Source organism: Corvus kubaryi, unplaced genomic scaffold, assembly GCF_017639235.1.
Source record: "Corvus kubaryi isolate FWS band 111438036 unplaced genomic scaffold, C.kubaryi_AGA036_p1.0 37398, whole genome shotgun sequence".
Classification (NCBI taxonomy): domain Eukaryota; kingdom Metazoa; phylum Chordata; class Aves; order Passeriformes; family Corvidae; genus Corvus; species Corvus kubaryi.
In genome coordinates, this window is record NW_024581137.1 from 7,008,055 (window position 1) to 7,079,140 (window position 71,086).

The 71,086-nt window shown below is 42.3% G+C and overlaps 2 protein-coding genes and 1 long non-coding RNA gene across 12 annotated transcripts in view; 1 reads left to right on the plus strand and 2 right to left on the minus strand.

Annotated features, from left to right (window-relative positions):
- The window catches only part of LOC121671564 (cytochrome c oxidase assembly factor 1 homolog), a 54,844-nt gene extending 49,605 nt beyond the window's left edge, over window positions 1-5,239 (minus strand). For 2 of the 3 annotated variants that reach the window (XM_042043495.1, XM_042043497.1), the window contains exons 1-2: window positions 5,173-5,232; window positions 4,531-4,647 (exon numbers count right to left, since the gene is read on the minus strand). The gene's annotated coding sequence lies outside the window, so the exon portion shown is untranslated. Of the gene's footprint in view, window positions 1-4,530; window positions 4,648-5,172 lie in introns of all 3 variants that reach the window. The other variant, XM_042043496.1, reaches the window with a different exon arrangement.
- Window positions 5,240-11,683: 6,444 nt separating this feature from the next.
- Window positions 11,684-43,367, plus strand: BLVRA (biliverdin reductase A). 5 transcript variants are annotated; one of them, XM_042043029.1, is made up of 7 exons: window positions 11,684-11,837; window positions 30,273-30,400; window positions 32,018-32,137; window positions 32,764-32,861; window positions 34,272-34,379; window positions 34,803-34,974; window positions 39,776-43,367. In XM_042043029.1, the coding sequence occupies exons 2-7, from the start codon at window positions 30,282-30,284 to the stop codon at window positions 40,047-40,049; spliced, it is 891 nt and encodes a 296-aa protein (XP_041898963.1). In that variant the 5' UTR covers window positions 11,684-11,837; window positions 30,273-30,281; the 3' UTR covers window positions 40,050-43,367. The 5 variants fall into 5 exon arrangements, with proteins under 5 accessions (XP_041898963.1, XP_041898965.1, XP_041898962.1 ...); XM_042043031.1 differs by lacking the exon at window positions 11,684-11,837 and adding an exon at window positions 27,784-27,883; XM_042043028.1 differs by lacking the exon at window positions 11,684-11,837 and adding an exon at window positions 27,787-28,159.
- A 13,392-nt stretch (window positions 43,368-56,759) lies between these two features.
- LOC121671414 overlaps window positions 56,760-71,086 on the minus strand; it is a 37,298-nt gene continuing 22,971 nt past the window's right edge. For 2 of the 4 annotated variants that reach the window (XR_006018513.1, XR_006018512.1), the window contains exons 3-4: window positions 67,641-67,716; window positions 56,760-62,131 (exon numbers count right to left, since the gene is read on the minus strand). This is a non-coding gene — a long non-coding RNA (uncharacterized LOC121671414). Of the gene's footprint in view, window positions 62,132-62,946; window positions 63,098-67,640; window positions 67,717-71,086 lie in introns of all 4 variants that reach the window. The other 2 variants (XR_006018515.1, XR_006018514.1) reach the window with 2 other exon arrangements.

Here is a 71,086-nt window from a genome sequence, read left to right on the forward strand (position 1 = left end):
GCAAAAATTCAAGCCTAAAGATTTTATTGACTAGAAGTTAAATGTGTGATACTTAAGTCATGCAAAAACAGTGTTGTGTCACTCGTGTAAACAGGTAGGCTGTGTCTCTTTCCTCAGAATGTTCATTAATAAGATACTTACTGGACAACCAGTACCACCAAATATGGCAAATGCTTCTCCAAAGTCTGTCTTTATTATGGCTGGAGACAATGGTGAGCAGGCAGTACAGAGGAAAAATCATTCTGTCAGCTTCTTGGCATGGGTACTTACAGGGAAGGCCACTGAAGAGATGCTAACTACGTATTCTGAAGAGGTTTCAATTTCGTGGAGGGGCCAGAAGAAAATTATACCAGAGATCAGAGTAAGCAAGGCTATACGTAAGACTAAGCATTGTCTGCATTTTGCTGACAAGACATGAAGGATTTTCAAGATAATACTGTTCTTCATTTTTAGACATCAGGAAAAAACCCTATCCTGCTAAATAAGGTATTTCATGACTTGTTTGCCTCTCTGTGTGTCCATCTACATTATCCTTGACTTTTTACCTGGCTTTTTCCTACTGGTTTATGCTTTTTTCCCAAGCAGGCTGAACAGCAGCCCAGCAGCAATCTCTAAAAAACCTGCACCTGTATGGAAAGTACCTGAATTTCCTCTAAACCTATCAAATGAATCCTAATCACTCATCTCACATGCTTTCCAGAGCAGGTTCTTGCAGTTCTCTAACCTTTTAACTTATGTTTTTGTGCCTGGTTTTAATGTTAAAACTTCTTTTGTGGTTCTCTTATGCCATGAACAGGGCAAATATATTTATTTTTATCTCTGGCAAGACTTGCATTCCTTCTACTTACTTATAACCTGCCAAACTGAACTATCATTTGGCAGTTTAGTCACTCTGTATCCACAAATGCCTGTGTACTCGGAGTACCTTTTATTTTCTCCTACCTGCCAGGTACCCTACACACATTTCCAAGCCTCAGGTGATGGATCTCTCATGTTACATTAAAATGAATGTTGTTCAGATGACCGTGTCTTTTCGAATAGTCCAGATCTTGGTGTATCATTCTGTGTTTACACCTTCAATTTGTGGTGCTCACCAAAACCACACAAACAGTTGTAGGGACTGTTGTAGAGTGCTAAAAGACTGAAAAGGAGTGGTGTGAGGTCTTTGGGACTGCATTAGACTTCTGCTGGATCAAAGCTCCCTATAGACATTCATTCCCATTTCTTATGGGTCTTCCTTCTCGGGGAGTTCAATATGTCAATTTTAACTATTTTAATGCTAGACTGGATTCTTAGAATTACTGCTGGCTATGTCTATATCAGGAATAAGCATGAGTCTGCGAATGAAAATACCTGATGCTGAGGGTTGTGTTCCTACTATGGGTTCTGTGCATGTGGTTTGTTTAGGTTGGCTCTTGCCTGCCCTCACAGACTTTCCCACCTATGAGTTGTGGAGAGTGTTGAGCATTCACTGGTGGTGCAGCCTCTGGTGATCCAGCTGAAAACTTCATGTTCAAGTCAAAGTGCAGTACATGGAGATAATCTGCTTCAAGCCCACGCTCTTGCCGCTCACTTATTTAACATCATCAAAGTGAGAATCTGCACTAGTGCTGGTGCACAGATCACCACCTGTCAGACAGTCTGGGAGATTACTGTTGCCATTAATGAACTTAATCCACATCTGGAGAAGGCACACAGGGATGTGGAAGATTTCTATCTCTTTGTTAGTTAATGGGAGAAGCTTACAAAGTCAATCTTCAAAGCACAGATAGGAAAAAAGAAAACATTCCCTGTTCACTGCCTCCAGTTTGGATCTATAAGAGGTCTAATAACATGATGGCAGAATACATTTTGATGTAATGGATAATTGAGTTTACTATGTTTAGTGTAGTGATCAAATTAATAGCAGGATTGACTTTTTATTTGGTGTAGGGAGGGGTAAGAAAGGCAGGGCAAAGCCCCTATTATCTGCTGTGTACTGAAGATATGCAGAGTACTCTGAGACAGCTCAGGAAACAGGGACTATGTATTTTAGCTGGTGGAATGCTATGCAAACACTTAATGAAAACACTTAAACACCAAGAAAAGCAAATTACTCTGCCCTGGGAAAAGGGGGTGAGGGTGGTTAAATTCAACTGCTATTACTGCTGTGCAGTTGTTAAAAAACCACCACTGCACCACAGCAGATGAAAGTATTCCGTCACTTAAGACATTCTTATACCAGAAAGGATGCCTGAAACATGCTAAAAGACAAATGTCAGTATAAAGTACCTGGTGATGCTTTTTCAAGTGGCTCACAACAGGGAAAAGACTAAGAAGTAATGCTGAACTGATAACTTAAAATTTTACTAACATATTCCAGTACTCCTGTGTTTCAGGTAACTTTTCAGAAGTATATTCTCAAAAACTTTTTATTCCTTACAATATACTGAGAAGAAAAAAGTAAAACTGCATCTTCAAGAGGTTAGCTCCCACACTAGCCTGATGGTCACGTAACTGCTCCTTCCAGAAACTGACACATAATATAGCCTTTTTCTGCAACCTCCTCAGTTATGCAAAATCACAGCTCAAAACTGTAGACTGAGTCACTAACAGCAGTACAGAGAAATAGAAAAATCCAGCTAAGTGCCTTTCTTCCCCCTCTCCCCTCCCACTTGCTTGAATATGCAAGCATTTCAAAATAGGTATTCACACACATCACTTGTTGACTTCTGTTTCAGTGGCACTTGTACAGCTGGGACAAGCAGAGAGGTCTACACAAAAAAGCTGTCTAGAGCTGATGCAGCCAGCCTTCAGATCTGTGTCTAGAGCCTCCTCCTAATTCTCAGAACAACCGCAAGCTGGGCTGCCACCAAATCGTCCTCAGAGCTGCTCCAAAGACTGTGCTGCAGCCTGGGTAAGGCAGCACAGGCAAATGGGGGAAGCTGCTGTGTGACAGCAATGCCCACATGGAGGGACTTGTGCTGTTCAACAGATAAGCTGCATTCACCTGTGCTGGCTAAACTGGGGCAGGTATAAAAGAAAGGCCAAGTGCCCTAACAGCCACGTTGCTTAGGGAGGGTGTGCGTGGGCCCATCTCTTTGTGTGAGCTCCAGCTCCTAAGTGCCTTAAGTGTAGCGAAAACAACCCCCAGCATCAACTCTTCTTCCTGCTTGATTTTATGTTGTGGTCACAGCTGCAAAGGTAAGGATGTTATTTTGCTCCTCTGGCACTGAGTCAAAACCCCGAAGTTTGTATTAGAAAAGTGGCCTGGAAAGTACTGTATTAACAGACATGCAAAGCCTCTGACTTCTGGGGAATAACCAGCTTTGAAGTAAAATACACTCAGCAATAATCCAAGCACACTTCATTAATTTCTGAACTGCAAGGGCAAAGTACTACTCAGAAAAAGCTGTAAGACAGTAATGAAGGCTTTGGGGTTTATTTTTATTTTTAATCCCAAAAGCTCCTTATCTCCCTTCTTCATGTTTTTTCATTCAATTTACAGTAGTCTAAGTTAAAGCTCATCTAACAAAAAAATGACACATTAAGTTTAGCTAACCTCTTCACCACCCTCTTGATGAGAATCCTTTCTTCCTCGGTGGAATAAATGCAACAACTTTACAATTGGTATGTTGCTTGTTTAAGATAACTTTTCTTTGCACTTTGTGTTTAATGGAATTTGGCTGATGTAGGATATTTCAGCACTTAAATAATTGAGATAGTGAGGGCAGCAACTTTTGCCAAGTCTTAACTAGCACAAAAGGATCTCTAGGCAGGAAGGCAGTATTTTGTTATCTGTCAACATGCATGCATCTTTCTCTACCACACCCCCAGTCAAGTTTGAGAACCCTTGACACACCATGAAACATCGGTTTACTGTTCAAATTTGAGTCAAAGCTTAGACTCAAAACAAAGAGTAGTTGCAGTTTAACACTGGATTTAAGTGCAGGTCTGAGGAGTTGCTGCTGGAACGGGGGTGCTCATGCCACTTTTCCCATCCTACTGCTGGACTGTGCAGCTGCAGTGCCTGCCATGTCCAGAAAGCCTTGATGCACTGGAAAAACCAACTTTTAAAAAGCCAGCTGATCCCTAAGCCTGATGCAAGAGGTACAGCACGATGTTCAGCTGGGCGGTGGAACAGGGCCACCTTGCTGCCGCAGCTTGCTATTACTCCAGCCTTTGAGGCTGGATTAGGGGTTTTTAAAATTTGTTTCAACACTTCAATTCGTCAAAAACTGGCTCTAAAAGAAGCAACCCAGGCCACTCTTACACTTCATGTTACATGCTCTCTTCTTGCACTTAAAGAGTTCATGTGAATGAGCAGAAAGAAACCAACTAGGCTGGAAAGCAGGAGCACCTAGCCTCACTAATAAGAAGGGGTAGGGGAAATCTTGTTCCCTTCAGTGATCACAGCAGACTTAAACAGGAAAGTTCCAATTTTTATGAAGAAACATAGCAGTGTTTGAACATGAAACCTGCTCAAGATAACCTGGTCGCTTCACAAGCTGTACCTGAATAACAAAGTAAATCTGACTGTAGATTCCTTACCATGTGGATGAGTTACTGCAACCAACTTGCTTTATGTTCGCCCTACCTCTTCACATTTCCTCTGGCTGTGCTCCTGCCACCGAGTTCCCCACAGAACAGAGCACCATGGGCCTGTGCCTGTTTTAAGCAACAAGAGATGTTTTCTGCCACTTTTCTGATTATTCTCTGTGTATCAGGCTTTCTCTGTAGCTTGCTAGATAAATTTGCCTTGCACCCCTCTTCTGAAGGCGGCCGAGACGTATCTCAAGTGCAATTACAATTAACAGGGCCCGAAGGGAAATGTGTTCAGGCTCTCGGGGTCACTGAGCAAGCCCCTACTCGCCTCACGGCACTGCTGCCCTCGCCGAGATGCCACCGCCCAGTGCCCCTGGTTTGACCCCCGCCGCCTTTGCAGGCGCCCGCCGCTCCCCGAATCACTGCGGCGCTGCCGTGGCCGGAGCCCCGACGGAACTCCCGCGTACGAACCCCCTCCCGCGCCCTTTGCCGCCCCCGCCAGGCCCCGACCGCCCCCTGCCGCCGTTTGCGCCAGGCCGAGCCCGCCGGGAGGGGCAGCGGGGCTCGCTGGGGTGCGGCGGTGCCGGCGGGAGCGGCGGCGGGGCCCGCCCTGGCCGTGCCCCGGGCTCGCTGCCCGACCCCACTCACGGCAGCGGCGTCGGAGTCACGCGGGCGCCGTGGGGGCCGCCATTGCTGCGGTGCCAGCGGGGCGCGGCAGGGGGCGCTGGCGGGAGGCGCTGGGAGCGGCGCGGGGAGCCGGGGGTGTGACACCCTCTCCTGAGTCGGAGGGGACCCGCAGGGACCATCGGGTGCAACTCGTGGCCCTGCACAGGACAGCCCCAAGAGCCCACGTGCCTGAGAGCGTTGTCCAGGTGCTTCTTGAACGGTGTCAGGCTTGGTGCTGTGACCTCTTCCCTGGGGAGCCTGTTCCAGTGCCCAGCCACCCTCTGGGGGAAGAACCTTTTTCTAATACCCAACCTAAACCTCCCCGGATACAATTCCAGGCCATTCCCTCGGGTCATATCACCAGAGAAAAGAGATTAGTGTCTGTCACTCCTCATCACGTGGAAATTGTAGACTCTGATGAGGTCTCCCCTCAGTCTCCTCCAGGTTGTACAGACCAAGTGACCCCAGCTGCTCCTCACATGGCTTCCCCCCCGTGCCCTTTGCCATCTTGGTTGCCCTTCTTTGGACACTCTTCACTAGCTTAATATTTTCTTATATTGTGGTATCATGTCACGGCAGTGCTGCGGCTGGCTGTGCCTCAAGCAGCATTTTCCAAGGGTCCCTCTTCTCAATGGCAGGGTTGAGGGTTTTCTCGGTCTATGCCCCACTGGAGGTGGCAGGTGTCCCGTAACCATGGCCTCGGCTGCATGGTGAGTTGCAGGAAGCCTGTGAAGAGACAGGTGCAGTCCCCAGCCAGTGCTGCTGAACAGGCTTCCCCACAATCCACATCCTCTCAGCTCCACGCTGGTCATCCAGACCACACCTGAGTTTGCTGCCAGGGATCTGCTTTCTTTTGTGGTGTTTTGCTATTATTTTTTCCAGGACAAGCCCTGATCCAAGGGACACCATAAAATCATTCTTGTGCAGTCAAATAAAATTGAAAAAACCAACAGTGTCTGTCCAGCAGTCCCCAAAGAAAATTCTGGATCTAATCTGGCCATCTGATTCCACACAGAGATATTAATATTTAATTTAATCACTGCTGTCTTTAGCTCATCTTCTTCATTCCAGATTTATCCATCTCCATTGTTCCGTGTAAGCTGGTGTCCCTGTTGGAGTTTATTTAAGCAAGCTGTCCAGTACTGTCCCTGAGCTCAGCACTTAGGCTGTGGCATTTGTAAAGTGTGTGTGTGAGCACTGCTGGATTACATGATCCCACGCCTTGGCTCATGGTTTTGATTCATCTGAAATTAAATGATGAGTGTACCTATAACGTCAGAGTGTGTTCTGCTGCTGTTCCTTGGTGCATCCTACCTGCTTTGATATTTATTGTATGTGCTTCCTGGCTGAGGAGTTGAGTCAGGCATTATTCTCAGGGCTGTTGCCAAGCCAGTTTGTTCTGTTATCCAAGTAGCTTCCAGCTGCTTATTTACACCTTTTGCCTTACTGTTGTGATTTAGTGGAATACTATCTACTATTTCATTCTTCCAAATAAAACTGTTTCTTCCCATGGCAAGCTTCCAGTAGTTTCCAGTCAACTTCTACCAGCAGGAGCTGATTACATTATTGCTTTGCTTAGTTGCTCCTGACAAAATATTGACAAGTGAGAGGTTGCTACATTGTAGCTGATGTTAATTGAAACATCTGCTTTCTAGGACTTGTAACAGCGCTGGCATTGTGGAAGGTGAGAGTAGGGAGAAACATGGTATGGAAGACAATCAGCAGAACAACAGGACGTGCAGATATGACCAAAAAAGAGACAACGAGAAATACAGAACAAAAAAGGGAGTGAACGGCCCACTTATTCTTACACTCCTAAGAAGCCCTGTTAAGAGACTGTTTTGTATGCAAAGCTGCAGGTTTTTAAAATTCTTTCTCTCATCCTGCCCTGCCTTTCTACTACTGTCCCTTCTTTGTGAAAATTGGTTGCCTTTACCTTCAGGGTGGTCTGACTCCTATATATCTAACTACTCTCTGAAAAATCTATTTCATACATTTCAGACCTGAAGAAAGATTTTGTGCCAAAAGTCTTGTCTTCAGTTCCCAGCTATGCCTGTGTTACCCTAACTACTCCCGCTGGCCCTTTATCCTGGTAATTTTGCAATGATGAAAGCTGTGTAATACCCTTCCAATTTTGGTGAAGCTTTATTGGTACTGAAAGGTACTTATTAGTTATAGATACCCTCTCTGCTATTTCCATATGGAAAGAGAGACAGCTGGTGTAAGAGACTGGTATTACTATGTCCATGCTGGGGGCTATTTGCTGTTGCTTCTTCCCAGACTGGCATTTTCCCCTGCACACTGTCACCACCCTGGGGACCCAGCTCATGCTGGCCACTCATCTCACAGCCACAAATGACTCCTTCAGAGCCCATATCTTGTTCCACCACTGGAGGAACCGCTCCCAGCCCCCATCTTGTCCAGGTCTGGAGCTCATTTAAATGTTGGGGTTTTTATCTAGCTGCCTGAATAAATAAACAATCCTTTGGCAGACGGAGCTCAAGTATCCCTGTATACAGGGGTCAAACAGCAGGTAGGTACAGGACTGGTTTAAGCTAACCTAACTACAGGTGTGGTGGAAAGAGGCAGCTGTGCCCTCCTGCTTGGCTGTGTGTTGTGCCACTTCCATCTGGTTTTGGGATCTGATCCCTTTGGAAAGTAGGTGGGTGTAGCGGGTTGAGTTTGAAACCAGGCAGAAACACCAATTAAATGTAGTGGTTTTGGTTCAAAATATTCATTACTTACTTATTGTCTTTCTGTGAGATAAGAATTAGGAGAAAAACAAAGCAGGCACAAACCTTAAACAGTTGCAGTACAATGGAAGAGTTTTATTACTAATAGAATTAAAAGTAAAGAGAAAATAACAAAAAAAAAAAAATTAAAGCAAATCCCCCCCCCCCAGCACTTCTCTCCTTTTACCCAGCTCACAAAAGGGATAACAGAACATGGGATGTTAGTCAGTGTTCCAGTTCTTGAAATAGTCTCTCTCTTATGCTTAAGGAAAAAAGGGTTTTCCTTCAGTTGCACGTGGTTCCCAAACTGCCACTAACAGCAGACCCGCCCGGAAACAAACAATCTGCTGTGTGTAGGACATCTCTCCCATGAAAAATCTCACAGTTCCTTCACACTGCAAAACATGGGCCATCACATGGGGTTATTCATCTTTTTAAGGATAAGTTATTTTGGCCTGCACACAAAGGCTTTTCTTCGCCACAAGTCTCTAACAGCCTCTCACTACTTCTATATAGCCTGGCATAGGCACTCTTCACAATCTTCACAGGCCACACGAGGATCCTCCATCCCCCCATGTTCTTCAAATGGATTAAAGAGACAAACAGTTTGTGGTATTACAGTTTCTTACCACAGCATGCAAGGAGGTTTTTAAGCTGCGCGCCAGAGTCGCGGCACCGCCCTCTTTTCTCCCGTCGCCATGCTCAGCTCCGTCCCACGGGACTCACTTCTCTTTCTCCCTGACTCTGAAGCCGCCATGTTGAAGGGTGTTCTTGTTCAGGCTTTACGGTGGGGAAAGCCTCGCTCCCTCTGTGCTGCTGGCTGCATGGTGTCTTCTTCAGTTCAGCATGAAGTGTGCTGGCTGCAGACAGGAGGCTCTGCCAGCTCCCATTGACTCCGCCGGCTCCGCATGGAGCAGAGAGGGACCCGCCTGTCCCCAGAAGCGGCGCTGGATGGGTTTAGCTGTGGCAGTCCATGGCTGGTTTTAGCTGCCTGTGGCTCTGGGACAGTCCCCCCCAGCGACCCAGGGTCCGTGCCGCAGCGTTGGGAAAGGGGGAAAGGGGCAGTGGCCCCGGCCCGGCGGGGCCGGGAGGCTCCGAGCCCCCCCCACCTTCCAACAGGTGAGCTCCGACAAAAGGGGCAGTCCCGCCTTTCTGTGCGGTTTAAATATGTAAATTGTGAGAAGCGTAATTGGTCTTAAAGACTGTCCATCAACTCAGGGTCAACCCAATACAGTGGGTTTTTCTTTTTTTTTCTTTTTTTTTCTTTTTTTTTCTTTTGACAAGATTAGTGATGAAATTGAACAGGTCCCACATCCTGTAGGTCATGTGGCTGTAGAAATAGGAGCATGGTTACTGAATCCAAGGGCTCTGAGTTACATCTGCCTCTAATCACTCCCATATGCATTCTTTCATATGTTCTGCTATGCATTACAGTTTCCTATCACGGCTAATTGATTCATTAATTTATGCTAAGCATACAGTCACATGCTAGTCATTAACTGTGCTGTATGTTGAACTCACGATGTATATGTTTAAATATTATATCTCCTGGTCTGCCAATCCTCCTTTGTGTAATACCACACATTTGCTGAAGACCTTTGGACCTTAAACTTCCTTTTTATTACTTTTGTATATGATTTTTCAGTTACTTTCTGGAGCTCCTCCTTATTTCAGTTGTGTAACAATTGTAATTAAAGCTGCTGAGGTATAATTTGTGCTTTAGCCTATGGTAATACAATGTGTTTGAGAGGGGATGGAATGAGTTTTGAAACACCTTATAACTTATTTGAAACAACCAGCATAGTAATGTCATCGCAAACCTTATGTGCAGTTGAAGCTATGTTAGCCCACGGAAGTTTTGCAATAGTTAAAACTTCTTAACTGGCTCAGTAAATGTGACCCTGACAAACAAAATGTGGCTGGGAGGAGGCCAAGTGAGTTCCTGTAATCTTTCTGATGAGGAAGTTAACAGGTCAGGAGTGAGAAAATATGGAAAGAAGGGCATGTTAGTCTCAAAATCCCAACCTGCAGAATTTTAGAATAAAGAATTTAAGGAATCCAGAGATGCATTGAATTTTTAATTTCTTTGGGAAGATGGGCTTTTTCTGGTATGACTACTTTACACAGCACACTACAAGATTTACCAGAAACAGGTTGACTTGAGCACACTTGTGTGCAAAACAAAAAAAGGTTCTCCAGAGGTATTTTACTTTATGTTTGAGATGACAGGGTACAGAATTTTATCCTTTGTACCTGTAGTCCCAATGTAACACAGCTTTAGGTTCTACTGTATGAATGCCCACCATCAGCATGGTGTAGAAAGATCTATGGAATTCAGACCATCCTCACTGTTTATTGCAGGAACTACTGGCCTTCAGGGAAGTAGCTATACCCGCACAGGCTTTTATCTTCCAATCCCCTGAAAGTCCTGTTGCATGTAGATAAGAAATGGCAAGTAAAGAGGCTGAGAGTAAGATCTGGGTAATAGGTGTATTTCCTAGGAAAAGCTAGTGCTTAAGCATAGTATGTTGCCTGCCAGGAAGCAATCCCAGTTGAAAGGGAGGCAAATAGTCTTGAGTAAGAGCTTGTCTAACACCTGGCCTGGGCTGTCCTAATAGCTGCTCTCTGCATGCCTCCTGCTTGGGCAAAGCCAGGCACAGAGTGATTCCTTTACCACTTGGTGCTCTTGAAACTCCCAATTTCCTGAGCACAGATTCATCCAGCAACATAAACCCTATGGCTGCAGCTGGGTAGACAAAAGCACTGCTGATGTAGCAGTGTCTGCAAACCATTGTGTGAGTGAGCTCTGGGAGTGCCTGGCTGGGGTTGTTGTCCCTCACGTGAGCTCCTTCCCTGGTGTGCAGTGTCAATTCACACACCGAGGAGAGGAATCTCTATTTCTTTATTCTAGTTTGTGCAAAGTAAGGAGCTAGGTGGTAACCCACAAAAGGCTAGCTCCCTATCTTCAAAACTTTACATTATTTATATGTTTTAGCAAACAAAAGTATCAGTATTCATTGGCTACAAGTTGCATAGTTCTCTCATTAATTAGTATTATATCTTCTTTAGCTCAGCTTGGTCAGAGCATGGTGCTGATAAGACCAAGGTTGTAGGCTCAATCCCCATATGGGCCATTCATTTCAGAGTTGGACATCTCGATCCTTGTGGGTCCCTTCCAACTCAGAATATTCTGTGATTCTACTGGTTAAGTGATTCTCTTACTTATGTTAATACTCTGCATGCTCACTTTCTTCCTCCTCTTGAGTCAGTGGATTTCTAGACTCCGTGGGCTGTGAGTCAGTGTTTTCATTCTCCCCCTGCCAAAACCACCTTTCACCCAGTTGGGACTTTAGACTGATGAGTTGTCCCTGTTTATTCCTCCTTTTGGCCCTATCTTGGGCATTCTGCCAAACATCCTTGTGGTCTGTTAATTCAGCATTCCATTGTGACTGATTTCAACAGATATATAACCCCAAATTCCTTTTTTCTATTCTTTCTCAACAGCTACAGCTACTGAAGCCTATTAAGCAAATAAACGGGGTTTACTGATATGTAGCTTATCAATTCGGAAACCCTACATCAGAGTGACCCCTGCGCGAGCTCAACTGGGGGGGAGGTGGGGGTGTCTTTCCCAGGTTCCCGGGGAGCCGCCAGCCCCTTGCTGGCCACGTGCAGCTTTCTGGGTGTTACCGGAGCGAAAGCTCCCAGCCTCAGCGCCTGCTCCAGCTGCCTCTGGCTTCAGCCCGCCCCTGCAGTGCCTTATTGGATTCCTAGCCGAGGGGGTGTTGCCGCCGCGACAGCGATAGGGCGTGCGGGCGCTGATATGCCGGAGCTGCGGAGCGTTGTGTAAGAAGAAGCTGCGGGGAGCAGAGGAGAATTAAACAGGACCACGTTTCTCCTCTGTGAGGTGAAGAGGTTAGTGGTTATTACTTAATCCCTGCTAACTGTAATTAGGATTTGAAAGCAGGGCTTTCGTTTTCCGTTCCTCGCCTCTCCAGGATTGCTGGCCACCGGCGTTTCCCCCTCGGTTGTGGAGGATTGGGGGAGTCCTGCAAGTCACGTTGTCCTAGCTGCTCCAAAGAAACCCTCCACACCAGAGGGGACGGGCCACCACTTGGGGAGGGGGGAACAGAGAGGAAGGAAAGAAAGGGGAAAGCCCTTTGTGTGAAATAATATCCAGGTTGCAGTGAAGCAGAGTACTAGTCTGTAAATGATGTGGAAGTAGCCAAGTAGCATCTTCGAGTGGCCTGGGCACTGTATGGTGAGAGGTCATGTAAAATGTTCCTAAAACTGGACTTCTTTTGAGAAGTGCTGTGAAAATCCTGTGAAAATCCATGTTTGCTGTAGTTACTTGATGCTCCCTTCTGAAACACCAGACCATTAAGTTACCTCAGTTTACCCATGTGTAAAGTGAGTGAGAATATTTTCCTTTTATAAAGGGATGTGGTGGGGCCATATTTCAGACAGCTTTTGGTGGGAGAAAGGTGATTCTTATGTTCTCAGATGTGGTACAGAATCCGTGTATAAAACACATTAACTTTATTAATAATTGCTTTACGTTCTAGTCACAGCTGTCACTTACCTCTAGCTAAAAAAAAGAAAAAAGATGCATCAAGGCTTAATCTACACACAGTGAAAAGGCAAGCTCAGCCTTTATCTAACTCCTGGCATCCTTCTGAGCTTTTGTGTTAGAGCTTGTTAAACCCCAAACAACGAGTGTTAATTAGGACAACAGTTTATTGAACTAATTTTGTGTGAAATAATGTTTATCCAATTCCTTGCATTGACTTATCAAATTAATTTTTGTGGAATAAAGGTAGTCTTTCAGCTCTTGTATCTCTGGTTACAGATGTGAACGCAGAATTACATTGTGCCAAAAATCAATAACATAGTGTTTGAACATCTTTCTGTCATTTGTGTCAATAAATGAGAAAATTAAGACAAATCTGTTTCAATAACATAAATCCAACTTGAAGTTTAATCTTAGTAATATAAAGAGCAATGGGTTAATATTTTAATAATTTTCAGCATATATAAAAAAGCCTTAGTTAAAGTCCTACTAAAAACTGTCACAAACAGTGCATGCCACTTAGATAATAATTATTACTAATTAAATTAATAATTAAATATTATTAATATAACAATAATTAATAGTAAAATATTTTAAATTTTCTTACTATTGGATCAGGAAACTACCCTTATTCTGGAGTGCTGATGATTCTGGACTCCTCCTCCTGGGTTTGCATCCACATGGTCAAGAAACTTATTTTTTGGTACAAATCTCTGTTTCTTCAGAGAGTGAACTGAGTTACTGTTTGTGAGCAGCTCAAGTTTAAGTCAATGAAGTGTCATTTGTGTTACCCTTAAAAGAATGGCAGTGCTTATTTTGTAGAGCTAAAAGGGAGACTCAACCTTTGTAGTTTTCAACTTCTTATTCTTAGTGTCCTCATTATTTTCCCAGTTGTGCTAACTGGATGTTTCAACACCCACTCCTCACCCCCCAAACCCAATGAGCCAAAAAGACCACCACACTTAGCTCTAAGGGACTTAATTTTAAATGTCAAAGGGCAGACTTGTGTTTTCTTTGTCATGAAGAGTATCTGCTGTATCCACAGATTTGAAAACTAAGCTCAGCAGATGAGAACAGGATCACTTTGCTCTGTGCAGTAAAAATTAACTGGTCTTGTCAAAACAAGTGAAGATAAATGAATAAATTAACTGATCAGTTTTCAAATTAAAACAGGAGTCACTTTCCATCTTACACTGTGGTGTCAGGACTTCAGTAAGATGCAGGACTGGAATGCACGTTGGCATTTTTGCTTTTTAGTCATGCCTCTAAAGTCACCTCAGTTTCATCCATCTTATAGAGAGAATATTGCACTCTGTGTTGTGCAGATTTGTAGGAAGCTTCAGAGGGTGTTTCCCATTACCACTGCTGTGGTCCACTGAAGCTCCGTCTGCACTGCCATCCTTGGCAAGGTAAGCAGAGTCAGGCAACAGGAGATAAAACGAAACAAAGCTGGGAAGAAATTGAGAAACTAACAGAGCTTGGATGGATGTAGTAATGGGAGAATAATGCCCTGAGGAAGGAGTTCCTGTGTTTTACACAGCAGTACAGCAACACCAACATATGCAGGACTGTGGATAACTTTCACTTCTAATTTCCAGGCAACTGTAGATCTTTTTGAAACTTGCAGGTAGTGCTCAGTGTGGTAAAAGAACTTACATTATGCTCATAGTGCACCTTATTACGTGAGGCAATAAAAAGGTTTCTTCACTGAGTGGGGAAGCAATGGGGCTTAGGAAAGAAAAACAGTCTGAAAGCCAAGGCACTCTTGTAGTTTAATCCTGTAGTAAAAAGGAAAAAAAAAACCAAACCAAAATCAACAAAAACCCACTCTGGATGTATCCACACTGTTGTAACTTAGCAGAACAAAGGTTGCTGAGGAGCTGTCTCATGCCTCTCGAGCTGGCCTTGAACCATGGCAAATGTTCTCATGCCTGTAAAGCTAAAGTGTGGGACTTATATCTTAAAACTTTATTAAATAAGTGCAACTATAATAAAAATATAAATATAAATTTGGCTTGTTTCCTCTCTAAGCAAAAAAAGCTTTGGCTTCTTGTCTAACTGAAGTGTTCCTTAGACTAATGTTTTCAACTCAGAGATCTACTGTGCTAATTAGAAAACATTGCAGAAAACACGCCTGACTGGGAAAGATAATGAAATGCATTTGCTAATCCTGTTCCTCCAGATGAGTCCAATCCACCACTTTAACAACATGAGTTGAACAATTAGCATAAAATAAGTTTCTTTTTTTTTTTTTTTTTCCATCTTCTCAGCATAGCATTATTAACCAATTAAGAGGAGCCTGTTTGGGGCAGCTAGTGTACCTGTCACAGTAACTAACCTAAATGCTAAATTAAAGGCTGCACAACACTGGCTATTAAAATTAGAAGTTCTCATGGCTCAAGTCATGTTACTGCATTTATTAGCTTTCCTTCTTCGTGACATGTGTAGGTACAAAGGCATCTTTATCATCTAGTCATTACCTCTGTTCTGTGAATGAGAGGAGAGAAAAGCTCCCAGAAAGAACATGGATTATTGAATAATCCCCAAATAACAGAGAGGAGGAAGGAGTACAGGATGTGACGGGTAAGTTGAGACCACAGTCACTTTAGTTAAAACGTCATGGATGTTTCTTTGCTATGCTAGAAGCGGTAAAGCTTTGTGACCCTTTTTGTTGCTAGGGAGAACAGCCCTTAGTCGGTATTTACTGTCTTGCAGGCTCTGACACAGATCAGCAACAGAGACTGGTTAGTCTGCTATTTGGTCATGAACACAGAGACCTTGGTGGCTTGCTCGTACTTGTCTTCAGAATAATTAGCTGATTTTTCTCAGACATAGCCCAGTTGTGTGCAGCTGGAAGTGGGATCAACATGTTGGAAGAGATCTCTCTATGCTTAGTGTTTAGTCTTGGTGACAGAAGATACAAATGCATCAAGGATTGGGGGGGCTTGTGGTTAGGTTGGGGTTTTTTTTTATTGTTGCCATTAAACGAGATTCATAAAATTTAGATGGAGATGGCAAATTAATTCTTGGTTTGTGTCTTTCTCTAAAGCTTTGATTCTTTAGTGGCAAAAATCTGTGAAGAACTCAGATACTCAGATAATTGGAATGTGGATAAAGAGGAATTCTGTACTGTTGATAATTCACTTTTAAGTGATGAGGCTATAAACCAGAGCGGTACACTTCTGGCATTGGAGGTGATCATGGGCTTTGTCTCCTTTCATTCTTGTTCAGTGTAAGACAGAGGTAGGCCTTTTTTTGGTAAGTATGATGTACTTGGACTTGCAGTCCTGGAGTGCAGTTTCTGTTAGAAGCAGTCTGGAGTTGTCTGAGATATCTTAGGTTCATCATCCAGAAGTCAGGATAACCAATCCCAGCAGTTGTTGAAAATCTTTGCCCTAGGAAATGTGTTTTTCATTTGGACTTTTGGTTTTTTGAAGTCTATTTTGCGTTTACTTACTTGCATAGTGAAGTGAAATAGCTATCCATACATTTAGCCCAATACTTACAAATTAAGATGTACTGCCTGTTCTTTTATGCCTGGCATCTTTAATGAGACCTTAAGACTGAGGGCTCTTGAATAAATATTTTCAAAATAAATAGGTCATTTGCCTGATTCTATTTACTGTTTAAAAAGAATAGTATTCTGCCATGTGTTTCCAACCCAGTTCTTCTTGGTCCTGATGACAGCCTGACCTAGTAATATTCACAGTATAGATACAATGAAGACACAGCAAAAGAACCATAAAAATAGCTGTATTATATGATAATATAAACAGGGCTTAAAGTGGCTGGTCCTTTGTTTTAGGGTGGATAAGAGCTTTCTTTCTTCTCTTGCCCTCCAAGCAGGGGATGTGGCCATGTAATCCTCTGGCTGCTCTGAGCCCAGTTTTTCTGATAAGACTTCATCAGAAAGGATACTGCTTTCAAGGACACAGCCTTAATTCCCTGCTATCTTTGAAGAAGGCCCAATTTTGCACCCAGGAGATGTATGAGGCACCTTTTTTCCCTTTTTTTTTTTTTTTTTTTTTTTTTGTGTTCATGTGCTCAGGCAGAGAGAGCACCTTTCAGAAACAACTGCTGGTCTGCTGCATGTTACCATCCCTCTCACTTGGCCGGACCTTCCCACCATCAAATGGCATGTAATATCAGGAACAAAATGTTCCTCTCTTTAAAGTACAGGAGGGAAAGTCCTCATATCCTAGATGCTCTTAAGTTGTCAACTCCCAAGGAAGCATGAAGGTGCAGATAACCCCAGAGTTCAAGTTTCTTTTGGTTAAATGACTGCTAAATGAGACGTTGACTCTTCATCTTTTGCCCATGTGATGTCAGACTGACAGGTGGCCTTTTTCATCAAGAGAATCATTATGAGCAGGAAGAACTGATGCAGTTGCCAAGTCACTCTCCATCATATTTGAAAAGTCATGGCAATCAGGTGAAGGCCCCAGTGGCTGGAAAAAGGGAAACATCACACCCGTAGCAGGGGGTTTGGACTAGATGATCTTAGAAGTTCCTTTCAACCCCAAGCATTCTGTTGTTCTAACAAAAAGAAGTGCAAAGTACATTCCTTTACTGCATGCTCATGATTATTATTTTTAATATCCAGCTCCTACATTATCTTGGTTTTGCTTATATGCCTCTCTGGAATGAACTTTCCTATTCCAGACTGCAGAACTAAAATTCATCAGGAGGAAAAGCCATCCAGGCTTACAACAAGTGTAGTCAAATGGCTTGTGATCTCTAAGTCTGACTCAAGCTGTTGTTTGGCCACAGTTACAGTCTTTGTTTGATCTTAAACAAAACTGGTGGATCTGAGTGGACTCCAAGGATGGATTATTGCAGACAGTTGTCATTTACATTTTCTGAGCTGCTGAGGCTTCACTTCTGCCTTTATGTACACAAGTCTGACCATGTGAGGGAAGAACAGAGCTTTAGCGTCTAATGTCAAAGGTGGGCATCTATAAAACAGTGACAATTTACAGATGCCTACCTGTAGTGTTTGTGATTATCGTAGTGTAAGGTGCCTTGTGTTTTCCATTTCTAATGATAAATAAATTTTGTATTTAGAACTGATTTTGTGGAGGGACCACCATCATGCCTGAGATGTGGATGGCTTAAACAATAAATATTAAACTTACACAGTCAACTTCTTTCCCAGAACCTCAAAATGCTTTCTTGAGTTTAGTTAGCAGAAGGTAAGGAGAGAAGAAGGGATTTAGACAGACATTTTTAAAAGGAGCAAGGCTGAATAAAGTAATGAACAGGGTTGCTGTTACATTTTAAAATTGCATTTATGTTACTATTGGTGGCACAGGATGGTGGTAGTTCAGTAAAGCCACTCTCTTCTTTTTAGAACTCAGTGACCTCTTTGGCTGTTTAAAGGAATGGTGCAGTTAAGGACATGAACTTGAGGTGGGGACAAAGCTCTTCTCTTACAAGAGTAACTGTTAAATCAGTTCACTAAAATACTGCAGAAAAAATGATGTGGGTAAAACCTAGTAAAATCAGGGAAAGAGAAAGAAATGTTTGCATTATGTTTCAAACAGAAGCATTCGTTCCTGGAAATCATCTACTTCCATGATCCAGTTATTTTTCTGCCTCTTTTACAAGGTATATTGCCCTCTTCCAGTGCCCCGAGTATTGTCTGCTCCTGAAACTTTGCAATAGCTGTTTTAGTTATTTCAAAATTAGGCGCTTGCACCGATCCTGCCTGTGATGGGTTATTATCCATTTGTTCAGCCACAGTTGTTATAAATAAAGGAATAGTCCACACTGATTTGGCAGAGGAAAGAAGAAGAGTGATACTGGGTTCTTTTATCCCAGTTACATGGCCATGCTGGTTCTGAGTAAGGTGTGCATTTAAAATACTCCTCTGAACAGGCAGTCAGCTTCACTAAAACCTTCCAGCTCTGCATCTTTGAAGGCAGACTGTAAGGAATAAAGAAGGCAGGGTGGTGTTTAAGTCTATTACCCAATTACAGTTATTTTTACATAGGTTTTTGGGGGGGGTCTTTGAAGTTGCCAGCAGCTTCACGGGTCCCAAGCTGACAAGATTTAACAAAGTATGTAGAAGCTATGATGCCATTAATGTCCTGGCAAAACCCATCCTGTACGCTTCTCCAGCTAGTGGCACGGTGTGGTCTCAATCATCAAGTCAGTTTATAATTTTTGATGAGTTTTGTATTCATTGCACATTCATGTGCAGGAGCTGAAATGTATGTTCATCTTTCTTTAGACAAGTTTTAAATATAAGTAGCTTTGGAGTGGCTTTAGCCAAGTAGAATCTTCTACTTTGCTTGAAGTTGCATCTACCTAATTTGATGGCAGTTTTTTGCGGTCCTTTTGGAGACTTTATGTAACAATAAATCTGGTGATGGTGAATCTGTAGAGGCAGACAGTTGTAAAGAGGAACTATTTTGTAGGTCGTTCTTTCACTTGTTTATTAACCCCTGAGCGTGAGCCTGAGTATGTCAGGTTCTACCTTGGCATGCTTGAAGGTTCAGGTCTTGGCATGCTCAGAGCTGACTGTACAGTCAAATGAAAACTAGTGGCATTTTAGCCACCTTCTTGGCGTATAAAACTACATCTCTTCTTCATCTCAGGTTGTGATGTGGATAAACCTAGGCAATGGGAGGCATGGGGTTTGCTTTTGCATTGTGTTCAGTTATACACAAATAAAGCATTGTTCCTCCTAAAACGCTTCACATGGAACCTAATGTGCAGTTACAGTACAGTGGGAAATACGCTTTTATATGTTTTCTGTAATCTTTTTTTTTTCTTTTAACTTTTTAATCGAGTTTTTGGTAAGATACCAAACACCCCCTCTAGTGGCTGATACTTTGGGAAAGGTGTTTGCTTTCTTGGGACAATTTTAACAGATGAGTAGCACTTCAGGACTACTTGACTGCTAAAGCACATTTAATTGCAGACTAACTCTTCATGAGAGAGAGGCCGGCCTACATGATTCTTGAGTGTTGGGTTGCCCATTAACATGAAAAATACTGAGTTAGGAGGGAGTAACCTCAATTATTAATCTTCATTCAAAACCTTCTGGTTTTCCCTGCTCTCAAGCAATTTATGACTTTGATAGATTTGTAAAAGGTAATGGGAATGGAGAGCAACCACTGCATTTTTCAGGCCCTACTGAGTCGTAGACTTGATAAAATGACAGAGGTGATAGGGCATAATTTTTAAGAATACAGTGTTATGCAAAACTTTATCTATTTCCTAAATTATCTCAATCTAGTTATTAAGGAAAGAACAATTTTTTATCACTGTCAATTTATTTTAGAAGGGTGAAGACTTCTTTTTTCTGGGTTAGGGGATGAGGAAGTCAGCTAAAAAAGTACACTTGTCTGACTAGCTAAATTCTGTATGTATATTGTTTTCTTTGAGAATATGAGGCAGGCCTCCAGTGTTATGAGTTGCCATCATGCTAGCAATGCAGGCAGAGGGTTTCATCAGCCAGGGTAAGCAGTATCTTTATAGTGACTGCAGTGTGTAGTAGGAGTGCTTTTTTTGTTTGGGGAATTCTCAGAATAGGCCAGCCTGTTAGAGATCTGGGAGGCAGTGACCTTAAGTGGACCGGAAGATAGGTATCATCTATTGGGTTGAGTCCATAAGGATATTAAAAGAACATACTTGTAGCTGGATATGTGTTTTGTTACTGTGCATACTAATATTCCAGTCAACAGCAAGAGCTCTTCTTTCTTAATGGGCTTGTAGGAATATTCTCATTGAGATCAATGGGATTACTTGTGATTAAAGCTCAGCAAGCATATAATTCCTTTTAGGATTTGGGTTTCAGATTAATTTAACAACAAGAGAAGGAAAAGAAGCAACTTTTTTTTTTTTTGTTATTCATTGTAGGGCATTGTTTTATATAGATATTTCAGTATAAACTTTAGTTAGTCATATTTTCTAGATGTCTGATCTGTGTGGGATTTCCTGTACTGAAGAAGAGAGGTTGTAATTATACCTACTTCTTACACTGCACTTAGTGGCAGTAGGTCTGAGAGTGCTTTACAGAAGAAAGAGGTCCCCACTGTTCTGGAACTCAGACTGATTGGGAAAGGGGGTGTGATTTGCTTGCCTTGGGTCAACCAGTGTACTTTCTGTGAGAAAGTACAACTGCAGCCTGGAAATACAGCTTTCCTGCTTCTGCCCAGCCCAGCTCTGCGTTCTTTAGGCCCTCTGAAGAAGGAAGAGTTGGTAGAAAGGACTCAGTAATTGGCAGGAAAATGCAGGTGCAGATGTAGTAATTGAGAAAATATTTCAGAATATTTTTCTGTAATTGTTCATCATCACTTTCAGTTGTGTTATAGCTAAAGGTTGGAAACCTCTTCTGGCATTAGTTTACCTGCAAAGCACTTGCCAATCTGTCAAGTGAGGTGGAGAAGCCTCTTCTCTCAGTAGGTGACACAGCAAAAACAGAATGAACAGCATAAGCTAGGGAAGGGAATGGGCTGAGATTCTTGGGCATGTCTCATGGGCTGCCCTGTCATCTACACCTCTTGTGATTAGCTCTGAGTAGTTTTCCCAGAAATGGAGGTATGGATAAGTAGTTCTCCAACTATTTTTTCCTTAACAAAACATGAAAAGCACTCATTTTTAAACAGAGTAAGAGCACAAAACAGCAATTCCTTTGTATGAAATAAGTGTTTAAGCAGAGTCTCAGATAGAGTGCTCAGACTCTTAGCTGTGCAGAGACTACTCTGGGGACTTTATTGCTCTGCAGGGAAGCTAGGGGACAGGGTTCATGGTCCACAGGGACCTCACAGAGTTCAACTTTGTGATAGCTTTAGTGTTTATGCAGATGTTAAGTCAAAAATACAGTGGAGGATGTTTCATGATTTTTTTTTTTTCCTTTTTTGAGTTAGTACCATTTTTAGCTTTGTTCAGGGTTATTTTCTCAGGCACAGATCGGTAGTGTAGCAATACTGTTGTTTGGTCACCTGGAAAATTAGGATCTGTGAATTGCTGATGGCTCCAAAACATAGCTTGTTCTCCTGAATGGACTTTACTCCAAAGTAATTGACTTGTTGGTTTTTAAAATGATCTGCTCTTTTCTTCTCTTCTTCTATCACTGTGTCAAATTCACTTTCAAAAACTGTTATATAACATTAAAGCCTGACAGAAATTTTGGGGACGTTTTGTGGCTCTCTTTGCTTTAGGCATATGCTAATTAGCCACATTCAAGCAGCCTTTTGCTTAAAAAGTAGCTGTGATGAGGCTGCAGTTACATGCAATTGTTTATTTACCCACCAGAAATTTCACAAGACTTTCTGTAATTCAGTCCAGAGCAGTTCCTGGAAACTTATTATAAATAAGGGTTTAATTTTTTTTAGGAGATATTTTTATAAAATAAAATGTGGAGCCCTTCATGTCTTTCTCTTAATTAATTAATTTTTCAGGTGCCCCTAAACAGGCTCAGTTCTTTCTTGGATATTTTCAACCTTAGCAATGTAGGTATATTGAAATGTAATGTGAGTTTCAAACAAAATGAGTCTGACTGAAGACAGGTCCCACAGATATGTAGAGAAGCTATTTTAAAAGTGTTCTAGCAACCAAATCTTAATCACAAAGAGTGACTATAGGCGAAAGAAAAGGACAAAATGGTCATTCTTACCCATGCATGTACATTGCAGAACTTCTGTTTCAATCTTCCACATGTGGAATATATCACATATTAAAACCAGATCTTCAGATTTTTTCAGTGCTTTTCATGGTTTTATATTACTTTTGTGAGATGATTTTGCTTCAAGTATGGAGCTGCAGGCTCTGGAAAGCAGCCTTGTGATGGATGTCAAGACCACTGCAGACTCTAGGGTTAGCACATTTAGCTTGCAGAACTGTGTTTAAATAAAAGTTTTCCTCTTGCTCAGGTAGTTATACTGGAGACAGCATAGCTGTTACAACTGCAGCTCTTTATTATTAACCATCTGCTGAATAGAGTAAAGGTGCTTGTTTGGCAGCTTAACACAGCATCTGACCATGTATCAATGTAACTATATCAACTTCAACTTTGGCAGTCAGCTGGAAGACCATAATGTAATTGATGAACCTGCATATAAGTTTAAAACAATGCAGGCATATCGTTTAAGTGGCATTTAAAAGCCAGGGAAAAAAGTCCCTTCTGGCTATTTCCAAAGTACAGTGGTACCAGTCAGGATGATTGTTTTCTGCTGGCAAACCTCTGTGAGAGTTGGTGCCTTGAAGTTGTAACTCACTCAACAGAGCCTGTGTGCCTGTTGGGGAGACTGTGGCCTGGGTTGTGATAGCCAGAGAGATGGGTGGGACAGATCAAGAGGTAGCGGCAAGGGTCGGTAAGTCCATAACAAACAGCTCTCCAGGAAAATGTGCACTGCTGCTTCTAGGTGGCTGCTGTTTTCCTTTGAAATGTGGAGACTGTAAATGGTCTTGGCAGGTTTTTGAGAAAATTTCTGGTTCTCATTTTGTGTTCAATTAATGTTTTCAAGAGAAGTAACAAAGAGTGTTGGCAGTTACCTTTCTGACTGTCTTGCAGAAGACTTTACTTTTCTCTCTAGGTTGCAGTAAAAATAGAGCAAAAATAATCCATCATGCTAACTGAATTTAAACAATAATTTTTTGGCATTTTTATTCAAGATCTTCAAGTTGGGAGCCTGTGCAGGGTCTCCTTCCAGGAGGTACTTCAGCATATATAGAGGTTAAAGTGCACAAGTGGTTTCCTGCAGAATAAAAGGTATTTATGCCTTTGAATAGACTGCTAAATTGGAGTATTTGTGAGTTTTTCCTTTTAAAATAACAACACTAACAAAATCCACTCTGTTCAGCTTCTCCTTTCTCTGCTCTGGGCAGATCTTTCATGCTAAGAGTAGACAATGACAGCAAGATGTGGTGGTACAGGTTGTGGCGTGTACCAGCACCCTGAGTATGGCATCCGCCAGGTCTCTGGGTATTTGAAATCAGAAAGTTAGGGCTGAGAGAAACCTCACATTTTCAATATGATGATTTTACAGTGACTGCTGCTGTCCATCTGGTATTTCCCTTTTAACTTCTGTTGAGGGAGGTTCTGCAACCCTCATCTCAGGGCTTCCCTGCAGTAACAGAGAAAACATTTTGTATGATGTCTAAACAACAAATCTATTTGAAGGGAGCTCTGGAAAACTTCCTCAGTCCGTTACCAAAAATTGGTAAAAGTAAAAGCTCCTTAACGCCAATGTACCATTAAGAAGCCGGCATTCTTTATCTGGCCGGATGCACGAGGGGTATCTCCTCCAAAAATTGTGCATGCTGAATACAGAAAAGGTCCTGTTTATATACTGTATTTTGCACACATATTTGTTTATTTTCCCAGGATAAACATACGTATGATAATAATTTCCCAGAAATAATTAACATATTTTCCCTCCTGTTTACATATGCGTTCTTTCGTCCTGGGGTCCCTTTGGTGGTCCCTGGTGGTCAGCAACCCCAAAGTGGTACCTGACTGCCCAGTGAACTGCTAAAATTTGGCACAACTGGGCAGATTGCTTTCCAGTTCTTCTTACAGGATGGATATTGTGCAGTCCTATAGGCCAGTGGTTTTTGAAGGATAAACATTGTGTTAACTCACTGTAGTGGTTTTGGTTCAAAATATTCATTACTTACTTATTTTCCTTCTGTGAGATAAGAATTAGGAGAAAAGCAAAGCAGGCACAAACCTTAAACAGTTGCAGTACAATGGAAGAGTTTTATTACTAATAGAATTAAAAGTAAAGAGAAAATAACAAAAAAAAAAAAAAATTAAAGCAAATCCCCCCCCTTCCCCCGCTTTCCAGCACTTCTCTCCTTTTACCCAGCTCACACAAGGATAACAGAACATGGGATATTAGTCAGTGTTCCAGTTCTTGAAAAGTCTCTCTCTTATGCTTAAGGAAAAAAGGGTTTTCCTTCAGTTGGACGTGGTTCCCAAACTGCCACTAACAGCAGACCCGCCCGGAAACAAACAATCTGCTGTGTGTAGAACATCTCTCCCATGAAAAATCTCACAGTTCCTTCACACTGCAAAACATGGGCCATCACATGGGGTTATTCATCTTTTTAAGGATAAGTTATTTTGGCCTGCACACAAAGGCTTTTCTTCGCCACAAGTCTCTAACAGCCTCTCACTACTTCTGTATAGCCTGGCATAGGCACTCTTCACAATCTTCACAGGCACACGAGGATACTCCATCCCCCCATGTTCTTCAAATGGATTAAAGAGACAAACAGTTTGTGGTATTACAGTTTCTTACCACGGCATGCAAGGAGGTTTTTAAGCTGCGCGCGAGAATCGCGGCACCGCCCTCTTTTCTCCCGTCGCCATTTCCAGCTCCGTCCCACGGGACTCACTTCTCTTTCTCCCTGACTCTGAAGCCGCCATGTTGAAGGGTGTTCTTGTTCAGGCTCTACGGTGGAGAAAGCCTCGCTCCCTTTGTGCTGCTGGCTGCGTGGTGTCTTCTTCAGTTCAGCACGAAGTGTGCTGGCTGCAGACAGGAGGCTCTGCCGGCTCCCATTGACTCCGCCGGCTCCGCATGGAGAGGAGAGGGACCCGCCTGTCCCCAGAAGCCGCGCTGGATGGGTTTAGCTGTGGCAGTCCATGGCTGGTTTTAGCTGTGAGCAGTCCATGGCTGGTTTGAGCTGCCTGTGGCTCTGGGACAGTCCCCCTGCAGTGACCCAGGGTCCGTGCCACAGTGTTGGGAAAGGGGGAAAGGGGCAGTGGCCCCGGCCCGGCGGGGCCTGGAGGCTCGGAGCCCCCCCCACCTTCCAGCAGGCGAGCTCCGACAAAAGGGGCAGTCCCGCCTTTCTGTGCGGTTTAAATATGTAAATTGTGAGAAGCGTAATTGGTCTTAAAGACTGTCCATCAACTCAGGGTCAACCCAATACACTCACCAGGTGCAGATGATTTTTCATCCAGCAACAAGTCCAGTCAGGTTTTTTCATTAGGGGGAAAGATCAGGCTGAATCCAACAGCCTGAAAGAGGCAAGACTTCTATAACCTCGATCAATATTTAGGCTTGAAACATGTTCCGAGCACATGCACACAGGGCACACATACACGCCATGTATATATGTATGTGCATATGTGCATGTCCAGACACACAGATCACAGACAGAGCACTCACAGAAACACAGACAGCACCAGCAGTCTCATCCTGCTTGCCTCTCTGGCTGAGCAGGGTGAAGGTCTGCTAGTGAGGGTGTATATGTATATTCACATGTACAACGTGGGTCCCTCCAGCAGCCAGGCTCAGACACTCGTGGTTCAACTGCTGAGTATGCAAAAGTGAATTAACTTTGACAACGGTATTTTCAGATTAAATATTTATCTGTGAGGCTTCTGCTACTCTTAGGATACATGTGGCACTTGAAGCAGTACACTTTAAACCACCAGGCTGGGAGTGCTTCAGGAAAGCCTCCTGCATCAGTGTTATGCTATTACCTGTGATATTAGTTAACAAAATATTTTGATTTCTGATGTGAGTCATTCATTCATATTTGTGGGAACAAGGGTTTGAAAACTGCAGGAAAAATGCATGAGGCTTACTGAAATTCTTCATATATCACGAGAGAAGGTACTTGTTCTCAATCTGTATTGTCTAGACATGCTATGAAAATTTTTCTTGAAGGGGAGGTAATTCCTAAGTTCTTTTATCTTGCTTCTGCACTCACTTGTCATGGCATTTGTGATGTTGCACAAAGCAGAGGTAAGCCTCGCTTTCCTTATGCTTACCTCAGTGAGTATTGGCAGTTTTGAGATGTAGGGTCCCACTTGTGATTGCACTGGGTGATGGATTTCTTTGGACTTACTCCATTGTTTGTTTTGCTGCTGAATATTCCTGCTTTGCTGCTAAATTTTTTGGGTATAGAGCGCTTTTTTTTTTTTTTTTAATTGCTACAGGGTGGCCTACCTCTAATGTAGGAAATACCCACTAGAAGCGCAGCAAGCTCAAGAGCAGAGGGTGGATGGTACAATGATATATTGGTGTAGAATAAATGATCCTCTTCAGCTATTTGCCTTTCTCAGCTCTTTCTCTGTGTCATGCAGGGCTCATCTCCCCCAGGAAAAGGAGCCACTTGTGCTGTCAGTGGGGAAGAGCTCCCACAGCAGTCAGTGGCAGCCACCATCCCCCTTGTCCCAGTTCAGAGGGGACCTCTGGTGAGGCTGGCAGGGGTGCCTGCAACCCGGCCAGGGTGGGTGCTGCTGGGATGTGGGAGGCATTCCTCAGTCACAGTGTGTGAGCATGAAAGATATCTCCTAATCTTCTCATCAGCCCCTTTGCTTTCATACAGCCAGTTAGGAAAGAGTGGAGAAAATGCTTTTGGGAACTGGCCGATATACTGTTATATCACTTACAGTATGACTTTTTTTTGGTATGACAGGAGCCAAAGTTCAGCTGCCTTGAAAATGCCTCTGAAAGTTTTTGTCAATGCTTTGACAGAGGTCACTGATTTTAAGAAAAAGGTGTGAAAGGCAGGCACAGCAGTTTAAAATTCGGGTTTCCTACTTCATCATTTTTGAATTTGGAAGATAATTGTAGCTGTTATGCTCTTGTAAAGGTTTGAAAGAAGAAGTAAATTTTTATATATTCATGTGGACTCTCAGATGAGAATTCTCTATTCTGCTCTTACTTGATTTGTAACAGTTCTGAAAAATACCTAATTTACTTTTCTCCCTGAGCAGCTGCAGATTTTGGTGTGTGAGCAAAATAAGGGTAATAAAAAGCCACAGCAGGAATGCAAACACAGCAATTTTTCTCTTAGCTACGTGCGTAAGCAAAGGCTCCATAGCATACATTTAGTAGCTGTCTCTTTCGGTGTATTAGCCAGTGAACACTTGACCTGGACCAAATGGCTGGTTGCTATGGCAATGGGTTGCATAGTAACAGGTTTTGTTCTTAGGTCGAAATCCTCTTGCTTCTCTTAAATGTTACTTTTGAGGAGGTCAGAAGAAATTAATCAGAAGAAACTAGGAAAGTCTTTTTCAAAGGAGAGGCAAAAACATTGATGTTCTGCTACCTGAGCATCTGCAGAGAGATGTTCTTTGTTCCCTGAAGTAGGTAGTCAGCTCCCACACTTTCTCCACTTTATTGAAGCAGAGGTCAGCAGCTCACCAGCAAAAAAAAAAAAAAAGTAATTCTTGGAAACAAGATGACTGTAGGAGGTTCAGAGGAATTTGTTTGCTCTATGACTCCAACTCCCAATCCTGCTGAAGGCAATAGGCAAATATTAACAGCTTAACACTCCACTAACCTTGAACATTTCTGAATTTAAAGTAAGCTCCTGATCAGCTCTTTTCAAGCTGGACTTGTGAGAGACTGGAAGGATTGATGTCTCGAGACGTTATGGGCTGCACGTGTGTGGAGGAAGGGGCAGGTCGGGCCTTGCTCTGGTGAGGCAGTACCCTGCCCTGTACTGTCCCACACCTAGAGCCTGTATCCCAGCCCAGCAGTAGCTGCCAACCCCTGGCACACTAGAGGCAATGCTCCACATCCACCTCTGGAGCCCTTAGCCCAGCTTCTGAGTGGGCAAATGACTGGAAGTCCTACCTGGGAGAAGGGCCCAGGAAGGCCAAGGGGTATTTAAGGCCGAACACAAGGCAATCAGATGTCTTGACCATACCTCCCCTTGGAATGTCTATCTGAACACTGCTGGAACCCAGGAGCTGGTAGCTATATGTGTCCTTTAATATATATCTTTTCTGTCTTTCTTTCTCTTTCTTCTTCTAATTCCCTCTTCTTGGATTTTTGAGTAACTTAAAATTGAACTGGCTTAGAGTTTGCAAAGTTGAATGGGCCAAGTTAATGCTTTGAGAAGTGTTTTATGTTGATTGAACATTGCACTAAACCTTTTGCCAAATTTCTCTGATTTTCTAAAGTTGCCAGTAAAGTATTTTTTGTTGTTTTGAGCTGTTGAGAATATCTTCTCGGTATTTCTCCTGTGCATCTAACTTAGAGTACATGAACAGCCTTAAGCCCTTTTAAAAGTCTCATTGATCAAGGTTGTTTGGACACTTAAAATACTAAAAATGTTCTTGCTGTGACAGTGGTCAAACGCCATAGCAGGGGCATGGGAGGTTGAAGGATTGCCAACCATGGGGGCAGTCAGAACTCAGCATGGCCCTGGTGCAACTGAGTGGTGTTTGGATTGGGTGACCTTCTGGGGCTCCTTCCAGCTGAGGTCATTCTGTAAGTCTGTCTGTTTTTCTCTTTGGCCATAAAGAAAAGCAAATATGATGGAGAGCCCAGACCAGGACTCTGCCTGTGGGTCATACTCAAAATGAGTTTTGTGGTTACGTTACCCTCCTTTTCCCCTCCTCTCCCTCAGCCCTACACACTTCTGTTCCCTGGTGAGGAGTGTCATCATGCCATACTTCAAATACTTGGTAATAAAATGTCACTGTAATTCCCCTAGAGAACTGTTTGATATATCACTCATTTCTTTTCTTACACTGAACATGTTGCTCTGTGTTTTACCTTTGTACCTTTTTGGCTTATATAAAGTGAGCGGTGTTCAGCACCGTACACAGGAGCTTATAGGAAAACAAAGTACAGACATGGCATGTGATTGGAGAGGGGATCTTTTTTCCTTTGTGCCAACAGCTGTCAACCTCTTGCGCTGCCAGAACAGTCACTTATGGCTTTGCTGCTGCGCTGTGATCGTGTCAGACAAGAGGCACAAGGAGGAGTTAAGTGGGGTTGTCCATTTACCCATCTCAATCTCAGAAAGATGTGAAGGGCTGCAGCCAAGTAGTGTAAGCAATCTAAAGAGTTTGCTCAGGTCAAGGGATTGGGAGTGGCAGGAAGAAGACTGAAACAGAAGTAGCAGAGATTGAAGGGATGCTTTCATGAGATGGAAGGAACAAAAAGTGAAGAAGATCTGATCTGACCTCATTTATTTTAGGCCATTTTCCTGTAAGTCTTCAATTAATTTACAAAGTGTTGCTAGTCCTCAGGATGCTGGAACAGTGCAGGTTTGAAAGGTTACACCAGTTGCCCAATGCTTCCGCAGATCAATAGCAAATCATAAAACCAACAGAAGAATTTATTGCCAGAGGCCCAGCAGCCCAGCCAGTGAGTGCAATACCTGTCTGACCCTCCGTGTTATGCAGTTGTGTCAGCAGTTGCATTTGGGAGATGTAAATCTTAAAGACATGCCTGCTTGTCATTTAAGAGATGCAGAACTCTGTGTATGGAAATGTCAAGCAAGCATCTTGACCAAATTATCAGATGGTTGGTTACAGCTTGACATTGTAGGACATGCTGGCAGTTACATGGGGAAAGAAAAGATGCTCTTTGCTTCCTGTCCCAAAGTATTCCAACTATGCTGCTGAGCACTGGGACTGTCTGTGTGGCACCATGCTGCAGACGCTCAGGAAGTCAGCAGGGTTTATATAAAGCTCTGCTGGGTTTGCAGAACCTTTTGGCTCCTTTCCAGCTTGGAAGCAGTGATATAAATAGAAGAATGTCTCACTTTTGAAGTCTGCTTTCTATTCACGGAAAGGAAGAACTTTGCTGGAGCTGTGATTTAATAGCTGTTAAATACAAATCTCAAGACCAGTCCTATGACAGGCTGAACTGCTTGATCCCATTTCAATGGGATATGAGTGAGCTCAGCAGCCTATAGCATCATATCTCTGTTAGCTGGTTGCTGACACCTGAATAAGGATTGGTGCTGTGAAAGCAGGGTTCAAGAGTAATCTATTCTCCCACCTTCTCTCCCAATTGCACTTGTCCCTGCTATGAGAAAAAAATGTTTTGTTTTGTTTTTCTTTTGGACAGATTAGCAAAATGTTTGGGACAGTGGTGGTTGGAGTTGGAATTGCTGGCTTAGCACGAATCCGAGACTTGATGAATCCAATGCCTTCCAGCCCTTCTGAGCACCTGAAACTCTTTGGATTTGTATCCAGGTTAGAAATTTCATCTTACCATGTTTAATATGTATATTGCAATGTTTTTTTTTCTTTTTCAAACTGAAAAGGAGAAGTTCATGTAAATATTCCTGTCATTCTGAGTGCCAGCTCAAAAGTGAGCACAGAAAGCTTTGCAAGAGGGAACAAATAGGTTACCTTAGTGAGATATCTTTCAGACATGACTTTCTAGTTTTTACTTTTAAAAATCGAGATATGTTCTTGCTGTAGGATCTGTGTGATAAAAACAAATTGTCTGACTGAAATTTGCTGTAGATTTAAGGTAGTGCAGACAATAAGTACACTAATGATCTAGTGTCTGCATGACTCTTCTAGAAATGTTAAAAAAAAAAAGTTTTACAGAGTTTTAAAAAGTTCTTTTTCAAAAACATGTTTTAATGCTCCCAATACTCCAACTTCATAATAAAATTCTAGTAGTTTTTTAAAACCAGGTATTGAACCTGTAGATATCTAAAGGAAATCCCATGATTTAGAACATGCAATAATGTTGCTTTTTATTCTTCTTATGCTTCTTAGAGAAACAAGAGTCTTTCTCACTAGTTTGGAACTGTGGAAATTTAGTGTATACCTTCCTCTGAGCATTCCTGCTGGACTGTCTGACCCATTACAGTGGAGCATAAAAGTTTGAAAGAGTTGGGTAGTACATTTATGGATCTCAGATTGTGAATTTATTTTTCCAGCTCTATTTAAATCATGCAGGGCTGTTTGAGACAGAAAGGACTGATTACGTCACCCACTTTATCTTCCTGCCAAATACCCTTTTGGTTCTCTGATGCCTCTGTCAGTGCTATAGGTAACCTTGAAGAGCACTGAAGATAGGGTTTCCACTACTTTTTTGGAGAAACAATGCTGTTGAAATGCATGATTCACCGTAATCTTCTTTGGATCCCAATCACACACAAACATCACCTGTCTTTGCTTTCAAGTCCTGCTTGTGGCCTGCCTTCCTGCCCTCTGTCACCTATCCTAACACTGTCAAGGTGCCTGCTCCAGTCAGTAGTAATGCAAAAGGCTTCTGGGGGGAGTGTGTGTTTTTCATTTTCAGCTGGAGATGTGCTCAGCTTGCTGAGCTTTCCCCTTAGCACTGACATGCTGTGTGTGTTGCAAGGTGAGCCATCATAGCCAAGCATCTGCTTTGTCTCCCTCCTGCTTGTCTGTACTTGCAGTTGTGTGTGGCCCTGCCAACTTGAGTGCCTTTGTCCACGTTGTCCAGGATGGTGGGGAGAAGTTCTCCCATAGGAGCACTGTTGTCTTTCAAGTCAGTCTTTTACAACATCTCTTTGGTAGTAATACTTATTAAAAACCAAAACACCAAAACCAAAAGGGTAAGTACTTGACAGTTCAATAGCAGGCCAGTTTCCGGACTGATACCACCGCCTACACACTGGTCCATTTTTTTGTTCTCTTCTTCATTCCACTTCTGTCTGTAAGTGCTCATGCTCTTCCTGGATAACAAACTGCCTTTGTTATACCCTGGTTGAACTCAGTGAGACAGTGGTCCATGGGAACTGTTTTTAAGTACTGCTACACGACATGTGGTTGGGAAGAATGGACTGTGACAGTTATGCTCTGGTTGTATTTATGCTAAATATGCAGGAGAAGTTTTGGCAATATTAATGAGGCTAAGCAGATTAGCCTGGAAGATGCTCTGAGAAACAAAGACATCCATGCAGCCTTCATCAGCACAGAGAACAGAAGCCATGAAGAAACCATCAGGTATTTTAAGGGGTTCCCCCCACCTTTTCCCTCTTTCCCCTGTATTTTAGAAGCACAGAGGAGCTGTGTAAAGGTGTTGCAGGAGAAGATATGAACACCGAGGAAAGACTGCCAGACTAGAGGCCTGAAGTGAGTGATAGTGAGTTCCCTAGAGCACCAATAAGCCCTGGAAGAGAGTAGGATTTAAGATGCATTAATTTCCCAAGTAATTCTATTTCCGTACCTCTAGGCCTATGTTTGATGGACAGGCAGCTTAAAACAGGATTTAAAGCCTTTCCTCACAGATTATATTGTGGAAGGGTAGTCCAGTGTCCCACTCCAGCTACTTACATGTCTGTAAGTCAGAAATTGCAGTGCTCAATGCTGTAGCATTTTAGTGATTTGATGTAGGGGAGTGAGGGCATTCTGTGGCAAAAGAAGAATTAAAACCCTCCTTCCCCGCTGTTTAAATGTGTGATGTAGCCACCACACCATCCTTACTAGGAAAGTTGCCATTTATTTCTGTTACTCCATGTTGTGCATCTCTCCATATGGAGCTGGCTGTGAGAATGAGAAGCAGCTTGCACTGTGGTGAGAGAGGATTAGGATAATATTCTTTCTAATGGCTGATCTTTTATCCCTTTCAGAATGTTTTTAGAAGCTGGGAAACATGTCCTTGTTGAGTACCCCATGGCTTTGTCTGCTAAGGCAGCCCATGAGCTCTGGGAGATGGCTGAGCAGAAAGGTAACACATTTGTTCTCAAGAGTGTAAACAGTATTACCTGTTGGGTAGCACCAAAGGCACCAAACTCAAAGGCAAGTCTCTAGCCTACTGTTAGTCATCACATGCAAGGGAGTATGACTGTCTCAGAGATGTGCCAAGGTAGGATTTAAGACTTAGGCCAATCGGGAAACAAACACACAAATGTCAATGCTAAAAGTAAGGTATATTTGCCCTCAGAAAAACTCTAGCCTCTATTTGTGACAGAATGCCGTTAAAGAGGAAAACTTCTGTCACAGTGATAGTAAAGCACTTGATGAGTGCAGCTGTTGGGCTTGTGCAATTCTATGTCCTCTCCTTCGAAATGAAACTGCAAACAGCTCTCCTAGCTTCTAGCATTTGTGATGTGCTGGCCACACACAGCTGCTCATGCTATTGTAGGCCAGCAAGGCATCCCTGCCTGAAAGACAGCTTGTCTCTAAGCAAAATCTCTTTATTTCGGGAAAGCGTGTGGTCCCATCCCAGTGGTGCAAAGGGTCAGAAGCAGGCAGTTCATTTGGGGCCAGTGGGGATGAATGGGGTTCCAAGAGGAAGAGCAGTGCTGGGCGGGAGCAGAATGCAAATCATTTGGACAAGCTGCACTTTTTATAGCACTGCTTCTTGAAAATCTCCTTTGTGACTTTTGTCCTGAAACACCGGAGGTGTAGGATTTCTCCTGTGCTGTTTCCCTGTACCAACACCAGTTACTGCCGTGTTGCTCACTAAATGGTTTCCCATTGAGCAGAATTTATGCCTCTTTTCTTGAAGCAGCAGCAGTTACTGTCAGCAGCCTACACTGACTCTCCTGGAAATCTTCCAGAAAAACACATACTGAATGAGAGACACATTCAACTTGTATTGGATAACCTCTATTTCAAAGTAGCCCAATTAATTGCAATGGAGGGAGGTACTCCTTAACATATTGTTCCAATCTGGGTCTGACCATTATGCTATTTTTTCCCCTTCCTTTTTCTTCTTACTACCCTGGGAGGAAAAATGCAGAACAAAGAAATGTGAGGGGAAAAAGGCCAAGAATTAATCTATCTGTTACTCTGCAGTCTCATCTTTCAGCCTTAGCTGGGTACTGGGTTTCCTTACAGAGTTTCTGTTAAACATAGCAGCTACTGTTCCCGTAGTCTCTGTATTTGTTGTCTCCTGAAAATCCTTAACGCAGATTGATGCTTCAGCTCAGGGCCCATGTTTGATTTCCTTCCTGACACCACTTTGTGAGCCATGCATGAGAATTTTTCTAAATGAATTCCCACTGGCGGCTAGTGAAGCCTTTACTGTTTAGACGTGACTTTGATTCACACAGAAAACTTTTATTTAATCTGTCCTGATTTTTGCCTTTTTTTTGTGTGTGTTTTTTTGTTTTGTTTTGTTTTTTAATGGCAGATAAAGTACTCCATGTGGAGCACATTGAACTTCTTACTGAAGAGTACAAGCAGCTGAAAAAAGAGGTGGCTGGGAAAGACCTAGTGAAGGGAACATTGCATTTCACAGGTCAGTAGCTCTGAAGAAATCAAAGTCTATCTGGATTTGTCTGACTGTACCACAGGGATGCCAGTGCTTCCAGGCTTCATTTTGTCCTTTTACACAAGAGTCTGTCTATAAACTGAGTAGAGACACAGGTACTGGTTCTGGATAATTCCCTTGTTGAATCCACATACACCCTCCTGTCCTCAACATGTCCTGAAAGGTCTGGTTTGTTGTATATGTACTTTGTGCAGCCCTCTCTGCCATAGCTCATCAACTGATCCATTTCGACATTCACCATGTTTGTTGACTTTCCTACTCAGTCCATCCACTCATGATCTTTCTACACCCTGATCTTTAAGCCTGCAACACTGCAGTTTCTTCATCCTTTCCTATAATGCAGAAGGCATTATTATTTTTCCTATTCCTCAAGAGTTTCTATTCCACCAGGTAGTGTCCTCGATGAAAACAAATCAGGATTCCCAGCTTTCAGTGGAATTGCCCGTCTGACTTGGCTGATTGACCTCTTTGGAGACCTCACTGTTACCTCTGCCACCAGAGAGAAGCAGAAGGATAAGAATTATTCCAGAATGACTGTTCACTTTCAGACAGCAAACAAGAAGTGAGTAATGTCTGTGGCAACACGTGAGCTAGGCTCCTCACCCTCTGCAGGACTTCTGTGTGCAGGTGTTCTGCATCCTCTTCTCCTCTTGTGGAAACAGAATGGGTGGAGGCTGGCATGAAAGTGTACATGTCTTTTAAAGATGCACTTTATAATATTGAGTTTGATCTCCCTTTTATTATGTGGTGACAATATCCTTCCTATCAAATAGGATGTTTTTAATAGCCTTACTAAAAAGTGGTATAACTATGAAGTATGCCATCAGTATTTCATACTGTCGATTGAGTACTCAACTTGGTCCAAAGACTGGTGGAAACTCTCAGGTTTGGTCATTCTGGACCATCTGTGCAGAGTTCATGTCCTTTCAAATAGGTTGAAGTTACTTAAAATGTAAGTTTAAAGCAACAAGATACAACTTGAGAATTATCTGACATGAAAAGGTAGAGAGAAATTACCCAATGGTGATGGAACTGTTTGTTCCTTTTCTTTTTTTTTGTGGTTGCAGATATGCTAGTAGACCTCTTAAAAAGCCCAAACCTAACCCAGCATTTTAGATAAACGTTTAGTTAAAGTAGTAACCTGAAGGACTAGCTGTTTGTGAGGTGAATAATCAGGGCTCATTTGAACTTTTAGCTTCACCACAGGTCTGGTTAAGCATTTCATCGGCCACTCCTATGAACCCCATTGCAGTTTATCTTGAGATTAGCATCTTGTTTTAGCAATCTTCCTCTCTCTTTAAATAAAACAGCATTTCAAATTCCTTTTGAAATGCAGTTGTGAGAGGACAGAACTCTGTATACAAGCTCTGTTTATCCTCTTAGCAATTTGCTAGTAACATAAGTAGCTGTAAAGATCTAGATAGGGTGAGATTTTGAACTAACTCCAGCAGATGGAACTAGCGGGTGGTTTAAACATTTCCCTGGCTGTCCCGTCTCCTGTGTAGTCCTTAGCTGCTATGTGTGATATTTGCTGGATACGGAACTGTTTCTGGATTACTGGTTTTTTCCTACTCTGCACCACTAACTGATATCTGCTTCTCTTGGCTACTACTATTTGTATGGATCAGTAAGTGTTTTCTCACCATGAATGTTTTAATAACTTTGTGGACAGTCAGGTTTATGCCTCTGGGATAATTTAGGGTGGGTGGAAAATTACATAGCGTTCCTGTGTTGTGTTCGGTGCTGGGGCCATATTTCCTGCTGACCTTCCCCCACTGACGTCAGCGGAGTTTCTGCAGTAGAGAATTTGGCCCACTCTCTGTCTAGTGAAATTATGGCCCATCAGTAATGGTGATGGTGTTACGGGTCTAATTTGGCCAACCTTTATTTTGCTGAAGGATGAGAAAGGGCTGTACCTTTCATGAGAGGTATCCCATCCTGTTTTTGAAAGACATGAGTACAGTAACCTTGAGAAATCAGGTTAATTCATCCTATTTTCTGCCTTGGAAAATACAGCAGGTGCAGAATGCAGGAGCCTGTGTTCTGCTTGTTAAGCAGGGATTTGTGCAAAGGGCATAGTCTGTCTCCACTGTACAGCCCACCCTGGCTGCTCGTCTGGCTCTGGGTGGATTTTGGAGGTGTGTATTAATGCCTGCACCCAGTTATTTGAGAGATGACCTCTGCCTCTGTTGTGTGTCCAAGACAGCTGAGCTGACAGCCTCTCTGTGATAAAACGTTGAGCAATCCAGGAAAAGTCAAACCTCTACTGACAGCGCGTCTGGTTTGGGACTGCAGTTCCTGTCCCAGGATTACAGAGCTTGGATTCAGTAAATGTCAGAAATCAATTTTTAGTGCAAGCTGGAAAGATAATGATTTGGTCAGCATCTCTTTTGATGTTAACTAGGAATAGGGTCCAATTGTCCAATTCCCATCCAAGCTAAGGGAGCCTCTCATTGATTTAATGATAAATTTAAAATATTGGCATTTTCAAAGTGTGAAAATGAAAAGGTTTAAAAGAAATTGAAGATATTTTCCGAACTTATTCTGACAATAAACATTTGAAATTATGTTTTTGTGGAGATTTAAGCTTACAGAGTCTGATCAAATATCTTCAAATTGAACATTCATAGAAAATGATGTAATACATGCTTTCTGCAGAAAGTTGTTGTATAAAATTTTAAGCTGAGTGGACCCAGAATTCTTTCAAGCATGAGACCAGCGTAATTCTTCTGGAGGTACAAAGTGTGTTTGCTTCATATTGGTTTATTGAGCTATCGCAGTCCAGCAAGGGTCACTCATTATTCGAGGAAAAAGGGAATCAGACAAGCAAAAAGTCTTTTCCAGTCTCTGAGTAAAATGTAGCTAAGAAAATGCTATCAGTTTAAAATCTGGAAAGACAAAATGGCTATAGAAAGTCAGGGTGTTTTCTTCACTGCAGACTGTTTGCTTTGCAAGCAGTCAGTATAAAAGTGGTTTGTTAGTGCTTGATTAAATTTTCTTTTTCTTCTTCTTTAACTACCCAACATATGTAATCCACCTTTATTCAGCTATCAAAAATGTTGGATTTGTTGCTTGTAAGTAATGCTACTAACACTTCTAAACAACTAAATGTATCTGTAGCTAGATAATAATTCAATGAAAATGGGTAAATTGTCTATGAAAAAAGCTACAGCCCTTCACAATTTTCTGACATAAAATACAAATCTGTTTCTTAAGCTACAAAATTGCTTAAATAATGTGTGGACTTGCAACATACTTATCTTTATAGCAAAAGAAGAGGCTTATTTCAGAGTAGAAGTTGTTGTTAATTAAAAATTAGTACGTTTTGCTTACCAATCAAGTAGAATCAACCTCTCTTTGGGAAAATGACTAAAAATCCAATTGCAGAAGAAGATAAATCTGTTAGTAAATCCAGCATTTTCCTGCTCACTGATCTAAATCAGTCATTCTAATCACTTTGATTAAATTCTGCCTGCTCTGCATGTTTGTGCTTTTGGTTCAGTGGCTTCCCAAGCTAGAGCAGAAGGCATACACTTGAGCCTGATCACTGGTGTGCATCTGCTCTAGATCACCCCAGGGAGGTGATTCTGCACTGACAGGGCCTGTTTTGGATCATTATCATGAGCTCCTTGCTATTACATGATGGAGATCTTTGCCTGTGCCTGCCCAGTGGTTTCTTGATGCCTGCCTACCTGAGATAAAGCGGCTTTGAGTAACAGAGGCCTGAGCCTCTATCGTAGGGATATAAAACTGGCTCTGTCAAATCGGAGCAAGGCCCAGCTTGCTCTGCAGCCTCCCTCTGACCCAGATCAACAGCCTTAACCTCAGGGAAGGAGGATGGCAACACAGAAAACACTGAGCAATATGGCCCCCATCACCCTTCTGGCTTGCAGTGACATGTAGCCCTGGGACTTCCTAAAACACATGGTGCCTTTGCTTTCATTAGTCCTCTGAGAAATTTTTTTGTGCATTCTTGGAGGCTGTGATTTGGGTATTTTTTCCTCCTCCAGTTGTTTTATTCTGTTCAGCCAGGTTCATCTGGCCATGCTTAATTTGTAGGGGGAGTGGTGGGGATGTAGATGTACAGGTGAGCAAAGAATAATTGATATGATGATGTAAATATAGAAACTGAATCCTAGAGAATAAAAGATGAGAGATGCAGAAACATTAAGCTGAGTGCTCTGCAGAATGTGTTCAGGGCAGATTGACAAGGACTTTCTCTCCAGATCTAATGATACTGAAGATTTAATGGGCAGTACTTGGAGACAAAATTTATTCTTCTGAGCTATTGATGCCTTCATAATTTGTGAGTGGCAGACTAAAGTGGGCTATAAAGGATTGTGGAAGGGCCATCAATAACCAAGTAAGAAAAATAATGTGCATCCTCTAAACACAGGCAGTAGTGAGTGCTGATGAATGAGCTGCAGAAAGGCAATGGTATGGTTCAGGCAGTTGACAAAAGAGCAGGAAAGGAAGATCATGACTGTGGCTGGTGTTGAGGACCATTCCTCAAAGGCGTTCCAGCTTTGGGTCAAGGAGTCTGTTAAGACCCCTGAAGTGGCACAGCATGTCCCATGGTTCCTTTCCCGTCAGCCAAGATGGGAAGTTGGGAAGGAAGGTGTGAGCTATGCAAGTCCATAGCCATAACCACCAAACTTGGTTTGGAGACTGTGCTATCATGTTGATATAAGACAGGACTCTGCTCTGATTAAGAAAGGCCTGCCTTGAGAGTCTGTGTAGGTATAATTTTTAGGATCAGCTCAGTGCTCCCAGTGATGAGAATGAAACATCTTGAAAGGTCAGAGAGTATGGACACTTGTGTCTGTGTGAGTGAACTTGTTCAGCTCATCCCAAGGGGGTGCGGTTCAGCTCACATAGTAGCACCTGGGTCATCATTATGTGCCTGTGTGACTTAAATTTATTCTTGCTGGAGGAATGACTAGACATTGAGGACCTTTTGAATTTAGCTGTGACCGAATTATGTACAAAATTTTTGGACATTTAACTTCATTTTTCATCCAAGTCCACAAACAGCCCACAAACTTCCCTCTTCCTTATGACATGGCTTGATGTTGCTTGCTTTGCTTTGTTTGTAGGGAAAACAAAGCTGGAGAGAGCTTAGGTGGTGTGCCGAAAGTCATGGCATGCAACAGTGGCAGAGGTACGACTGTTACCTGCTGTTGAGCTCTGTAACCACAAGGCATGTTGGTCAGGACACATTGCCTAAATATGCAATGACTGATATTCAAAAACGGTGCATTTCTTAGAGCATTTTCTGTAAATGCTGAGAAAAAAATCCAAACAAATTAGAATTGTTGATTCAATTTCTTAATTAATACTTTTTCTCTGCTCCTTCACACTAGACCGTTGACTTGGATTGAAGAAAGGGGGCCAGGGATGAGACGTGAAAAGAAAATCAACTTCTGTTTCACAAGTGGTTGCCTGGAGAACTTCCCTGAAGCCCCAAGGTCTTCCGTGGGCCTTTTCATGCAGGATCAGAACCTCTTTGCCAAGAAACTGCTGGGCCAGGTCTCCAAGGAGGAGCTGGCTGCTGAGAAATGGCGAATTTTGCGGTGTCTTGACCTTGCTGAGGTGATCCAACAGTACTGTGAAGAGCCAGAGAAAATCTATTCCTGAGACTGCTCTTGGGGAAGGAGGAATATGGCAGACAGAAAAGCTGTAGGGCTAGAGCTCAGTGTTGCCATCAAGCAGTTGCTATTTCTGGTTCATGACCTTCTTTTTGAGTGTTTGTGATTCCTGGGCTGTCCAGGTGGTCTGGAGAGTCTGGGCTATACCCCGTGCCTTCTGGTTTGCACCAGACCACAGCAATTGCCCTGCTCTGATGCATCTCTGTCCTTTCAGGTAGTTAGGAACCTAGCAAAAACAAGCTTTGCTGTGATTCAGCTGGAAATATCACTGAGAGTAGATCCTGCAGGACTGTAAATACTATATATAATTCTCTCTGCCGGGGTCTGTCCCCCCATTCCAGATATGTCTGGAAATGAATGTGTCTCAGCAGTATTCATGTAATATTTTTTAGAAAGAAGTATTAGCTAGAAAGATGTTCCAGTTCAGTTTTCCACCTCTTTACTTGAAATACAGAACTTGTGCCACCACAGTCCTGACCTTTTCTTTCAGTTGTCCTGAATTGTCTGTGTGTTTGCTCTAATTAGTAGTTTTGCCTGTTAGATGGGGTGCGGGGGGGAGGTTGTGTGATTTCTGGGTTTCAAATAGAAATTCAAATTTCTATTTGAAATTAGAATAAAATAGAATCTGTGTTGGTATCAAACCAGAATAGAAGAAAAGTCTTGTCTCTTGATAGGTGCCATATTTATTTCATTCAGTTTCTCTGGTGCCCTGGGCCAACATAGAAATCTTTTCCCAGCAGAGATTAGGAACATGCATTGAACTAATGCATTGCCTGCCTACTTTCTGCTGAATCTAAGTATTTTTCTTTTTGAACTGGAAGCAGCATATTATTCTCCTTCATTTGTGTTGTAATTCAGCAAGGGAGGGGATCATAGCAAAAAATAATAAATATCTTGCATTTAAGAAAAGAAAATCACTAATGTACTCCTAGAAACAGAGAAATTCATTAGGAATAGTGATAAATTTAGAACAGTATTGTAGAAAATGGAGCAATTTGCAAATATATCCTTGGTTATGTCATGGTTGAACCCCACCTAGCAACTAAGCAAATAAGCTGCTTGCTTATTGTACCTCAGTGGGATGGGGGAGAGAATCAGAAAGGTAATAGTGAGGGGAAAAAGGGTGGGTTGAGATAATGACAGTTTAACAGGTAAAGCAAAAGCTGCACATGCAAGCAAAGCAAAACAGGGAGTTCATTCACTGCTTCCCATGGGCAGGCAGGTGTTCAGCCACTCCCAGGAAATCAGGGCTCTATCACACACAATGGTGACTTGGGAAGACAACCACCAGCACTCTGAATGTCCCCCCCCTTCATTCTCCTTCCCCAGCTTTATATGCTGTATGGTATGGAATACTGCTTAGTGGTCAGCTGTCCTGGCTGTGTCCCCTCCCAAATTCTTGTGCACCCCCAGCCTTCTCACTGGTGGGATGGGGTGAGAAGCAGGAAAGGCCTTGAGGCTGTGCAAACACCGCTTAGCAATAACTAAAACATCCCTGTGTTATCGACACTGTTTCCAGCAAAATCCAAAACACAGCCCCATATTAGCTGCTCTGAATCAAATTAACTCTACCCCAGCCAAAACCAGCCCAGGGTATAGCATATGACACTTGTGGGAATGGCTCTTTAGCATTTTTACTGTAGTCACGGGATCACATATGAAAACATTATCACTTCCCTAAAGAAGCATTTTAATTTTAGAAGCCTAAGCACGGCACAACACTATTAACAATTCCTCTGGTTGTCTTTTACTTTCTAATTACAGCATCTGTTGGTGCTATATTAATATAGCAGCAAACTTCAGTCTGGGCAATTGTTCTTTCAAACCAAAACAATCTTTTTTTTTTCTGCTTTATCATTTGGGCAACTTATTAATAAGGGAGCATGAATGTTTACATAATTATAGCCAGTCAATATTGACAGTTAAAAGTCTTCCTTTGGGTAAATGTTCATTCAGAAGTTGGATACAATTCAGTTCGTTGAAAACAAAAGAGGGTAGTCTGTGTAGTTTTCTCCCAAATCAGTCAGATCTTAACAGTGACTGGAGCTTGATGTGTGAATGAATTCTGCATGTGACATTTGTTTAAATCTACCCTATCTGTTAAAATCAGTGATAATTCTCCTATTGCCTTCAGTGGATTGAGACCCACGTGGGTTGGCAGCAGATTTGTGCAGGCAGATCCTGTGCTTGTCCACCCAAATGGATGCCTTACTGAGCATTCACAGGGACTTCTGTGCCACTGTGGTGGACATGGCAGGGGCAGATCTCATGCTGTATGAGGGGCAAAAGTGGATTTTTGGCAAAACACAACCGGTCCATCTGGGATTAGAATGAATTAGAATCTTCTGTGTATGTTTGCTCTGTATGACAGCCAGTGAAAAGTCCTGTTCATTGACAAACTCCTCATCTGTGAATAGGGGGTTGTCGCTGTTGTACCGAGGACAGAGAGAAAAACGACATTAGAGAGATGGGGTCCAGGAGAAAATGACCATTTATTAATGAATTAAATCTGTCTTTTTTAACTTGCTTCGCCATGGAGGAATGATATGATTGGTCCATTGGTCAGCCACCTTCCAGAGTGATTGGCTGAACGGTATAACACCCATTTCCAAAATATTTTTCGCAGTGTACCAAAACAATCTCCACCACGGCCTGCACCTGTGAGATAGTTTACAAAATCTCAAACTGTTTCCCAGCCAGTCTGCGTGAGAAAGGAGTCTTTTCACAGGCGGCTGTAGAAAGCTAGAAAGTTTCTCTGCTAGCTTTTTAGTATCCACAGGAGGTGAATGCCACTTGTTTACATTCAAACTCACAATGGGTAGTTGGGGAGGGAGGGAAAAGGGAAAGGAGATTCACACATCTCTAGGCATCAAAATTAGTCAGCACATCTCCCTGGGCATGCTCTGCAATTGCTGGTGAGAGCAGTATTTCCCTAGGAAACAGGGAATAAATTCATGGGAGTTGTGTAGAGCAGCAATATAATATTGTGCAGTGAATTATCCTCTGGAGAAGCTTGTTTCTATAGAGAGCACCTGGGGAAATTAGCTGGTTAATTTAAGCTAGGGAAGGCAGGTGCCTAGAGCTTGAATATCCCACACTCCTTCATTACCCTCCCATTCCTTCCAGCTAACCTGCTTACCTACTACTCTGTCCTGCTCCTGGGAGCCTGCATCATTTAAATGGCTTTTCCTTCTGCCCTGTGAATTTGCCAAGTGATGGTTTGTATATGGGAGCTACTGGATGTCCAGTTCCAAATGTCTGTATTGTTTAACCAGATGTCAAACTCACCAATAAAATACTGGAACTTCTAATCGTTCTTTTTTGTTTCCTCTGTCCTTCATTAGTTGTTCCCATTGCCTGTGCTGAAAGTGGCTCTGTCCCAACTGTTTTTTTCCCCGCTTTCACTCCTCAAGGCCTGTGAAATCCTGCCAGGGACTACAGGCTGTGATAATATTCTAAAGACCTCAGCTGCCTCATTCTCCTGTTTCAAAGTTCTGAATACAGGTGTGGTAGGATTTGTAACCTTACCTCACCTCATGAGCTCTCCCACAAAATTCCTGCCCTTTCTGTGCCATCTGACACTTACCCAAGAATACTGGCAAGTCTAAATCTTGCTGTACACTTCCAGTTTCCCATTCACAACAACCTGGTGTCTTTGAGGAACCTTATTGAATGCACTAGGTAGAATCTAAAACAACTATTGAAATGGGTTTTCTCGGGGTTTTAATAAACTGCTTTGTCTTAGCAGAAATGACAAAGAAAGAAGAGTTTTTCAGATAACATTTGGTGTAGCCTGAACCCAGGCAGTTTCAGAGATGCAGAGGTATGAAAAGGCAAGTATAAGGTGTGACATAAGCAGGTAAATATATTGTGTTCTTGAGATGTGGCTGCTTTTCTACTCATTCTGCTGGAAATCACCCCACTCCTGTGGAACACTCTAGGAGGTCCATTGTAGGAATCTTATGAACTGCCTGATGCTATGAGTTTTCCTGGAAAGTGCTGTGATACACAGTGCTCCCATGTGAAGGAGGGATGTTCCTTTCCTGACAGAGGCTGGAGATTGGCAGATGAGACATGTGGAGCCGCTAATTACAGCAAGCTAGCTGAAACCTGGAAGAAGTGGTTTGATCCAAAGCCCTTCTCAGAGGGCCAGAGATCATGGGAATGGAAAATTTCCAAAAAGCAAAGAAACTAGATATTGGTATGAAGAGCTGGAAAGCTGTGTGAGAAGTTCTGGCTGAGAGGGAGAGATGGGTATCATTTTGGGATCAACCTGAGAGCTTTTTCTGTGGGTCCTGGGAGCAGGGTCTAATTTACCTGTGTGATTACTTAGGATTATCAGGAACAGAATGGGAACATGGGAGGTGGGAGGAGGGGGAAGGCAAAGAGGACTGGGGGACACCACAGGAGCTGCTTGAGCTGGCACCACAGGAGCTGCTTGAGCTGGCATTATTTATGAGGAGGATGTTGTTGGAGCCTTCCCCTGAGCAGATCAGAGAGGCAAGGAAGGGGGAAGGTGAGGGCTGGCAGCTGTGCAGAGTGGGGCTGCTTTTCAAATAGTCCTACTGCGTCAAAACCAGCTTTTTAAAACAAATAGTATGTATGGCATCTGAGTAAAACTGCAGGGCTGAGTTGGGATTGCAGGTCCCCCAGCAGTTTGTAGAGGGGTCACAGTGGTAAAGACTGAACTGTACATCTATTTTTAGCTGTCACTCAAGATGTTTGATTCCTTCAGGTCATAGTATGATCCAGCCTCGAACACCCTCACAGTTTGCCAGTGAGTGATGCACCAAAGGGAGACTGGCAGCACTGTGTGCTGATGTAATTCATGCAGGAGCACTCACTGCTCCCCAAGGCGTGTGATGTGTTCTTTGCAACAGTAATAAAGCACAACACCAGGAAGCTAAGGATCTCGGCTAAAATAATAACTCCAGGTTTTTGACAGAGATATATTTGGTTAGCCTTAAATGCTGTAAGCTGGTATTTGTAGAGGCTGAATTAAATAAGGTTACAGAACTCTGTTGAGAAACCTGCTAGAATTTTTGTTTAAAGAAGGGATGTAGCAGAGGTATTATCAGTAGCAGACTTCATCCCTAATCCAGAAGAACCAAGCCCTGAAATGGGAAGACAGAAGATGTCCATGCAGTACAACATGGTTCAATATAAAACACTGGAGCCAGCTCTGGCTGAGCTACCTCTGTTACCACAAGGGCTGGCTTGCAATGCAATTTCATCCGAGCAGATGTGCACAGCTTCTCAGCAGAGCTGGGTGGCCTCTGTGGAGCACTGGGCTAACTCATCAGGCCATGTAAACACACCCACAGCTCAGCCTGAAGCGCCCCTTTGGCTCCTGGCCTTCCCAGCATCAACAGTAACTTCCTCCGGTTTACATTTACCTTCTGGGCTGCAGAGGGAACTGAAACACAGCTTCCAACCTGTGCTTTTTGCTTTCTTGCTGACCCATCCTGGTTAAAACAGACAGCTTTTTTCTCACCCTTGAACAAGACATAAGTGACAGGGCTGCTGCTTGGTGATAGCAACAAAGCTGCAGGGATCATCACGGAATTACAAGCTACAAAGCCCCAGGTTTAGTGCTTGTCTTCCACATCTTGGCAATAAACACACCTTACTGGAGCCCAGCTGCATGCAGGTCAACAAGCAGAGAAATTTCAAACTAATAATTTAAGTAAAATCACCATCATCAGAAGCTCTGAATAGTAGCCTGCAGATATGCATGCTAGCACTTACAAAAATAAATGTGTCCTGGTCTAATAAAAATCACTTAGTCTGAGTCACTACTTCAAAAAACTTCTCTAAAACTTCTTACTCAGGGAATCTTAGATCACGTTGTGTGTGAGCTGACTTTATGATTCTGCTGCTGCTGCTGTTAAAACCTGACTACTAGAGTTCCTATTTACCACACCTGGTGCATTGTGCCACCCTGCCTGACCTCCAGTAAGTCATCCCTTTTCCCTGATAAAAGTCGACTTACAAAGAATCCAGTTCATCTCTCTAAAACAGCTCAATTACCTCTAGGTAGTAAATAACTAATACACAGATTAGGGCTTTCGGGTGTTTTGTGCATGGGTGTTACTCAAGCAACAGGTAAGTAAAAATAATTTGAAAATGCTAGGTTAATTATTAGCAGAAAGTCAAGACAAGCTCGACAGATTAATAATAATAATAATAATAATAATGTTGTCTGAAATAATGTCCCTTTGTGAATATTCTGTCTTTTGGGAATTTTAAAGCACCCCAGAAACAGATAGGATAAAGCTCTGTATTAGTACAAAGCAGTGAGCAAACCATTAGTTTTTCTTTTTTCTTACATAATGCAAATGTTGTCTGGAGTTCAGATATAGTTCTAATTAAAATAGTCTCTTCCAGTGATTTGGGAAGCAGCACTCTGGCAGCATTTGGGTTTTTTATTTGATGCCAGGATTTATTGCTGGTGTCCCAGTCTAAATAGGCAGCAGTATCGCCCTTCTGTGTGACTCTTCAAGGAGCTGTTTATATCTGTTGTCTCTCTCTCTCACCTACATCAAGGGCTCCTCCACCTTTTAGAAACAGTACAATTCCCTTGTAAGTTGCCATCTCTCCTTTATTCTGGCCCTTATTATGAGCAGTACTTGTAGATAACATGGCTTTGCAAAGACTTGGTGAGTTTTTAAATTAATCAGTATGCCTTTTCTCAGTTTCCTCTGATGTGAGTTGTCATTTTATGAATTCCACCACGGGTGGATTTGTTATTGGGTTCAATCGTTTTAAGCCTTTTCTTTCTAGTACTGAAGCAAAATACACATTTATTATGGAAAAGACCTGGATGCTGACATTATCCTATCATTGACTGTACCTGCATTTTAATATTGCGTTTTTGCATATGGGGACTGTTTTAATTCCTAATCTTGTTCACATAGACAGTGTTCATGTTTAGACTTTTTCTTTTACTCTGCCGAAAACTGTTTGTCTCCAGACTTTAAATGTTACAGAAATTTCTTTAGGAACTGTTAAGATGGAGAGTTACAATTGCCTTATCACCATCTTTATCTTATTTTGACCTATGGCAAAATCCAAACTATCTGTGTTCCTGTTTCTACCTGTATGGCTTGATCTTGTCTGCTAGTCCAGCTGCACTGAACTCAAGCAGGACGGGTTTATATGTGGGTCTTTGTGCACACCTTGCCTCTCACCAGGCATGCTTTTTGCTTTGCAATCCACCTCTGCTGCAAACCTCCTGTGTTCTAACGTTTGCTTCTCTTGTAATAGGATGTCCTGCTGTTGTACCCTCACCTCTCTGGGCTCATGAGACTGTTGCTCATATCTGCCTTATTACAGGTACCTGTTTTATTGCATGACCACGTAGGTCATAACTGCACACCAGAGCACTCCTGTGTGCTGTTTATATCTTGTTTTTCTGTGTTAAATTATCAGCCATTAGAGCTTTCTCTACTTTTGCTTTTGAGCTTGATTTTATTAGGAGCTCATCTTTCAGTCTGTCATCCCAGCCTGCCAAGGCACAGTCATTGTCAGCTGTAGCCAGGTTACACACTCATGAATCATTTTGGAATGTCCTTGGTTTCACTCATCAGAGAAACTCTATGCATGGAGGTGTTTTTGACTGGAAAATAATGAGGGTTTGTGTAGCTCAAACAGTGGACCCAAGGATTTTTTTTTTCTATTCTATGCCCTATTTTTGTTGCTTCCAAATCCCTTTGCAGGCACAATGCTCTCAGAAATTCAGCTTTGTGCATGGCAGAGTGCAGCTGTGATGTTTTAGGGTGCAATTTGGCACACATTTATTTGGGCAGGACCACCAAGCACCCACTGCTTGTCTCTGTCATGCTGCGTCTGTGCAACAGTGGTGCTTCCATCTTCTACACCTACTGCTTTACCCGTTGAGTTTCCTCCAGATATGCTGTGCTGTTGCCATTGCTGCAGCCCCTTTTTCAGTATTTTAAGGTGTGGCCCTGAGGTGATTAGTAAGAGGATCAACAGAGGGTTGTAAGGAAAGGAACAGGTACAGCAATTCTCCACCCAAAATCTGGCCAACAGTGGGAGGGATGGAGTCTAATTTGGAGGGAGGAGGGACAAGGCTGAGCAGTCACTCTTAGTCACCACTTCACCAGCACCCCCACAACAAGGGAGAAAGGTGGGCTCAGTGATGCAGCCTCACATCCCAAGCTCTTGATCTCCTCATGTCCCACCCGAAGTGGTTTCAAAGCGGGCAAGTGTCTGCGAAGGTGGTTGACATCAGTCACGAAGGAAACCTGGTAGAGGAAGGCTCCCTTTGTCTCTTACCTCATACACACCTTCCTTAAATATACCTTGCTTTCTTTTGAATTCTAGCCAAGAGCCACATTCCTTTTAGCAGCTACTTCAAGATGCTCCCCCTTGCCAGCCCACAGCACCATCTGGCTTTGGGAAAGGAGGTGAGATGGGAGAGCAGCACAAAGTGAGGTCTAGCACCACTCCCGCCTTTTGGTGCTCTGAGTGGGAGTTGTGCCTCACTGTGAGAGCAAGGAGAGTGATGATGGAAACCCACCCAGGAGCAGGGTTTCACCTGGACACTGTGCTCTCTTTTTCTGCCTGCTAAGTTCCTATTGTGTGGTCTGCAGTAGTAAGGGTTTGTCCCCTGGCTTTGGAAATCCTGGAGTGGACAACTTAGAAATTTCCACTTGGGGTGGAGCTCTGGACACGGTATAGGATTGGGCTGGTCACAGTCAGTTTGGCTTCTTCTTATCACCCTCTGAGCAGCAGGACTTGTACCTTCTCTTTCTCATAGCTCTGCTAAAGTCACCTTTTCAAGGAAGCAGCAATGCCTTGACTGGCTGCATGGGTCTGGACAGCCATGCTGCTGTGTCAGGCAAGTCCTGCATTCTAACAGCTCCCTTGGGGAAGTATCTGGTTTTTGCAAGTAAAACTGGAGTTAGAACTTGATCTGTACTATCACAAATACGACAAAGTACTGACTGTAAACCTCACTATTTTCCTACTCCATGGTATGCAGACCTCTCTCCTCTCTTCACGAGTAATTTGTACAGGCCAGCCCCAGTACAAAGGTGAAACCAGTGGTTCTGGGCAGTGATGAATGCTACAAGACAGATGTATGTGAAAAGGTTAAAAAAGGGAAAATGTAATAATTCCAATAAAGAAAGGATAGGGGAATTTTTACCTCTAGTCTTAGTTGCATCAGTAAGATACTCTGCAAGGTTGATCTATCCTCTGCACATGCAGCTGAAAGGATTTTTTTCTACATTGATATTCTGTTTGCAGCAGCTTATAATAAGACGTCACTCTCACTGCTCTGGTCACTGAGTATGTTCAGACTTGTTTATTAGGCAGAAAACTGCAGTAAATCATAGTCAGGTAGCTATTACTGGCAGTGTAATATCTTGCTATTAATGCAGCTCTGATATTTTGGAAATTCAGGACATTAATATATATCAACAACTCAGTCTCAGTCCTGTGAACATACCCAACTGATTCTTAATGCATTAAATAATCACAGTTTAATCTGCCTGTCTGCTTTTGGCTATTCATATCAGGGAACAGATTTGTTTTAAACGATGTCTTGCAGCTATTTTCTTTTTGACTGTTCAGTTTACTCAGACTAAAGCAAACAGTTTTCACATAGTGAAAGCCTTACACAGTAATCCTTACCTGTGCAAAAAGAATGCTAAGGGTAACAACATCAAAATGTACTACATCTCACCCACTTTCTTCAAAATGCAAAACAACAGAGAGCCTCTTGAGGTGGCACTTGTCTATTCAAGCTGATTTTAAGACCCTCTCAGAGAAGCTGTGCCCTTAACCTGTCACAGGAAAAAAGAAAAGCAAAGCTGAAGGGACATCTGTTGATGGGAGGTGCAATGAAATTGGTCCCAGCAGCATCAAAGAGTGGGATTTATTCAAGGGAGGTGTTCAGTGGTAGCATGTGGATGCAGAAATAGAACCATGTCATTTGTCACAGAATAAACACACAGCAAATAAAGGCCAACCTGAGCATGTCTGGGGCAGAGCTGGCAAGAAGGTAATTCCATTTCGTGGCGCCAGAACTGATTTTTTCCCAGACTGAGAGAAAGCAGAATTTCTGACCAATTTTTGTGGACATGGACAGAGACTTTGAATAGTGATTGAGATCTCTAAATTGCAAAGTAATACTTTGCCTCATTTATAACGGATCTGGGTCTTTTTACTTCTTTTTCTCAGATCACTCTGAGGCAGAACAAATATCTCACAGGACAGGTTTTTGCCTTTCAGTGTAGACTTTATGACTGTCAGAAAATATTCTTATTAAATGAAACAGAAAACAGAAAAACAGCTCCATCTGGAAATTGAAAAGTGCTTTTCCAGGACTGAGCAACTCCATGTGAAATGTCATTTTTTCAAGCCAGCTCATTGTATGAGTTTCGAGGAGGTAGACAAAAATGGTTAAATTACTAAAGTCAGATTTTAAATTGAAAAAAAACCCCAAACATAATAAAAACTTCGAATTTAAATCTAGTTAAAATTGCATTTGAAATTAAAATGCAGTGCCTCTTGTTATTATGTAAGTAAAATAAAATAATGTGATAAAATCAGCAAAAAAACAATGCATATTTTCCACCTAAGTTTAAGTTGCTGAAACTGGGGAAAGCTCTTGGCAAAATGACTAGGGCCAGAATTTTCTGAATTAGTAAAATATATTTATATAGCCCTAACTTCTCACTGAATGCTTTTTTCATTTTACTGTATTTATTTCAGTATAGTTGCATCCAAAGAATGATGAAGCTACAACAAAAAACAAGGCTGGAATTTTAAAAAGCAGAAATACTTGCTTGATTCTCTGGGCCTGTGCTTACAAACAAAGGACAGAGGGCTATCTAAGCATTTTAAAATCTTCAGGTTCAAACTCCAGATTATACTTCCATTGCTATAAACCATTTTAAAATACAGCACATTTTAAGGGTAAATTCACTATTTTTTTTCTCTGTTCAGGACATTGATCAGAGTTTCAGATAACTGCTCTTACAAATTAGAATAGCCCACATGCCAACCAAAGCAAATCACAACTGAAGTATTAATAGCTCAGTAAATAAGAAATGTCATTTGTTCTAAAATAGTAAAATGCTATCAATTGGAATCTGAGCATATACACTGTAAGTATATGAAAATTCCTTGTATTCTATCTTCCAGAGTAACAGACAATAAGTAAAAGTGAAGTGTAAGTTTTACACAGAAGCTATTTGTGTTCTCGGCAGTGGTACTTCATTGATGCAGTTCAATTATGGTTCCAAAAGTAGGTACAGAATACATATTCAACATTTTAAAAACCTGCTATTTACATTGAGGTGATTTGCTGTACTGAATTAAATCCAAATTTTCAGAGTTTTAAATTACTTTGATATCAATATATGATTAATTTTTAACTTGATCTATATATATATATAGAATAGGCAATCTTTTTAAGTTCCCTTACACCTCAAACCATTCTATGATAGTAGCCTATCAGGTGTCTAGTATCTAACTGAAATTTGTTGGTTTCCAGCTGTGCAAAGAGATGGAAAATTCTTCAGAAGAGTCACCTCAGTGATAGCCCAAACTCTGAATTTTGGCCCCATCATATTTTGCCCTGTGTCCCTGAACCCCAAAGTGAGATACCAGGGTCCTGGTGTATTTGGGATATTTCCACTGCTTCCAGAGAAGTTGTAGAGCTTTTAGAGGTTCTGTGCAAGATGTCCACACAGCCAACAAATGGAAATACTTGTCTGGAGAAAATGAATGTATCCTGCACAGCATGAAAGAAAGGCACCATCACAGATGAAACATAACTTTGGTCTATTCCCTCTTAATCAAAACTGGCAATTACTTCAAGGTTCCTTCAGCCCCATAAGGAAGTAATGTTGATGGAACCAGAACCAGGACATGACAATTAATCTGGCCCTGGTGAGGACCTGAGTGTGGAGCTGGACAGTGAGGTGTTTACATGGCTGTGTTTGACTACAGTTGTGGTCCAGGTTTATGCAGTGAGAAAAAGTGGAGAGTAAGTGAAGGGTTAAATTTGGTAGACTGGGAAACTGCAGTTATTATTCTTTTATGAAAAGTTGCTATTCTTGCAGTACGGCGATTTTCTTGTTGCTCACCTGAGGGAGGAGAGGAGGAGCCAAGCAGTGAGCATGGCCAGGATGTGGGGAAGGCATGGGCTCTTAAGAGGCTTCACAGCCTCTTTCTAGCTATGATGGTAATCAAGAGAAATGGTAGCTAGAATTTGGCAGTGGGAAGGGATGTAAAAATGGTTCCTGCCTTTATCACCCAGGCCAAGCAAAAGTGGAAAGCAGGGGGACCATTCATCTTGTTTTGGAAATTGGCAGTATGTATATTTAAATATATGTGTGACCTAAGTATTCATTCATGACTAAAGATGGATCTCCTGTTAGCCATACATTTATATTCTGTAAAGTCACTGTGGCGTCAAGGATTTCTAACTTTCCTGCCCTTCTGTTTGTCTGAGATCAAACTGACTTCTTTCATTCAGACTTCTGCCTCTTTTCACCCCATCTGCCAAGTGCTTCCCTCCTGGACTGTCATTGCTTGCCATCACGCCGTGGGCCAGCTGTGCCAGAGATCCCTTTTCATCCAAACACCCAGCAGCCAGGAGAGGCCTTGGGAGAGAAAGGAAAGGTTTTCCACCTCTTCAGTCAGTCAGGTCGAGCCCAGGACATGCTTGGGTGCTCTCCTTTGAACACTTGTTTAGTGAAGGAGCATTTCTTGTGCTGAAGCTGCACGGAAGGGAAGGGCAGAAAACCACCCAGTGCAGAAAGCAGGTCCTCTGGGACCTGTGAGAAAAAAATTTCCTCTGTAGATTGGGGCTGGCTGGAGCTATGCAATACCTTGCCAATGGCTTGTAAGGAGATCTGTTAGTTGTAGGAGGGGTGCTGGCTTACCTGTAGTTCCTCATACTTGTGGTTTTGTGTTGGGTTAAGTAAAGAAGCCTTAGCTGTAATTATTATATGTGGAAGGAGTCCCCAGTTTTGAAGCAAGACTCAGTGCAGGGGCTCACATTAGGATCTTCAGGATATTAATTTATGAGCACAGTTTTCCTGAGCAATGGAGGTAGAGGGACAGGAAACCTGAAGAATCACCTAAATGCTATAAACTCCCTATGCAGCTGTGGGACTCAGGTGGGTTTCTGTGAAAAAGTTGTTTTTGAAAATGGAAGTCCAAAAAGATGTTAAAATTTTTCCTAAATGTCAAGGTTGTTTTGTTTAAAACAAGCATGTGTAAACTTAAAACAAAGACAAACACATAGAAGAATTAACATTTATAATATCACTTGAAATACAAATCTGCCATTGGTCTCACTCCCTGAGTGCAGCAGTTCACTGTGTTTTACAAGAAGGCTCAGCCACAACAAGGATTAATTTCATTATCCTTATTTATTAATGCTTATTTTCTTATACAGAAGCGAGGGAGGAGGAAGGGGCAGAATGGATGCTCCTTCTTCATGTGGGAAAAAGGACATCTGAAAATTAGCTCTGTTTCCAAGCTGGGAGCTGACCCTTCTCCCCAGGGATATATTCCTCCATTTGCATTGCTACTCTGAATCAGCAGAGCTTCAGAGAAACTGGAAGAGCATGTGGCTGGGGAGAGATTAGAAGGGCAAGAAGCAACTTGATGATGCCTTAGGGACGATGCAATCTCCAGCAGCAGAGACCACAAGGGAAGTAATTTCTCCTTGAAGCATGGTTTTTGTGACTGATATCACCAGCATGCCACTAGAAATCATTCTCAAGGAGAGCACTGTCCAAAGCTAGGTAAACCTGGATGGTGATAAGTTACTTTTCTTGGGAGAAGAGGTGTATCCAGTGTTCCTAAATCCTCCTCACCTCCTGAGCTGTACTGCTTTGGCCTTAGGCAATATCAGGATTTAGGTATGGCAGCCCTGTTTCCTGCCCACTGACTTAATTTGAGTTTACTCTATCAGCCTTATTGGGAATGCAGCCCACGGACTGAACTTCCACCCTCAGAGACACAGTCATGGTTCATGTTGACCTTGACTGGCTGTAAAGGTGACATCTTAAAGCCCCATGCAAAATAAGAACATCATGGATTGGCAAACTCAATTTGTTGCACTTGTCGCATGAAAAGAAAGTTTTTCTTGCAGTCCAACACACTTCTCCTGCAGTGTGTAAGTCTGAAATTATTGATCCTGTTTCAAGTTATATGCAAATCCAGGAATCATCCTGAGTTTTGTACAGTAATTGCTAGAGTTAAGTGCTGTGGCCCCAGATTCTGCTCCGTCACTTCAAACAGGTAATACCTGTATCTTTTACACACGCGGAGCACAACTGGATTAAACCTCTTTGTTGAATGGAAACTACCTAGAAATGCTAGTAGAACAGAGTAGTCTGGTTTAATCCACTGAATTAGGTTTATTTTTACCAGATTTTTTAAAAACTTGTGAATCCAGTTTCTTTTGAATATAGATGGTGTGTCCTCCAAACGTCCTTCGTATCTTAAACTGGAACACTGCTTCCTCTTGCTGGTGTCTTTTCGCTTGTTATCTTTGTCTTACAATAAAATTCAGAGTCTGTTTACTCGTTTTGTGCAAGATCCTTTGTAATTTCTGTAGCAATATGTAAGTTCAAGTTGGACTGACTTTTAGTGTTGTTTGTTGAAGCACAAAGTTTACAGTTTGCTGGAGGCACTTAGAGATGAAACAAAACACATGAAACATTCAGTGCTATTAGAACATAGGGGGTTTCTAAATCAAAAGGAAAAGAGCTGCAAAATGCTGTATTAGCTGATATTACCATCAGAATATCTTCTTCTTCTGTTGGTTGTGCTCTACTGCTCACTGTTGGTGTCAGTAGAGCAAATGCCTTGGTTGGTCACTTGTTTGTTAAATGAGCTGTCCAAGAATGGGCAGGGATAGTGTCAGTGAAACAGTGACTCACTTAGCCTTTGAGAAACTATTGTCAACATCCTTTTGTGATTGATGAAGTGGATGCTTCTCAATATGAGCTGCTGAATGTCCTGGCTTGCCTTGCTGCAGCAAAAGGCTTGAAAAGAGATGAGCATAAGTGAGGAAAGGGCTTAGTGAACTAAATGGAAGATGAGATTTGCAGGTGGATTTTGGGTTTTGAAAGAGAGGAAAACGTCTGGGAAAAAAGCTGGTGAAAGAAAGCCTTGGAGGAGATCTCAGAGAAGAAAGGAGAATGGGGCCTGTAGAAAGGAGAATCTAGGGCTGGGTTTGGAAGAGGAGAGGGAGCCTGAGAGAGGGAACTTGTGGGCAAGATGGTTGGGCAGGAGAGTGAAATACTATGTGGAGAGCAGTGATGAGTGGTGCTCCTCAGGGGCCTGTATTGGGACTGTTTAACATCTTTGTTAGTGATGTGGGCAGTGGGATTGAGCACACCCTCAGCAAGCTTGCTGATGACACTGAGCACTGTGGTGCAGTCGACACATTGGAGGAACGGGATGCCATCCAGAGGGATGTTGGCAGGCATGAGAGGTGGACCTGTGTGAACCTCATGGAGTACAACAAGGCCAAATGCCAGGTCCTACACCTGGCTTGGGCAATCCCAAGCACAAACAGGCTGGGCAGAAAATGGATTGAGAGCAGCCTTGGGGAGGAGTTGGGGGTGTTGGTTGACGAGAAGCTTGACATAACCCAGCAATGTGTACTTGCAGCCCAGAAATCCAGTTGTGTCCTGGGCTGCATCCAAAGCAGCGTGGCCAGCAGGGCCAGGGAGGGAATTTTGTTCTTCTACTCTTGTGAGACCCCACCTTGAATGCTGCATGGGGCCCCAGCATGAGAAGGACATGGACCTGCTTGAGCACATCCAAAGTAGGGCCACAAAACTCTCAGAGCACTGGAGCATCTCTCCTTTGAGGACAGGCTGAGAGAGCTGAGGTTATTCAGCCTGGAAAAGACCTTAGAGCGCCCTTCCTGTACCTAAAGGGGGCTACAAGAGTGCTGGTGAGAGACTTTTTACAAGGGCCTGTAGTGACAGGACAAGGGGGAATGGGTTTAGATGAGATATAAGGGAGAAATTCTTTACTGTGAGGGTGGTGAGACACTGGAACAGCTTGTGGAGAGAAGCTGTAGATGTCCAATCCCTGGAATTGTTCAAGGCCAGCCTGGATGGGTCTTTGAGTAACCTCATCTAATGGAAGATGTCCCTGCCTATGTGGGGGATTAGAACTAGGTAATCTTTAAGATCCCTTCCAACCCAAATTACTCTATGATTTTACTCAGGAAATAGAAGAAGACAACAAATAATTTTATGATGGAAAAATTGGAGCTGGAATGATTTGCATAAAAATAGCAATCAGGTAAAAAGTATGTGTTTCAGTGGGGGTTAGGAAAAAACAAATTTGTCATCCTCAAAAGAAGAAATTTTTACAGAGAAAGGAAGAGAGAGTCTTGTGGGAAGAATAGGAAATGTAATGGGCTCAGAAGTGTTGATGAGAAATGGAGTTTTAGGGAATTAAAACAATACAGGGAAAGGAGGAAGGGGCTTTCATCTCAGAGGCAAAATGGGCTTTCAGAATACAAGGACAGGATATAAATATTGCTGCAGAGACAGGATAATCCAGGGAGCAGAAAGGAGCAAAGACATAAAATGAAGAGCAAAGTAGCAGAGTTCAGAGGAGGATGAGTTTTAGGGGAGGGAACAGGATACACTCCTTCTCAATAGAACTTTTATTCTCTTCCGCCATCCTATTGATACTATTTTCTTGTTATCTCCAGTGTCTGTCCATCTTTCTATTTTTGCCATTTGCTCCATCCATCCATCCATCCATCCATCCATCCATCCTCACTCATGAGGAAGAAGTTCAGAAGGTACCTTCCCTGTGTAATGTTGCCCTCAGGTAGAATTCAGCAGATATTTCAGGCAAATATTCAGCAGGTATTTTGACTTCTGGTAAGTTGTAGATGAAGAACTCTGCTTTCCTATTGGCCAGAGTGTTTTGTTTTACCTCCTGGAAAATGTCTCTGTTTGCCTCTTCAGTTGAGACAGGTGCTTCTTTTCCAAACAATGCTGGATTCTTGAATTCTTTTTTCCAGTGTCTCTTTGCAACATTCACAAAGAGGCTGGAAGTCCTTCTGTGTTGGGGAAACCTCAGCAGTCACTAGGAAGTTCAATAAAAAGAGATCATTTGTGTACAAGGATCAATAAATCTGAATGCAATTGTAGTGAGAAAAAACTGTGTATCATGAAAGAAAGGGGAAAGGCTGAAGCAAACCACTGAGAGACAGTGCCACTTACACTGGAAAACCCTACTACGTCTTTTGCTAGAAAAGCCTTTGCAATGCAAAGTAATCATAACTGACCAAAGTTAATGGAACCTACTGTGACGCTGAAAGGGTTAAAGTTAGACATTATTATTGTTGCTGCAGGAATGGATTTTGCAAGAGTTTATAAAGTTAGCAAGATTCAAGGAGGTCAAGACTCTGATGATCCCAGAGGGACAAATACAGTGCTATTTGCATCCAGTTTTCAGACTGGCTTCTTACTAATCTTGAAAATGGGAACTGGAGTTATTGGGAGCAGTAGGTAAGAGATGTGGGATACTAGGTCTTCTGGGAAGATGCATGGGTAAGTATTTGGTAGCAGCAGGCATTGAATCTTTCAGAAAAATTGTTATACAAATGAAACAATGATTTGAAAGAGGTTTGGAAATCCCTAAATCTTTTGTGTGCATATGTGTGAGTGTGGGTTGGTGGTTTGGGGGTTTTTTTTGGTTGGTTGTTTCTTTAACAGCAGAACATTGACAAGAAAAGAGCACAGCTTCATTGTTTAGGGTTTGACAGATACCAACTATGACTATAGCAGAGCCAAAAGAGGCCTTGAAAGAGGATGTGAAAAGTTCACCATAAAGAGACAAAGGTGAAAATCAGAAACTCAAACAAAACATCACAGAAATGAAAGCTGATGCATGCTACAGCTTCTGATACCATGGCAGGAAAAGCTGAGAAACACTGTGACATATCAAGGAAGGAGGTGGGCACTTTGGGGCTACTGGAGAGTATGTGGAGGGTGGAAAGTTCATAGAAGTTGTTACAAGGTAGAAGTCCTAGAAAGTAAAGGCATTCACCCAGGAGATGGATGTTTTGTCAAGTGGTAACTCCTTCAATAGTGAGTTAGAACCGCCATCACTATTTTCCTGCTCACTTGGTAAAATCAGAGAGGGACAAATGTGACTATATAGAGGAGGCACGGGTACTGTCACTGGGATGAGGCCATGGAGTTTGTTGTGGAGTGTTTCCACACAGTGCAGAGAAAAAACTGCCTTTCTGACTTCATTAGAGGGGTAGGATTCAGGTCAGACAATCCTGTCTGGGAAATAATCTATCCATAGCCACTCTTGCATTCAGAATCCACTAACACAGGAATGAATTTATCACACATCACAGTGGATACCCTGCAGATACTCCAAAATGACAGCTCCTGAGAAATGATGGAGAAAAATATAATAATGTCTCCTTGATAATGCCAAAGAAGAACCTCAGGATGCTGCTGAGCTTGGTGGAGATTGAATGGTTGTGGGAAGGCAATGTATGTTGTACTGCCTGACCTAAATCTAGAAACAGGTACAAATTTTTCAACATATTTTTTCCTTCCCATAGGATTTTTATCCCAGAATATCCCAATAGGTTCAAATACAAAATATAATGGCAGAAGTTGTTCAGAAAATGCACAGCAAATGTGATTTTTCATCAAAAAAAGGAATAAACCAGAAGTCACTCTACATGTAGAGAAGAAAAAGCAAGTTGATGTATCACTTTATTAAACTATTTATTAAGCAATTTTAAATTTTAATTCTTGAAAATTGATTCATTAACTATTAACTTATTAATATAGGTTTTGTACAAGAAAAAGGTTTCTTGGGAATTAAAAAATGGGGAATTTAAAAATTGGAAATCAGTCAATGCATTATTCCTGACTAAACCTTTCATCTTTCCATAGGGAAAAGCCTGAGCAGTCTCAGTATTCTTTCTTAGAGCAAGAATTTTTTTCAAGATGAAGTAGTTCCAGTAAAGTCTGAAGCTTGTGAAGAAGAAAATCAGGTAACAGATGGAAAAATACTTGCGTGTGCTTACACTTGAAGTTAAAATCAGAAAGGAAATAAAATGTTCTCCTGCACCTAAGCCTCATTGCCTAATAAAAAGTAAGCAAAATCCATCTGCTGATAATGGGAGGCTGAGCCAGATTCAGAATAGGTGTTTGTAAGTCAAATGAAATGGGAGATGAAATTAGTGAATGAAAAGTCTCTACAGCAGCACAGATGTGTACGAAATACCTGGCTCTGCCCGGCTTATGTAGCACTTCTGTGTGCTCCAAGGAGGTGAGTGTGGGATTGTCAGTACCTACCTGAGTTTCAGGTTGGTTTTATGGATTATCTGATTTGTGTCTAGATCTATCATCAGCATGCATTTGTTTGACTGTAGTTGGCCAAAATGTATATGTTAACGAGGAGTGCCCTTCAAAAATATTGACAACAGCTATTGTGTGACATTTTTGAGGAATTTTTTAAGATGTATGTGGAAGTGATTGTGTTCCCTAGTGGCCCGTCCTACTGCGGTTCTTAAGTCCATCCACCAGCCAAGGCAGAAAAGTATTAGAGGCTTTGATCTACTCAAAGTCTGCTGCAGGCATGACAGAAGAGCACCCTCCTTCATCAATGCCCTGAAGCAACAGCAATTTGATGTGGAAGGTTTCTTCCAGATGACAAATGTTGACTGAATAGAGCAGTGGGATTTGGCAATGGAATATTTTTTAAGTAATTGGGAGCATCAGAAGATGTTTAATAATATGCAGTTTTGCAGGTTATGTATAATGTGAAAACCTGACAAATTGCCATGACAGCTTTGTCACAGAAACTGTATGCTTTCATATGGAAATGGTGACAGAAGTGATGCGTGAGTTTTAAGTAATCAGTGGATGAGATGGTATTGGGGGCAGGGAGACAATTTGGCAACCCAAAAGGGAAAATGTTACAAAGTGGAGGGAAAGAGAGAGATTAGGGATGCTAGAGAGGATGTCAGCCTGGGACCTCTGTGCTGGAGGGACTGGTGGGAGGAGAAGCAGAAAGCAAGGGCCCAGAAGCAGAGGTTATGGGTGGGCATTAATAGTTCTCAGTGGGAGGACATAGAAGAAGGCTTAAAAGCTGTTCAGAATGCGATTAGCAAGACATCCAGTCAAGAAGCATTAAACAGCTGCTAGGAGCATTGTGTGCCAGGCCAATTCACATGAACAGGTTGCTGCACATTATGCAGCACATAACTCAGTCCCATGGTTACAAGCAGGATATAGAGAAGCCCAACATGGAGGCAGGGAGGGGCATTTGGGTCCATAAACCACAGGATGCTGAGACCAGGTGAAACAATTAACATGAATAGAGGGAGGAAAAATGAGTCCTTGGTGGTCCACCCTATCCAGGAGGAAGGTGGGCCCAAGGACTCATCACCATGCCCATGCCAGTGCCGGATACTCTGCATGTTTGCAGACGCTGTGGAAGTGCGTCCAGGCTGTGTTGTACAGGTCAAGTCCATCACAGATACGAGCAGAAATGCACCATGGAGTTTGGGAAGCCCTGGATACCTTGTATCCAGAGAGGGGTGGTACCTGGACACCTTGTATCCAGAGAGGGGTGGTACCTGGACATGGTACTCTAAGGGGCTGGAGAGTGCCTTGCTGCCAAGTGATTTACCTTGGTGAAGAGGCCCCAGTGGCATCTGGTGGAGGCAGGGTGATGCCTGAGCTGCAGGGGTTGAAGAAGGCAAGAACAAGGTAACCTGCGTGTCCAACGTGTGGCATAAGCCTGCTGACATGGCTGCTGGGGGTTTTCTTTAGCAATCCAACAAGTAACACAGGTGACAGACAGAGTCCTTGGTCCCAAGGCCCACAGCGCTCAGCTGTTGACCTTTTGCTATGGCTGCTCTGGAAGCTGCAAGTCAGCAGAACTGAGTTCTCCCTCATCTCTGGTAGGATGTGACGATGTAATGAGCAGATTGCTAAAGCACTTGATAGCCTAAGCAGTCTACATCTCCACAGAGATGCAGATTTGCTAGGAAATTCTTGGTTAGAGCTACCCTACACATGTTCAGAGTATCTACTGTGTGCAGTCCCTTAGTGAGCTTTTTCTAATAAAATGACATCATAATATTGTTGGTTATTCTCATGCACAAAGCTGAAGGCTCAGAAGAAAACTTGAAAAAAATGTATGGAAAGCTGATATCTTGAATCCCCTGAAAGGATTTGGAAGTTCCAAACCACTGAGTATTATTGTGAGAGCTTGTTGGACAGTTATGAACAAACATGAATGAATATCAGCAAGGTTTCAGAAGACTGATGTACAGAGAGAAAGTGGATCATAGAGGTGGGGATGCAGAAAAGATAGAAAACTCAGGAGGAACACTTGGAAAATTAGCTGAAGACTGATGCAAACTAGCCAGGATTTTTAATTAACAAAAAAGAACAGAAAAAATTAGGAAAATTAGGGATTTAAAGAAAGTAGGTATTGTTACTATAAAGAAGGGCTGAGATGTTAAGGAGGTATCGATTACAGAGGGAATCCCTGGGACTGATCCCAGAGAACTGTGCTCTGGCTCTCAGCTTGTACTTTTGGGTTACTTTACATAATCAATTAAAATGTTACCCATAACTCATTTACACAGTGAACTTTACTCCAAAGTCTACTTCTGCTCTTGAAATAGCAACCTGCAGTCCTGCCAAAGCATAGTTTCTTTTCTCAGGCCAAGTTCACCCAACATAGTCCTCCAGTTGCAGCTGGCTGTTTCATCTCCAAAGAAGCTTAGCAGGGCAGTATGTGCTTATTCTGCCTCAGCACCCTCCTGTCCTGTAACTGCAACATCCACACCTTAGTGCATCAGGACAGTGCTACAGAAAACACTGCTGGGAGAGCATTTGGAGAGAAATATACATAGAGAAGCTTTATCAGCCTTGGGTCTCCTCCATGCTGTTTGTCTCACATGTTCCAAGGGGAAAGAGTGCCTCAGGATAACTTCTTTGCTCCTCTGGGAGAGGCAGAAACTGTGTTGTGACTCCTTGGTGGTTCACCCTTTAATGGGAAAAACATGACCTGGTCAGTCAAAAATCTGACCAACGCTAAGTAAGTTCTGTCTGTACACTAGCGGCCAACAGAGAAGGAACCAAGGCAAATGTAACGGTTCAGGGTATGTTTCTTACCCTGGCAGCATGGACTTATCTGCTTTTCCTGGCTTTATGGCTCTGAGAAATAAATTCCAGGCCACTCTTCATTTCTATTTTATGTTATTTGTGTGAAGACTCTCTCTGGAGTCTTGCAGTAGCTTAACAGATGGAGCCAGGGCAGAGATTCATACTGTGATGCTTATTTATTAATACAGCTTTTCCTGAGACAGGGAAAAAATATGTTTTTGTAGGAAACCTTTTCCCCTTTCCTGGAATGGAAAAAGAATGACATCTGGACCTCTACTGTTCAGCTGTGCTTGGGATACATATTTTCCCCAGATATGTATTTCTGAATCTCGTGACAATCTGGTTGCTCAGAAGTAGCTCCAGTAGCCAGTTTCTCTCTCCCACAGAAAGCAGTTTGAATAAAACAGCAGTTTTGTTCTATGTCAGTGTCCTGGTTCTTTTTTGATCTCAAGAAACTGCTGCTCTTGTTTATCTATCCAAAAAATATAGAAAAACACAGAAGAGTAAAAAATCTATCAGGCGCAGTTTTTGCTCAATGGGTGCAAATTTGACTGTTGTCTGTGAGAAAGGGGTTTGAAGTAGTAGGAGAATGATTTAGATAGGCAAGAAATTAAAATTATGATTTTTATTTCTCAATGTCTGTTTTAATAGAGGCAGAACAAAGGAGCATTGCTGCAAGAGCCACTGTGAACTCACCCTTCCACTCATCAGTCCCTGTGAAAAAGATGAAAATGTCTTCTTTGGCTCTTTTTTCCCCAGGCAACCAACCCTTCTCCTTCTGACTGGTATTCTGCATCAGTGAGGTTTAAAATAAGCCAGAGAGGTAAAGGCCCACAGTCAGGGGACACTGAAAGGATGGGGAATAGGGAATGAGGGACAACACAGAGGCTGCATTTATGGGTAAAATCAGATGAAAGGCAAACCTGGAAATTTTTAATATTTTGCCCCCCTTGGGGCCCAATTTACCAGCTTGGTACCACTGTAGGAAGAAAATGATTAATCAGGGCATGGTATCTAACAGATCCCATGGAGCACAAATCCTGGGCTAATGATAGTACCAGCGGCTTGACTTTGCAAAGATCGGCAATGACCATTTTAACAGCCCCCAAAATTTTTGGCCTGTGGAATGGTAGAATTTTGGCATTCAATGCCAGGTGTACTAGCAGGCTTCAGACACAGAACAGCTCTCACTGCCTTAAGCTTTGCATCCTCAGTTCAGACTATGGGCCAGTATGGCTCTGGATCTCCTCTTAAGCCTGTGGGAATTCAGATCCTGATGCAAAAAAACCCATAACAACCTATAACAAACCAATTTTAGGGCCAGCAGATGACATTTATTGAAATGACATGTAGAAAACAAAGGTGCTGCAGTGTGGGAGCCCAGCTGTCTCCATCTCACTGCAATTTATAGCTGAGATTAATGGAAATCTTTTCATTACTGCTAAAAACTGGTGACCAGTTCTGCTCTGTTAGTTGTTTCAGCCAGACATTGTGCATACACACGGAGCAGACTGCTCCTTGGATTGGTGCTGACTTCAGATGCTACTTAAAAGACCCTCTTGCCCCAGTTTGAGTGTTCTTTTCCATTTTTGTTCTGGGGAGAAGGGAAGGGGAATCAGGGAAACTGCACAATGACGGAAAACCAGCAGCTTCTCCTCTTTCCTATCACATGCAACATTTCACAGGTGCATTTTTTCTTCTCTCAGTGTGTTCAACAGCTGAGTCTCCAAAGTAGTCAGAAAACATTTTTGAAAAGCCAACTGTATGCAAAGAAGTGCTGAGGTATTTCCTTGTTTTCATCTATGTAATGCTGTATTTCAAAGTGTGGCAAAGTGTTTTGAAACCATCAGTGGTCTAGAAAATCTGTGAGGCCAATACTGGGCTGAGGAGAGAATCAGAACACCATCCTGAATGCCAGGGAATCATGTAAGTGTCCATAGCTTTCTTTGCACCTCCAAAGATGCCAGGCAGGGTAGTGCTGATCTCAGTGGCGTCTCTCTGTGTTCCTCTGTGAGACAGCCAAAGCACAAGTCTTGGCCTCTCAGCTGAGTAAAGTGTCATTTGGAATATCTCAGATCAGTATGTGAAGCCTTCACTAGTCTGTGCAGCTGGAGATTTGCTTCTACCTGTCTCAACCTGTGCCCTTTCCTGGTATTAGTAAAGGTGATCCTGGACCCCTTACAGTGGTGAGATGTATTTCTGCAGGTTTTAAACTAAATACACTTGACCTTATCAGCAGGATAGCGCTTTCTCTCAGTTATTTAGGGCCCTGCAGGAAAACAGCATAACTCAGAGGAGGAAGGGACATGCATAATGCTAATCATAAATGATTCTGGCCAAAAGAACAGATCTGGTGAGTTAACCTTTGAAGAATGCAAGAAGATCTCTGTTGAGACCATAGGAAGGTTGAAAGAGCAGCAGGCTTACTGAGGCCTGACCTAGCCCTGCATCAGATTTCTCCAGGAAACTGTGCCACAGCTGCAGGCAGGTGGGGAGAACTGGTGGATGTACCATCCCAGAAATACATTGGATGATCCGGAACAATCTGTAAGGACAAAGGTCATTGGTAAGAGATGTAGTGAGGAAAAGCCAACAGCACACCAATTGTTTTTCCTCCTTTCATGCATGGCAGCATCTCATTGTAATTGCTTATGCTACAGGAAAATATTCTAATATTGTGGGTGTGCAGCATCGAAAAAGCTGATGGTATTGATGACAAACAGAATCATTGTAGAAAAAAGTGGCTTTGGGAAGAGGAACAATGTGTACCCTGTGCCTACGCTCAGCAACGTAAATTTTCTCTGAAAGCCTGGAATAATTCCATGCACAGCAGCCTTAAATTATATTACAATAATTTTCTTCTCTTTTCTGAGATAACCCTAACCATAACCCTAACCCTAAACCTAAACCCTAACCCTAACCATACAAGAACCCTAACCCTAACCTAACCCTAACCTAACCCCAACCCTAACCCTAACCCAGAAACCTTTCTTGCTTCAGGGCATTGGGACAGGCTCCCTATAGATTGGACACACAAATTCATTGTTAACCATACGTCTGCCAGAGCTCATGCATGGAAGTTGCTCTTGGTTGTGCCTGGCTTTCCACTGTTTCACGTTAGGAGGGTTGATAGAGGAGGAGTGCGTGCCCACAGCAAGCTGAGGACATGCTGCAAAGCAGCCTGGCAATTCATGTGGCAGCACTCTTGTAAGACTTCCACTGACCTCCAAGCACCATCACAAAACATGGTTCCCTAGGTGCTTTTTAATCATATTTTTGGAAAGAAACCTAATGCTTTTATTAGGTTTTAACAAGTATCGGTTTTGTTTTCTATCAACACAAACCTAAGGATGAAATCAACCAAAAGCAACCAAAAGTTTTTTAAGGGCCTCCTTAATTATTTCCATCGACTTTAAAAACAAGCCAGAAAACAAAATAGAGTCAGGGCCTAAAATGAGGAAAGTTGTGAGAAATAGCACTTACTTTATTGCATATTCTGTGAGTATTCTTTACAGGAAAAAAAAAGAGGAAATAAAGTACCAACTCACCTGATCAATACAAACTGTTAAAACTGCACTATTTTCCTCTTTCAGCCCCTTTGTAAGGCAATTATTTTCTTCACTTTCACAGCTGATTTCCTTACCTAAGCTATCTTTTGGATTCTTCTATATAACAGCAAGATAAAAATATCCCAATACTCAAAATTGTTGTAGAGCATGATTTTGCGTTGAATAACATGTAACTGAACAGCCTCTAAACCTCCCCTGTCTTCATCTAAGACTTTTTGCTGAGCTGAAGGTGTCATTATTGGCTGGAATTGCCCAGTGTCAAATTCAAGTTGTTCTATGAGCAGCAGAGTTAATGAAGGCTGCTTTGCCACAATGTTTGTGCCTTTGGTTCCTTAATTCCCTTTTCTGTATGGAAAGTTCCTTGTAAAATGTTTCCCACAGGATAGACCCAGTGGGCTGTGATCTTTAGTTTCTCTAGCCCACTGCTTTTCTACAAAACTTGTAGGACTCCAGATAGGTATGAAGCGATTTCCTCTCCTTTTCAAATGTGATTGAAATGGGTCAATGACCTCCAAAAGCCTTGGGGTTGCCAGGAAACCCTTGGCAGTGGCTCCTCCCCAGACATCATCCCCAGACTAGCGTGCTCCTTATCAAATTAACACTACTGTTGGTGCAAAGTGCTCTCCTGGCACCACCTGAGATGTATTCTGCTTGGGCAGAGAGCTGGGTATGCCCTGACATTTGCCTGATGACCAATTATTTGTGTCCTAAATAACAGTGTGGGTTTTAATTCTTATCAGCAAGGATGACATAGGATGACACATTTATTAGCTCAGATTCACTTTTTTTTTCTTCCTAATACAGAATTAAAATTATGTGCAGTGTTAAAGCTGCTGTCACAAATTTAGCAGATGTGAGTTTCAGTATGAGGAAGATCTGAGTTTTAAATTCATCTAAAAACATGAGCAGTATGTTAATTTGGGAAAAATACCAGCTGACTGGAAATAACAAAAATAAGAAGGGAAAATTAATCTACTGGATAATTTAGGGTTTAGGGTGTTTTCAGCTAGAGAGAATTAACATGTTTTGAATTTATTTTTCTGGGTTTTGATGCTTTTAGGAAGAGTTGCCAGGAGCTCTTCGTTTGAGGAAGCACAAGCAGCTGCCCTTTCATTTCTTCTATTTGTGAATATTGAAGGGTTACTCAGAGAAATCGTGTAGCTGCCAATGTCATGGCCAGCGAAAGGGCTGCTGGGTCCTTCTGTGGCCTCAGGCACGAGGAACACCTGCAGATTTTGGAGCAGGAGAAGGGGACTGTATTGATCTGATGGGAGCAGCGAAGACCTTATCTCACGTAAGGTTAGCACAGTGGTGCTTGGCTTCTTCAGGTTGGGTTTTAGGATCCAGCTGTGAAGCAGTTGGCTGAGGTTTTAAATAGCAGCCTGATGCAGTCCTGGCTTCTTTAGCAGCCTAGCACCTGGCTGCAGCAAAGGAAAAGGGAATTTGGCCACATCACTTATATGTCGCTGGTATACACTGAACTCATTTACAGCCAGAGGAGAAATTCTGCTTAAAGGGGCTGAGACAGAAGATGGTGGACTTCATATGATTTGACTGAAGCAGAAAATATTTTTTTTTAATGATAGAGCTTTTTATAAACAAGAGCACTTGTAGGTCCCCTGGGACTTTGAGGATCAATATCTACAATCCTTTCTATTGGAAGCCACCTGAGAAGAAGTTTGAAATGCATTGACCAGGTGATAAATACAAGGCAAGCAGAGATATGACGCACATAGAAATGATCAGTTTACAGGATGCAGAAATCCAAACATTTCTCTTAAAGTTAGAATAAAAGGAAATACTTAATTCTCCAGTCCCTACCTCAGCTTTCCTGTCCGGGAATAAATCCCAGGTCTTCCCAGAAGTCAGGAGCAAGCTGCTGCCAGGGGTGAGGAGGCTGCAGAGGCAGACATGAAAACATGGACACTGAGCTTTGCTAGTACTGGAAGGGCTGAGCAATGTAAAATGTTCATAAACAGAAAATCACCGTGTTAGGCCTGACTTCTGCCAGGCATCAGAGCTGCGGTAGGAAAAAAATTTTGCTAAACTTCTCCCTTGGATGGTTAACTCTGAGCCACACATATGACAGGTAAACCATGGGGTTATAGATCATGTAAGCATGCCAGCTAAATCTTCAGTGCCACCCTGGAAAATAGAGCTCTGAAGACCACAATGAAGAAAGGAGCAATGTGTGCTGTAATCAATATCCTGAAGACCAAACTATACAGTATTTTTGCTGTAATTGTGTTGGTGGGGGGCAATCGTGTTTACAAATAGAAACTATCATGCTGTTGAAATTATTTTCTACTATGTATGCTACCTAGATGCTACACTTATCAGAATTTTTTCCTCAAAAATAACCCTCTCTAAAGATTTTATCCTAACCTTGAAAATAGTGGTTCAGGCTGATGCCTGAGATGGCCATGTAAAAACAGAGACTAGACAAGAATAAGGGAATAAAGGTAGGCATTTATTTGAAAGGCCTTCAAAGGTCCACCCTGAGCAGTGAAAAGACTACACCCAAGATGGACCCTGGGTCACGAGTTCTTCACACTTTTATAAATTCGGTCCATTTGCGTATCAGGATCAATCCTCCAATTACAACCCCAGTTAATGACGTAGCTACCCCAGACTTGCCCTCCTCTTCAGAGGCCATAGTTTAGATATTTTGGGGCCTAGGACAATCTAGGTGTCCTTGGAGAGCAAACCTAGGGAGGGTTTTTTTATGTCTACCCAGCATGAGACAACAGTAACAGGCCACAAGAAACTTCAGAATTACACACTAGGCAGTACAGGATTTGAAAAATATAAAAATTAAAACCTAAGGCATCAAGGCCAGGGGTAAGTTTGTGCTGGAGAGGTGGGGTCTACTGCTGCTTTGGCATCATGCCTGTCTCTGTGCAAGCACACTCAAGCCAGTGAGAGTGCATCTCAGCAATGGCAGAGGGAACCTCACTGGTGGGGAGCAAGGCATGGGAAATGATACAGGACATTCTGCTTGCATCTGCTCAGCTGGCACATACAAACAAACAGGGCTCCCTGCTTGCACTATGAAGACCTTGACAGAAACCATAATGCTCCTCCTATTTTGCACTGGAATTACAACTGAATTGTGCCTGTGAGTTGAACATATTTACGTACTAAAAATATACGAATCCTTTTTATTTTAAGGTTCTTGACTTCCCATGCTGCTTCCTTCTTTGTCTTATCCATTTTCTTTAATTCTCACTTTATTTTTGCCTCTCCATACTTTTGCAGGTACTTTCTTTCTAGTGTGCTTTCTATCACAACTTCCAGAACAGATTTCACCAGTATCATTCCCCTTTCTCTATTTTAGATGATAAAAAATTAAGTCATTTTTCACATAGTGTTCCCATTTGAGACCTGCAGTAGAAAGCAGCAATGAGAAGCTACTCAACCCTCAGGGAAGGTCCTGGTAAGAGTCCATGACCAACTACTGTGCTGGAGACACTTGCCATGTTCTCTGAAGATGTTTTATTTTGGACAGTATTTTCACTTGGTAGCAGCATGCTATTTTGATATTATTTCAAGCTTGTCTTGTTGCATCATGTAACAGCAGCAAAAATATTTTTCAACCATTTAGAAACTACCAAAGGTTATAATAATGATGGATCTATGCCCCCAAACATAAATCCAGATCTTAATCATTCAAATACTTACCTTAGTAGTGTGAAATTTATCAAAGAAAGGTTTTCCTTCTGTATATTTTAATTCAAGCTGTGGATTTAAATATACTTTGTAATTAATTACAAAAATTCTGTAAGATTTTCTTTGAGCCTTATGGTCTCCTTAGTATAACATACCTAATTAACAACCAATTGTAGGATGAAAGTAAGCTCCCTTGTGCACAAGTTCATTTGGAAGCAGAGTCTGATCTGCTACATTTTCATCTTATTGACAAAAGAATCACCAAGAGTCAGGTTGCTCTTGCATCACGGAGTGTACCTGTTATGCTGGCAGCAAAAGGAAACATGTTAGTTGTAAATGGAGATGTTATCTGGGAAACTGCTAACATAATAAATATGGAACTTTGTGTCACCATTTATGAAATTATTTATCTAAAGTTGTTTGTTCCTTGTGGTTCCTAAAAGAAAACACAACATTTTGTATTAAACAATTTAGGTAGAAGTCCTTGAGAAGCGAACTTCCAAGCATTTGGATTGATTGGCATTGGTCCTTTTGAAGTTAAATCTGGCAGGATGGGGAGAGAGCAGAGTTTTGAAAAGTTCATCTGACATCACATATTGTCAGTATAGAAACTGAGGGCTTTACTTCACCTGCTTTTATTGAGTTAAAAAGATGATTAAAAGAAAAAAAGAAAAGGAAAAAACATTGCTTAAAAGCAATGCTTGTAAGCATGAAATGCTTATATGATTATCCCTCTAGTCATAATGTAATAATAGGATTGGTTACTAGAAATACTTTATCTTTTAATGCAAGCAAAACACCTGTCAAATTCTTTTAGCATCTTATACAAACACTCATGAAATTTTCAATAGGAAGACAAGGAGAATGAAGAGGATAGGAAAATACATATGTAATGTAGGTAGGGTTTGTATTACAGTGGGAGAAGCTGGAAGGATAGGAGGTGACGTGGGAATATTCGATATTTGGGGTTAGAGAGAGGCAGGTTTTGAATGTGGTGTGATTATAACTGATTGATTAAAAGCTGTGAGTGTGGACCTGACATGCTGATAGAGGAAAACCCTCTTACAGAAGATGCAGACAAAGAAAGATGTGCTATTTGGAGTTGAAAATGTAGGTTTCTCAAGCTACAGACACGTTTTTGTCAACAACAGTGATTTTGGAGTGGAACGAAGTATAATAATGAAGGACAATATTTGATGTGCCTGCTACAGCTTTTAGCAGAGTAATCCAAGATTAATGTCTCAAACAACTTGAAACTGGAATCAGTACTGACAAGCTTACCAAACTGCTTGCCAGCAGCCAGGTGGGGCTTTTTATTATTTTATTGGTTTTTTTTAAGGAAGATGACATTTGGAGTTTGGACTAAAATACTTGGAATTGGGAGACAATTAAGTGTCCTGTATAGAAAAGGAAGCTGTCACTGACAGAAGGTGGGGAGACAGCTCTGACTGAGGCTACACACAGAAGGCTTCAACACTGAAATGTCACTGGCTTCATGAAGGGCTCAGCAAGAAGCTTTCAAATAAAAAAAAAGTCAGTTTGGATATGGGTCAGGATATTCTAAGGGCTCGAGAATAACGGGAGAAGCCATGTTTTTT

Bases quoted from the DNA above. Each gene is read 5' to 3' on its own strand.
- BLVRA (XM_042043029.1), top strand. From the start codon at position 30,282: ATGTTTGGGACAGTGGTGGTTGGAGTTGGAATTGCTGGCTTAGCACGA. The intron at 32,862-34,271 runs GTAACACATTTG...TTTTAATGGCAG, and splicing joins GGAGATGGCTGAGCAGAAAG to ATAAAGTACTCCATGTGGAG. The intron at 34,975-39,775 runs GTGAGTAATGTC...CCTTCACACTAG, and splicing joins TTTCAGACAGCAAACAAGAA to ACCGTTGACTTGGATTGAAG.